The sequence below is a fragment of the Aythya fuligula genome, chromosome 7, assembly GCF_009819795.1.
Source record: "Aythya fuligula isolate bAytFul2 chromosome 7, bAytFul2.pri, whole genome shotgun sequence".
Classification (NCBI taxonomy): Eukaryota; Metazoa; Chordata; class Aves; order Anseriformes; family Anatidae; genus Aythya; species Aythya fuligula.
Window position 1 is genome coordinate 27,389,510 of NC_045565.1, and position 71,271 is coordinate 27,460,780.

Sequence of the window (71,271 nt, forward strand, 5' to 3'; positions counted from 1 at the left end):
CTACAATAAGAGTGGAGCAAATGCTGCTCAGAAGTGTATAAATATAATACCATATTACAGGACTTCATTGACTTGGGACAAGGCCTGAATCCACCACGGAATTTCAATGCTGCTTATACTGGAAGCAACAGAAGTGGTTATTTGAGTTATACCACTGACTTAAACCCATGATTAGCCCACTGAACATTAAAACACGTTTCATTGCCCTGGGAGAATTAGTGGGTAAGCAAATAACCACAGGGCCTTCTATTAAAGCGTATCACAGTTTATTTGGCAAGTTTTTAGCTCTGATCATGGTTGGTAGTGCTGCTTGGAAGATATTGGAATATCTTGTGAAGGGGGAGGGTTATAAAAATTCGGCAATGAAATCTTAAATATGTGAGTCTAATTGGGTTTTAATTTCAATTTTTGTGAAGGGGAATATATGTTCATAAGCTATTAAATATCAGATCACAATCAGCAAGGTTTCTCTTTACTTCAACTAAAGCAAGTTATGCTGGGCTGAGCAGGAGCCTTGGGCTGAAATTGTCCCAGTGGTATGGAGGAGTTTGAGCTTTTGGCAAGGACGTAGATGTGAAGCAGCGTGAAACCAGTGGGTTTGGCCCAGGGAATGAGAGGTGAAGAGTTTGCTATTGGTCAGCCAAACAGGTAAGGTGGAATTCAGACCTCCGAGACCTTTCACAGGTCCAACCTCGATGCTCTTGTTCAGCTTCTTGAAAACTTTAAAATCTTTGGCACACCCCCCCTTCTAAATAAGGACATAACTTGTAGGCTTCAAGCAAGCTCTTCTTCCTTGTGACAATGCTATGAGCATCTAAAGGAAGAGAAGAACATATAGGTTTCTAACAGGGTGGCAATGGGTGACTTCAGTCATAAATTGAGCAGGTGTAGACAGTGAAGGTGCAAATGCCCTGACCTTCAGAGAATATCACAGTTTTACAAAGTCTTGCCCCTCAAAATGGGTGAAGCTATTGTAGGTTACCAGTGCTATGTTGTCCACAACTACACCACATGTTCTACACATAAGCATCATTTTGAGAATACAGTCATCTTAATGTAGTTTGCACATGTGTCTCTTAATCTGCACGTTGTATCTGGTGGTTTATATTTAGGCACCTATGTAAATGTGTATATTTCATTGTGGGTGCTTTTTTTTTTTTTTTTTTTTTTTTTTTTTTTTTTGCCATTTCTGCTCTACCTCTGCAGCTTCGTAGAATACTTGTCCTAATTTCAGTTGCTCACTTTTGTGAAAAATAATAAGGAAAAGAAAATCTCTTAAAATAACAAGCAGTATTTAAAACTTTTATTCTCGGTAGAACATTTCACTTTATCAGTATGCATACTCTCGATATCAACTTTAAGTGGGCTCAGCTCTTTCATCACTCCAAAGATAGACTTCTTGTTATGGGACCTTCTGCAGTTGCCCTTGCTGACATCAGGTGGGTTGTCAAAATGTATGGCTTTTCTCTGTCTCTAATAATTCTTTCCTAACCTTTTTTTTTTTTTTTTTTTTTTTTTTTTATGGGTTCAAGCAAATCACGCCAGCTATTACACTGCATCCAGCCCATCTGCATGGCAGCTACCATTTTGCTGTTAAGAGATACCTTTTCCTTTCCCTTCTGTTTCTGCAGTTAATTGATGGTAGAAGTTCCTGTTGGGCCTTTTGAAAAGTAGAAAAGGTCAGATGTGTGTGCAGAATACTTCAAAATTTTAAGGAAAAACAACAACAACAACAAAAATGAGTCTATGACATTGTTCAGTTGAAGAGAAGATGTATTGTTCGTAAGCATTTCCCTCACCGCAGTGCAAGTCCCACGCATAACAGGGGGCACAAGGGCAGCACTGTTTGCTAGTCATGGCACAAATCACTGTCCTGAAACATTCAGCACCCTGGAGCAATGCAGAGGCAATTGCAGGATTGTAGGCAAATTGCTCCTTGCAAGCAATTCAACTGCTGCTCATGAGAAACAGAACTGCAGTAGCAGTTTGACTTTTATATAAATGAAGCATGGTCAGAAGACATTTCTGGTCAGGCTTTGAGTCCTGAAGATTTCACACTTCCACGCTGCACTGTGCGGATGCCAAAATACTGATCTTGAATGCTAGCATGAAATTCCCGGAGGGCTGGTGCTCAAGTGCTGGATGGAAGTTATGAGAGTTGTACAGATGGTCGCAAGGTGGTTTTTAAGTCGCTTTTTGGAGTGTGAGAGCTGGCAGCAAAATTATTTTGGAATGCTGTCTGGAAGAAAGATGTGATATAAAACAGATTTCTCTTTGCTGTTACAAGTTAGTACAATATTAATCTAATTTAATTAGTATTATATAAAAAGAGATTGTTTTGTGCTTCCTCATTTCTTTTTATGAGCCTCTGGAACACCACAAGGCATAACAGTGTGTTTAGAGATGAGCTTCATTCATACGCTTCATAGTGAAGAGAAGGCACTTACGGGACTGACTGCCTCGCTGCTGTGAACGGTACAATTTCACTGAAATTATGGCCACTTAAATGTTGTTAAATGTGATCAAAATGCTGGTCTGGCAAACCTTTGTTCACCTTGGGCCTGATCCAAACACCAGTCAGGGAACTGGAAACACTTCTTCCAGTCAGTGTTCTGGATCAAACCCTTTATGAAAATAGTTTTCTTATCTCAATTGTTATGGCTTCACGTGGCCTCTAAATGGCTGGGAGCTGATATCCATAGATGAAACATGATTTAGCAACGTACCCCACAAGAACTGGGATGTGGAACATTTTAAAGCTTTCTTAATGCTTAAATAATGATCATTTAAGAGCTCAAGTAAGTGAGATTCAGAGCTTTGCAAGGGAGCTCAGCAGCAGGAGGATGTTTTTCTGTGGAAGAAAATCTAAATCAAGATAAAATCCTCTGTCCCAAGGTGTTGTCCAAATCATGTGCTGTAGCTTGCTTCCCTTTCTGGTAATACTCTTTGACACACTGTCAGCAACACCAAGTACGTTTTTCCCTTCCTCACCCTCTATGTGTCAACACATTTACAGCTGTGATTAAGAATTCTCTGTTTTAAGTTTCATACATTTTTGGATTATATTACACTGAAATAAGCCAGTCTTCATCTGATAGTGCTAAGCTGCACGTACATCCCATTGCTTTTTCTTAATAAAAAAGCTTTGAGGATGAGCCATGTGTGAAATAATAATGCCATACGTGTGCATATACCTATGGAAAAGGTTGATGAGAAAGCTGAAGATGAGTGTAGCTGAGCTGAGTTTACTCCTAGAGCATGCTGGAGAATGCCATAAATGTGTTCACAAATTCTTCCAATTCTGGAGTGAAGCCGGAGGGTCTGTAACGGTGACAAGTGAAGATTTACTGCCATCTACTGTGCAGCTGGGCACTGGTTATGCATAACACATTGAAAAAAAAAAAAAGTATATGTTGTTTTGGAGCGGGGTACTGGTTAGGACTTAAGTTTTTATCCCAACTGCATGCAGGGTTTTCAAGTTCTGCTTCCGTGATGGACGGGTGATGGTGCAGGGCAGCAGTGCGTTAGACAGGGCAGTCTGCATCCTCCAGCACTGAGTTGGAGCTGCTGATGCTCTGGGTTTCCGTAAGGGTACGATCCTTCACGTGCTAGACGAACCTGCGGCTGTTGGTAATGGATCTGATTATTATTTTCTTCATAAGGTAGGTAACTATCTTAAAAAGCCTACTGCAGATGTTGCCTTTTACCAGATTTTTTTATAGCCCTTTTCTCAGAAGTAGGGATACCTTAAATTTTCTGTTTAAGATAAATGGTAAAACACAGTAGTGGAAAAATGAGGTGTTTCAATGCCATACTAGGGAGGTGAAGCCTTGAAAGTAGGTTCCTATCAGCTACTGCCCTCCTACGTGTAACTAGGAGCCTTTTGAACTTATCTCATGCACTTTTTGCCATGATATGTGACCTGTTACTGCAACACAAACCTCCACTTAGTACATAACTGACCAGGCTTCTGAGAACTTTTATCTCCAGCTGAGGCTGCAGGTTCTTTCACACGGGTCAGGAACCAGCCCTTCCAACTGCTGAATTCCTGCGCTACTCCCAAGTCAGCTGCCTTCCTCCTCACACCTTCCCCTTACACCTTCCCCTTATTCCTGCTTTACTCTGTGCTCAGCTTCCTGGCTTTTTCCTTCCTTTTGCCAGATGAGTCCCTGTAAAGCTGCGGTAAATTCTGATAGCAGTAACGCTGATTATAGCAGGAAGGAACACAAATACATCCCTTGTGTTAAAGAGGATTTCTTTTTCACTCTTCCAAGACATTGTTACAGAGAGGTGAAATCTGTGAAATCATTTTTTTCCCCCCCCCCCCCCCCCACAGAATTAAAAAAGGCATTTCTCTCCTCTTACCCCTTCAATCATCTTGTATAATCATGGATCTTGCAGTTCACTGTGGTTAGAGAACATTTCCACAGGGATAAAATGTCTGTGTCCTAGCTGAAGCTGTGCCCATCTTTCGTAGTGTTGTATGATGTGGTTGTGCTATTTGTAGTCTGGAGAAAAGCACTTTATAAAAGCATATATAAAGCATGTTAACGAAAATCCCACTACTTCTACAAAACAGATCCTGGGAGACTAATGAAGTATTCAGGTCGTGGTGAATGATGGTGTGTGAAAAGACGGATTTTCTGGCTCTGTGTTAGGAGTTCTGTTCAGCTTTATCATTGTTAAGGCTTTCAGCTGTGGCATTAGGGTTTAGGGGGAAACTATAGAGTAACTATTACATTATTAAAATATTTTGCACCTAGTCTGTCAAAAGAACAATTTGGGACACCAACAGTAAATAAGTTCTTAAGGTAATAGTGGGGCTCTTGTGCTTTCAGGTTATACATGAACAAGACGTACCAGAAATAGTTGTTCCAGGACATGGAATAATTTTTGCTGGACTACTCCTAGTGCTTCTCCAAAGTGATGGATACTTCTAATGGCATTTGGGTTTTCACATTCAAAAGAGTGGTGTGAAATGCAATCATTTGGGTGGGGGGTCTTACAGCACAAGAGCCTTTCTGCTCCTCTTGTCTCCCTTGCTGTGTGCCCTGCTGCCATCATACCTGTGAGTCCCCCGGGGCATATTGGGTGTCGTAGCATCCAGATGTACAAGTGGGACGAGGATTCTTCCCTCGGTGGAATTTGGCTTTTTGGCAGGCACTATAGGCAGACAGGTGTGGGCAACTTTGGAGCTGGCTTTAGGTCTGCTACTTGATAGGGCTGCTAATGAGCTGTTTTATGCTTCCTTGCTGTAGTGGATGATGTTGTAATTCCAAGGATGGGCTCGGGTTTCCTTTTGGGAGTATTGTCCGCAGCTCCTCAAGAGATGTCTGCGCAGGATCTTTCATGGAGCTGTAGTTAAAATCTTTTCTGATGCTCACATATAGTTATTCTTTTAATAAATTGGAGTGCCCACCCAGATGCTGGTATGCTTGAGCATAATGCGCTGAATTATTTTCTTCATGCCTGATGGGAAGGAATTCCACAGCATAATCGACTGCACAGGATGCCGGTGCAAATGGTGAAATGCCCTTTTAGAGTCAGAGACACAGCACAAGAGGGGCTGCAATGAGCCTGTCTGAGGTTTACCAGATCCTGCAGCTTGGGAGGTGTGGGAGCTCTTTGACTGCACACGGTACCTGTAGCTGAAAACAAGCAAGGGGAGCAAAGTAAGCACCCTCCTTGGGTCTTCAGCAGTCTATAGTGACTTTGTCCTGCAGTTTATTTTGAGCATATACTTGAGAAGTCAATTAAAATGAGGAAGTCTTTCTCTATGTACATATATTTTAAATGTATCTTAATCATAAATCAGAAGATACACCTGAATTAGTTCCATGTAATTCTCAAAGAATCATGACAGCTTTAGTTGGTTTTAGTCTATCACTGTGCACTCGTTCATGTGCAAATTTTGGACTAAATTTGGTACTGTAAATGCACTGAGCCTCCTGTGTGAGCATCGGTGGCCTCTCCTCAGATCTCAGATCTGTTACAGCAAATTCCCAGCAGAGGCTGAGCCTGTACTGCTGAGATCAATAAGTATTTCATCTTTGGCCAAGACAAGTGGTAGGGCAAGAATTCAGCCTGCGGGGCTTTCTGTATTTACTTTCATTTTCTAGTTGAAAGCCATGACGAAACATATTGGACATTAACTTTTAACTGAAATGCAGCTTTAGAAATAAATCCTAGATTTTGCACATTAGGCCTAGAGAAACCTTTATAACCTTTTTTTTTCTTACTTTTGTTAACCATTTTTTACTCTTATATTCATTGACATTTTAAAAGGTGTACTGCTGATTTCAAGGCAATAAAATGAGTTTTGTTTGCAACTCTTTACAGGGTTCCCCAGGTGTCTGCTGTGGATTTGTTCAAAACAGCTTTTTGTACACTTAAGAGCTTCCCATGTGCTCTTTTAAAGCAAGTAATCATGTTCAGATGGTATCATTCCTGCATGAGATTGTCTGCATTGCCTGGAATCTGTAATCAAATTCTCTTGCAGTTACAAGCTGAGGCCACCAGTATGTAAAGGTGAGCACACGGGAGGAGCTTGACTTCATGCGCATCCTTCTCTTGATATATGCTACAATTTTGAAATGATGTCTGAAATATCTTTGAGTATCTCGGAGTGGTTCCCCACAGCTCTACTTCTCCATTCATGATTACTTGGCCATTTGCTTTCTGACACTGGGGAGAAGGGAAATATTAGTTGAGGGGATTTGAGATGGAGGGAAAAGGGTCCTTGAATTTCAATGCACTCGTGAGGAGCGGGTGGAATCCAAAGCTGATAAAGTGAGAAAGAAAAGAGTGTTGTCAGTGCTGTGAAGGGTCTGAAGGTGAGGACTGAGATCATATCCTTCACGCCTTGAGAAATACTGAACTATTAGAAGAGGGGGGACATATGTGCTGCAACTCTGTTATGGGTTGAAGGGGTTGGGGCCAAAAAAGTGGTGTGAAGGGATGGGTGTCCCATTGATTAAGATAGGTGATGTGCATTAAGTTCTAGCTGATGCTTGAAAGGAAAAGGCTGTGGATAGAGAAGTAGCAAAATGTGACAGCCAGATGCTGGATGGGAAAGGAGAGGATGCGTAAGGATGGCAAGGTAGAGAAGAGGGCAGACAGATGGGAGGAAGACCAAAATCAAGGGAAGGCCCAAAAGATGCCTTGTCAGAGAAGGGAGATAGATGGTCAGAAGTATGAGAAACTGCCAGGAGGTCAGGGGAGATGCAGCAGCATTTTGTCTTCTCTGTATATTTATTGAAACTACTTTAATCTCAGTTTGGGAATACATACATTGACCTGATATCATTTTCTACCTGTTTTCATAGAATCATAGAATGCCTTGGGTTGGAAGGGACCTTAAAGATCAACGAGTTCCAACCCCCTGCTGTGGGCAGGGATGCCAACCACTGGATCAGGTTGCCTAGGGCCTCATGAGTCAATTCATCTGTCCTTACCTTGGCAGAGAGGAAGATGGAGAGAATGCAGGAATGGTTTTATTTTTTATTTTTTATTTTTATTTTTGTTTGGTTTTAATAGTTTGAGAAAGTTTTATTGCACAGGGTGACTATACGTCTCCTACTGGGTTTGTAATATTCTGAAGTTGGACATCCCCATCTAGTGGTTGTTCCATCCCCATTCACGTAGTAATTGTCTGCGGAGAAAGATGCCTTGCGTGCACAGCCAGCAGAAAACAGTCGTGGCTCTGTTGTCTTGGTGTTTTCTTTGTGGATGTCTTACACTGCTCTGAATACAGAACAAAATATTTACAAAACTTTTCTAAAAGGAAAATCAGCATTTTTTTAGCTGTATTTTTTTTGTAATTCCTATTACAGAAATTTGCAATTTTTTACTTTGTAATTTTGTATTACAAAAATTTGTAATTTTTTTACACTTTCTATGTGGAAAGTAAATTGCTGCTATATTGAAGGGACTTATTTTAACACTGCTCCTGACACATCAAATGCCCATGAAAATGCTTTTCATCATGACCTTTTCATCTGAGAAAGTAAAGCAGGATCTGTTTGTTTGTTAGCAACAAAGGGATAAAAAGAATAGGTTACCACACAGTACAGTGCTTTGTGAATTAAATTATTACATTAAAGTAAAAAATCAGCGGGGCCGTGTAGCATACGTAATAATGCAGCATCATATTTCTACCACCCTCTGTGACCTTTTGGAGAAAAACCGAATTTGTTGCTTTCCTTGCTGCAGTCCTGCTCCCTGCAGGTTTCAGCACAACTCTTGGGTTTTGGCCCACACTGCTGATGGAGCTGGCGTTTGGCTGGATCAGGAGCAGTTTAAGGCCAGTTTTGGGGGTTTGTCCTGGTGGGTGCAACCCTGGTGCCCTCCCCAGCTCCAGCAGAAATAGTGCCCATGCAATCAGGGCTGTCTTGACCAAAGGCAGGGAGATGTTTTTAGGGCTGCTTGGGACTGGAAAGGGAAATGAGAAGGGCAACACCCTTGTTACACAAACCGGTGAGCCTGTGCCAGGCTGGATGTGACAAACCCAGCTTCTTCCTTGCACTGTGCTTTGTCCACCACGGGTGTGTTACACGTGGTGTCCCCCGGGCACTGGGACATGGCTAAAGACGGCTCCAGCACGTGCTGGGAGGCTGGGTCCCGGCACGGAGCTGCTATGCTGGGAGGACACGGGGTGCCCTGGGCTCGGGGTCCCACCTCTGCAGGAAGCGCCTCCTTTTCCTTCCTCCTGCTGTTGTAAGCACTCCCGGTGGGAACTCTTGGCTTGGTGATAAAGTCCTTGGAAGCAGAGCTAGTGTTTTCAGCCTCTAAGTACTTAATTTACCTCTAACCAACTTGTGCAGAAAGGTAATTGCATCCATGTGACAGAGCTGCATCACAGGCACTAATCCTGGGCAGAGAAATCTCTCATGTGGATTTGAGTGCATAGATGGAGACAATTTTTTGTATTTCTTGGTCTTTGTCTTAACTCCTTTCCTTCTCTTCTTGAGGACCCTTTTGATTTCTCTACACAGATACATTTTCAGAGGCTGCAAGATAACCTGTTTGATCCCTCTCCCTCACTAATCCTCCTGAGGGCCAGCCAGCATTTTCTGTATACCAGGTAACGCTGAGCTGAGCCAGGCATACATCCTCCCGGCAGTTTTGGGGTGGCATTAGCCCCCCAGCTTCCCATATGCAGTACTGGGGCCTGTCACCACACCTGCAAATAAATGTGTTCCTGCTGGGCAAACTGAGTGCTTGGGTTCTCCATCTGAAAATCCTGGTTGGTTCTTGAATGTCAGGAAGAAAATTGCCTGTTGGCAGCTCTGCTTGCTGGTCAGCCCAGGGAGGAGGAGAAGGCTGCTGCTTGGCCCTGGACATCCCCAGCAGCACGTGGATGTGCCCAGCCTGCAGCAGCAAGCGGCTGCACCCAGCTGGTCTCTCGCCTGTATTTCTTGTTTGAGGTGCTGGAGCAAATATTCAGGTGGAATTCTGAGAACTTCCCACTTTTCCATCTTCCTCAAATGACTATTTTAATGTTTCATATATATTCATTTTTCATAAGGTCTTTTTTAGTGGAAGTGCCCTGCCCAGGCACTTTCTGTTCCCAAAGCAGAGGCAGAACTGGTTCCACAGTAATAACAAGCATCTGCTTTTTTTTTTTTTTTTTTTTTGGTTCCTTTTCTTTTCTTTTTTTTTTTTTTTTTTTTTTTTTTTTTTTTTTTTCTTCTTCTTCCAGCTGTTAGTAACCAAAAAGCCATTGGGTGGCAGTATCAGCCAATGAGCATCTCAATTAATTGCTGAGCTAAATGATAAGAAAGATTTGAAATGATAAGTTTAAGTGTCTTTATATGGAAAGATGAATCAGTTTGTATTTGAAGAGGCTTTCTTTAAGGCCAGACGTATGTTATATATATATATATATATATATATTTAGATAAAGACACCAGTAACAAAGCAATCAGCCTTTGGGAAGATAGTTATTACCACTGCAGTTAGTAATGAAACAACTGAGTTTTTTTGAAGGGCTTGTCAGTAAAGAGTCTGCTGGTGGCATTGCTTTGTTGTTAAATGAATTATTCTGATTCTCAGAGCTTAGACCCGACCTTCTGTTTTTAGGTGGTGACCTTTGGATAAATTTATTTAAAAGCAGAAGTCTTCATTTGTCATCTCAAGGGTTTCTTTTCTTTTCTTTTCAAAGCCCCTGTGAGTGGAGTACAAAACTAACTAAGGATAAGAGAAACTGCTGTGCAGGAGCTGTGTGCGTTGCACTGTGAGCCTTTAGCTTGTGCTCGCACAGGGGCTGCTTGAGCTCGCTGTTCCTGAGCTCTGCACGCACATCAGAGCCACAGCATCTGAGCTTCACATCACAACTTTGTATTCACTTTGCTTTTGTTCTTTTATTTAGCTAATATAGCGCTCATTTCTGTGTACAGCTTTATGACTGAAAATAGTACTTGTGATGACCAACAGTTTAATTCTCCATCCAGAGGCAGCAGACTTTAAGAATCACTATATTTGCAATGATGTAAAAGTTTCCAAATTGGCTAGGAGTGGCCCTTCCAGGCTCTATTTCTAGCTACGTTTGTATTTTCTGTAATGGTTATTTTTGTGGTGGTGTATCATGTCAGCTCAATTATAGACATTTTCATGGATCTGCTGTTCTCTACGTTCATGGTAACTCTCAGCACTCTCGTTCTATGTTCAGACTGGCAAGATCATGAAAACCACAGGCAAATTTTGACTTGTCCCTAATATCCTTTACTTCCCAAACCCCATCCAGACAGGAACATTTTGTGTGGTACCAAAAAAAGCTGCACGATCATGTTGTTCCTGTCTTGCTTTCAGGCGCACCAGATAATGCCACTTGTTTAAGCTTAGTCACGTCTGGGGGAATGTCAGAAGTCTGCATCACATGAGCTGCTGCTCAGATTTCCCAGCCTGTATCAGCATGTTTTCCTGGGCAGAAGCAGGGTAGGGATGTTATTAAAATGGCTCATCTTATGTGTTAGTATGGATATGTAAGCCTTAGCCTTATTCTTGTGATTTTCATGCAGCATTTTGCCTTTATATTCTGCCACTTTATGTGATTTTTTTTAAATTTTATTTTATTTTTTTCCTTAAGGTAGGCATTTCAGGAGGAAGAACACACATTCTAACCGGTCATCCTGCTTGCATTCTAGCTGGTGTTTTCACTTTCTGCTCAGCCTCAGACTTACCACCTCTGAGCAGCTTTGAGCCTGTCTTTGGCTTCATTTCCACGACCTCATTTCTCTCGCTGTGTGGTCTGTTTGTAGACCTGGTGCTCTTTGTCCTCTTCCCTCCTTGGATCAGGAGGGCTGTCAGCATGTCCTCGCTCATGCCCCAGGCCAGCAGCTTCCCCAGCAGGATGGTGCTGTTCCCAGGACAGGAGAAGCACCCGTTACAGTCTGGTTTTGTTCCCTACTGCCTCTGGGGTGCCTGTGATAAATGCACCACATACAGAACTCGAGATGCTCCAGGCTGGGCAGGTGTTTGAGCCTTTCCTTTCCAGCATTGCTTTCTGAAGTTCAAGAGCCACAGCATTCACCCCACCAGCTGTGCAAAGCCTGGAGAGAATGGGAAACGAGGAGCGACAAAGGCCAGCAGCACGCAGCGCTGGGCCTTCATTCACCTTGCTCGCAACAGGTTTTTATCCACGACTCTCACTGCGTCTGACTGCTCTGCCCCAGGGGAAGGTGCTGGCCCCGTTCCCAGATCCTGGTTCAAGTCAGAAGTTGGTTGGCATTGCCTCCTAAGACCCGAAGCGTGTGCTGTGCCCGTCCCGTGCCCCCAGTCCCCCCCCCCGGCTTCGGTGCATACGGAGCTGGCGGCCCTGCGCGTGCCCTTGTAGGGAAGGGTGACACTATCTTGTTGACATCAGCTAATCCAGCCAGGCATGTGGAGGGGCAGCAGAATGTGATGCTCACATGTAGGGTGGCAGATGGCACTCGGGACTGGCTGTCTCCATCGCACCCGCCGACACGGACGTACAAGACAGGAAAAGACCTTTTTAGCGTAGCTCTGCACGCCCTACAGAGCTACCGAAGGGCTGGGCTCTGGTAATCTCGTGTGCTGAGCCACGCTCATCCCTAGAGGATTGTTTCCCTGTGTGATAATGAACCATTGCACTCGCCATGGGCTGCAGTACAAAAAGCTGTAGGAATGAGAGAAAAGAAGGAAAAAGAACATGAAGGAAAAAGAGCATAAAAGCAGGTAACTATCTTCTGCCTGCACATGGGAGCAAGCCCTTAGAAGTGCAGGACGACGCAGATGTCTCATCCAATTACACTTAGGGGGTGCCTCAACCCTCACAAAACTGGATTTTACAGCTCTGAGGCCAGAGAGCAGTGGCTGACCCTGGCAGCAGCAACACGCTGCAGCCTGGGTAGTTTTTATCAGCAGTTATCTAATGTTGCCAGTCTCTGAAGCTTTCCTCTTTGCAGACATTCAAGCAACTAACTTAAAAATAAGTTTGCAATTCTGATACGGGCCTGTTTTACTATCTACCCAACAGCAGTCGCACCCATAAACATAGAAGACCATGACAAGGTTTGTTTGGTTTCTTGGTCATTTTGAAAAGTATTTCTGAATTTCGGGTGGCTTTGCTTGTGGTCCTTCAAAAATGTTGATGTCCAAGAACCCAAAAATTTTGGAGTTGCAGTACTTCTGTGGGGTATTTTCAGTCCTTAGTAGATAAGATGAGAAGACAGACCTTCAGTGTTTCTGTCTGTCTCAAGCTGTGCATGAAGCCTGTTTCCAGTCCTGATAAGGAAGCCGGTTTGCTGTCCTGAACAAATCGGGCTGTGATGCTGGCTGCAAAAAACGATCATAGCTGGGTTGGCTTTTTAATCACCTTTTTCAAATATTGCTATATGGAGAACAGTAGGAGCTTAGGAGGAGTGTAACTGGTAAAAACAAAAAAAATATATGTGAAATTTTCTGCATGAAATACGAAGACAGTTTCTTTGTCTTCTTCCTTGAGGGAAGAAAATACCGCTCCGTTAATATTTAATTTTAAAACTTGGGATGGATTTAACAAGGTCATTTAGAAGAACTTATTTGATTGTTAGAAATTCTTACAGGGGATCCAACCGCAGTTCTGTTTGCCAGCACCCCATTCCTTGGGCTGTGACAGAAAGCAGGGCTACAAAGCGCGATTGTGTGGAGTCCAGATAGAAGCTGCCTCCTACCCCACCTGGAGGTGGCAATTTATGCCAGGAGGTTTGCAGGCTCGTGCCCCATACAGGCTTCAGGATGGGTTGTTTGTTCAGTAATCTTCTCTGAGTGGGGATGCTCCCATATCTGGAGTTCTCTGTACAATATTTTTTTGAATTCTGCTGTTTAAATATTCAAATCGATCCGTCACAACCCTGCTTGGCTTGCATCAATGCATCTGACTTTTCAGAATGTTTTCCAAATGACGTACTGATGGGTTTCTGTAACGTTAATACTGCAATCCAGAAACTCCATAGACAAGGGCAGAATTTGATTCTTCCATGTGTGTGTGCTCAATTTAAAAAAAAAAAAAAGAGAGAGATTTTTAAATGCATTAAGATATCAGAGTCCAGAGATTATGCTAAGGAATTTATATGAAGAGGTTGACCTCTGAATTAGAAAGCTGCGCCAAAAACAACCCCTTAAGTAGGGTGTTAGAGAGCAAAATTTCCTGAAAAGCTGCACTGCAGTGCTCACAGCTCTCCATCAGATGTATTATTGCCTTTGACTTGATGGTTTCTCACTATGTGTGCCATCTGCTCAGCTAGAATTTGTTCTCAGCTGCATTACTTCATTCTTGCCTTTTTTTTTTTTTTCATGACACAAATGGTCTGAATGATTGTATTTATTTATTTTTCATACCTCCACCAATGTTCAAGGCAGTCAGTGAGCCTTTCTAAGTCTCCCCAGCACCTGGAAGGATGCTGTCACCTTACCAGAGGGTGTCAGGCAGGTGGGAGCCCGTGCGTGTGCCCACACTGCGGGCATCGAGGCCAGCACGTTGTTCTATCCGAGAACAATGGAGAGGCTCCCAGCTGAAACGTAACCAGCTGAGGGACTTCATAGTCTCACATTTCTCTCTCAATGGGATTTACTTCCACAAGTAACGTTTATTTTTGGTTGCTTTTAGTTAAGGTAGCAAAGGGACTGGAAGGGCGTGTTATAATGCATGTTGCCTAATTTATTCTGGTCTTTCTGTAGGGGAAAGACCAGAATAAATTTATAGGGTTTTTATTATTATTATTATTATTTTTTTTTTTTCTCCCAGCTCAGCAGATAGAGGGGGCAAGGGTACGCCACAGGAATGAGATTTGCCCGATTGCCTGGAACATTGTTGGTCTGGGGCAAGTTCTTTCCCTGGGTGTGAAGCGAAACACAAGTACCCGATGACAGACGAAAATGCAGGTTGGGGAGAACTAACAGAGAGGAGAGAGTGAATCTTCTCCCTCTCTGGAGAGATCAGAGAGCGTGCAGCCTGCATGCTAGGCAGCGTTTTCTGAAATCAAGTTGCCCACGTTACTCGCCTTGCTCCCCTTTGTTGTTCGCTGCCCTGGCTGGGTGGAAAACACGCAGGCCCTCCTGCTGACCCAGGCAGGGCCCGGTGCCGAGCCATATGCAGGCACTGCAAGGATTAGCTCCGCGCCCGGCCGGAAAGGTCTCGCCGCCGTTCCCAGGCTGAGTTTGCCATATGTGTTTCACGTGGCTGTCCTGCGGTTTGCGTGAAATGGAGAGTTCAGCTTCGAGTGCGAGTTGGTTTGTGTTTCCTCATTCTGTTTAATGTAACACAGATGCAGAGGACAGCGTGAGGGCGCCTGTTGCAGAGGGGAGATGCAGCAGGCTTTAGAAAAGCCCCACAGGTTTTGCTAATTCCTTCTCCTTCCCTCAAATTTTCCGCTGCTTCCTGATGGGAGTCGCATGTGGGAAGGAACACCCTTGGACCACCTGTTAAGTGCCTTCCCCCTTTCAGTCACAGGCTTTGCCATCTCTTAAAGACATGGCTTTTTCTTTTGGAGAAGGGCCAGAGACTTGTACAGCAGTTTTCTCCTTTGGAGAGGTGGGGAGAGCGCTCTGACGTGGCACCTGAAGGAGGAAGGAAGGACAGAAAGGAAATTAGAAAGCCTGGACGGAGACCCCTGAGGGCTCCCCTTTGTCCCCTCATGTGAAGTATTCAAAGTATATCCAAGTGTGAAGTACTGCAGTGGTTTCTTCTGTAGGACCGTGTCACGTACGCAAAGCCCCTGCTATTGTTAAATATTCCCAAGACTAATGCTATTAATTGCTCCAAGCCAGTTCAATAAGCTTTTGCCGTGTCCCAGGTTAGTTGAGTGGCCAGCTAAACAGCTGTAAAGAGGAGGCCTGACTGGCTACAGGGGTACGCACCTCTAGCTTCTTAATTAAGTGTGTGCTGTGGTGTGTTATAAGCAGAGGCAGAACAATAGCGCTTTTTGTACCCAAACTTTGCATTTTCTGTTAATCCTTGAATAACGTGAAATACGGGAAAGGTCAACAATTTTGGAAGTCAACTATGAAATATTTAGGTTTAGGAAGGTGCAAAACTCGTTCTTGAAAAGCTTTTGGTTTAACATGGCAGGGACGGCAGCGGGGAGGGACCGGCTGAGCCCAGCCCCGCAGGAAGGCTGTGAGGTCCGGCGCTGCCTCTCGCCCGGCTTTGATCGCAACGGAGCGTGTGGCACAGGTCAGCCTTCGTGTGTGCTGGGGGCAGCGGATTAGCACTCGGCCATGAATTTCCTTTACCGAGTTTCTGCTGGCTGTTTCCGAGAAGGCAGATAGCTGATTTTAGCAATAACATTATCCCAAAGACCAGCACTGCCTTTCCTCAAAGCCTCCGCTGCCCTTGGGAGGCAGCAAGTCTCCTCACAAATTGCTCAGGGGTTAAAACACAAAGTATTGAGTGTGCATTTTTAGAAATTGCAATTTCTTGTTAAAACTTTGTCTGGATAACGCTCATTGCTTTCCGGAGCAAGGGCTTGTGCTGTAGCAGCCAGTCCCTCTCACTGTTCATTAGCATAGCTCATTTTTTCCGCAGTTCGCCTAATTAGACTGTGACCCTCTCCCCAGTAGGATCCCATGGCTTTACACTGTGCTGAAGCAGGATTTTGGTGCTGAAATGTGGAGAGACCGAGACCATATGGCATAAACATCAACTGATATTGTTTGCCATCCACACTTGCTGCGTGTAATGCAACAAGAATGGTTCCCGGCAGCCACGTGACTGCCTTCCAGTCCTCCATTTGGGCTGGGTTGGCTTTCCCTTTTCCTTTTTTTTTTTTTTTTTTTCTTCATTCCTAAAGTTGTGACTTTCTGGAAGGAAGCTTGTAACTAGACGGCGCGCAGGGAGCAGGTAGAATGTCAATGGGATGTTATTGGGAGGCATGTGCGTAACGCGGACATCGGCTCCCGGCCCCGCTTCCTCCGCACCCGCGCGCTGCCGCCCGCAGCCTTACATGTCGCAGAAAGGTAAGATGTACGCTAATTTGCCAAGCCGAGCATGGGCTCGTGGTCACCTTTAAAACTCACTTTTAAAGCACGGCGCCTTCCGTAACAAAGCGAAACAGGCAGGCGTACGTAGCTCTGGCTGCGACGGCTAACTTTGATTTCAAATTAATGATTTGATCTGTTTCGTGCAGTAGCTCGTACTGCTTAGCTTTTCGTAACACGCTTTTATCCTTTAAAAGACATTCCATGCTGAATTGGATCCTATTGATTTTCCATGGTTAACCACCCTGTAATAAGCCTCAAAGTCACTGCGAGTAGACAAAAAGCAGAATTACGTTAATGTCATTTACAACCAGCGGGCAGAACTTATTTCCAAAAGCTAAAGGAAGTCAAAACACCAAAATATTCCAAAGATGGTTGAATTTGGGAATGTGTTCATTAGCTCGCGGACAGAGTTCCTTGGATTAGAAAGAAAAGAGAAAGAACCAGAGCTATATTGTTAATGGCGTTATTATTATTTTTTTAATTGCTACATCATACATCAAGACACCTTTTATTTTAAAAAATAAAAGCTTGGAGATGAATAAGATAATTTTAATGAAAAGCAGCACAATTATTTATTTATTTACTTATATATTTAGCGAGTAGCGATCGCAACTTTCTTGGGCATCTTTTCAGACTGGAAATAAAACTGAGTCCAAGCCCCTGAGTGTTATGAGATTAAAAGATACATCAGTAAGCATGAGGTGTAACACCTCATGTGCAGGCCAGCAGAATGAATTAAAACCTGTTTTACCTTAGTCATACAGGCTGATTAGTCACACAGACTGCAGCTACCGAGCAGAGCACATGCAGTAAAGTAAAAATAGACAAAACCAGCACGCAAGAACTAATGGGAATAATGCCCTGCTTAACCAAAGAGCAGAGGCTGTCCGTTTGTATTGACAGTTTTGTCAGCAGAGCTGGGCAAATGACCAGCTGAGGTTAGTGGACGGGTTAATATCTTCACACTTTTCCTTTCCTCACAACTGCCACGTGCGGTGCTCTGGAACCTGATATTTTTCATCAAAAACTGATTCCTATTTTCCATTCGAGTCTACTAATCAATTTTACCGTGCAGCGCTCGAAGCACTTTGACTGTCAGTTACTCCTAATTAATGCTGAAGGCAGACAAAAAGGGAGAATACAATAACTGACGTTATTTAATATAAGATGCCTACCCCAATTTTGTTTCCTTTGTGGAAAGCTCTTTTGGTCCTCGTTCAAGATTTAAGCACTGTTTTATGTTTTGTTTCAGAGGGTTGATTGAATGGCAGTTTATTATTCAAGACAACAAATTAAACTTCTCAAAGCCAGAGAGTTCCAGCACTTCTGGCACAGGCTGTTTTCTGCCAGAAGGAACACACTCAAGTCTGATTCATACCAACTGTTGCTTTTTAATGGAAGAAAAATAAATAAAGATTCACATTAAAAGATTCGCATTAAAATTTCTTTAGCACAGAAATTTGGACGCGTTAAAGAAAAGGCAAACAATGTTCAGTGCAAAACAGATAATGAGAGCTTCCAGGCCAAACTGTGCTGCGTGTTACTTGCATGTAACAGTACGAACATTAGGGCCTAGTATTGCAGTCTGATTTCAAAGAGCTCATGAAAAGAGGGCATTCTTTGATGTTTTGTTTAAATTGAATATAACCAAGAGGGGACACGGAAGCATTGCTCTGGCTGCACCGAAATCAGGAAGGGCTTTGCAGCTCGCTTCAGTAACAGCTGAGCTAGGTCTGTGTGTGTCAGTGTGTTTCCTAAGGTTGGTGTATATATGTACTCTGTATGTGTCAGTAATGAGTGCGGGTGTGTAAACAATAGGAATTTCTAACATACGTGTTTTAAAAACTGTAAACTGGGAAACTATAAAATAGGCCTGAGTTTATACCTGAGTGATATTTATTTTAGGAAACCCACAGAGGTTCTGCTTTTCTATTCAGAATTCTGAATAATAAATAACTGAGAACCCCTCTTATTCCTTTAGATTTCCTCCTTTAAGTAGGAAAGGAAATATCAGTGGTAAAGTAAATTATGTTGGCTGCTTCAGATGAGAGTTCTTGCAGCGTTCCTCCTTGGGCACCCTGGTGCTGCGGTGCTCAGTGCCACGCAGCATTCAGACAGCTTCTGGAGGAGGAGGTGACACTAGAATAATTACAAAGCGATTGCAGTGCTCTGGTGTGACTTTTAGTCGCAGGCTGTTGCTTTTCGGCTGGCCTAGGGTGCAATCAGGAGAGCTCAGATTTACATGTGATTTCTGTAGCCCGTACTGCTCTCATTAGGAGAGCTGACTGCAGCTCTAGAGACTTCATTAGGGACTTAAATTAGAGACTTAATTTACTAATAAATTTTTTCATTGAAATTTTAAAATATATCATTAGACTAATATATAATATATAACATAATATATAATAATATATAATAAATAAAAAGGTGAGTGGTAATATTTTTTCCCACAAATGACAATCCTTTCTCTGAGCACAAATGAAACTACTTTGAAGTAAAAATCCTTCTTAGTACTTTAGCATTTCTGCAGTTATATGTCATTTTCTTGTCTACAAACTGAAGACATAACTTCTGTAAAAGGGCTTTTATATTGTCTTATATTACTGTGAAATAGATACGGGTTATTCAAATGAGAAATTATCTGCCTACCACATTACGCTTCCTACTTTCTACATACAAATGAAAACTGCTTTGCCTCCAGGCAGTGTGAGATATTGATATGCTCAAACTTATTATTTTTGTAGTGGTTAACAATACCCCGTGGAAAACACATTAGCAGAAGGTATGGCGAGATATTACTGTAATATCTTTTCTAGTAAGTACTGTATGCCAAGGATTATTTTCCTGTTGGGCATTTGTCCTTTGTGCTTGTGTAAAAAGCCTTTGAAGGGTTTCTGACTTTTTTTTTTTTTTTTTTTTTTTTTTGAGGCTTATTTTTCATTTTTTCCCTTTAATTACAAGGAGCTTTCCAGATCATTTCTCCTGTAGGGGTGGCTCGGAGCGCCGCTGGGAGCCCTGAGCCGCGGCAGAGCAGCGGGTGCTGCTGCCCGTAGCTTGGGTGCTGCTGGAGCTGCTCACCCCGTTACCTGTTTCTGCCAACACTAACCCCTGTCCCAGCCCCTCTGCTAGCCCTGTGGGTCTGCATTATCATCTTTTATCCTGCTTTTCCACTCCCCAAAAGCTTCCCTGCCCCTCAGTTTCCAACAAGCCCTGGTCTCTGCACTTCTTGGGTGGGAGCCGCTGGTGATTTGGGCACGGCACAGGCACCTGCCCGCTGAAGATATGGGGGAACCCCAGTTCCTCTTCTTATGGGGGCACTGCTGTGAGCGTCCGGCCTGGGGACTTTGCACCGTAAGGGTGTTTGAAGCCTAGAAGATGAGGGTTGTTGCAGGAAAGGCGCTGGGGAGGCAGGCACGGGCAGCCTGCTGCTGCCAGTCCCATGCAGCTTGCCCACAAAGTTTATGAAGCTGTGAGACAACTTCTGTGCCAAGTCAGAGCTTTGCAGCATATTGCAGGGGGCACTGATCTGGTACGATAGCTATTTCTGACAAGTTTTAGCACATATTGAAAATGAAGTTTTTAAACAAATTTCCTTGAAGTTCAGTACATGAAGAATTACGTTTCCTTGGGAAGTGCTTGCAGTTAGATGGCTGCAGTGTGGCTTACCGGATTTCTATGGCCAGATACAGAAGTTTAAAATGTAAAGCAGTGTTCCTGCGCACACACTAATCCTCAGAGCCCTTGACATACCGTGGCGTGTCGTCAAACTGGACACCATTTAAATGTTCTGGAACAATAGCTTGCCCAACTTCTGAAAACCCTTCCCTGTAACCTTGGGTTTAGGTGGTCGATGTGCTAGTTCTGTATGTCCTTTATTTGAAAGTGGTTGAACTTTCCTCAGTTAAATATTTATGGAGACATGTGTTGCAGGAGAGAAAGCAGAAACATACCCAATATACAGTCTGGATTTCCACACAATATAGGACATGTTTTCAGGGTAAAATGTGTACTGAATAACAGTATACAACAAAGGAGAGAAGAAGCATGAAGGCCACTGCAAAATTCAAGAATACCTGGTTTTGTTCTCATGTTGCGACTGTGGGTTGTTGTCTATGGCATTGCCTTTGGCATTTGAAAGTGTCTAAATCCAACAGAAAAGAAACTAAAATGTATAGTTGATTTTAAGCAGTAATGCAAGACATCTCTCCCAGAACTATAAAGCAGCAGTTCTTAATAAGAATCACCAGAGTTCCAGCCTTTTTTTTCTTGAAACTGCAGATAGGGCAGTTGCTTTTTTTTTTTTTATTTTTTTTTATTTTTTTTTTTTTTATTATTTTGAGGGGGGGGCTTTTTTTTTTTCTTTTTTTTTTCCAAACCATGGAGGAAAGAATGTGGTATGTTCAGCACATAGAGCGAACCAGCCACGTGGAAGAGAGGTCCTTGCAATACTAGTGTTTGGAGAGAAGAAGGCAAAATGCATCATGGTTCCCTTCTTGGGAGTGGTCTTTAGTTGATCTGACACTTTCATTAATGACTTGGGTGAACAAAACACCCATTGTAATTATGCAGTTATTGCCAAGAGGAGAGGATTTACAAGTGTTCTGGAGGCAGCACAGGAATCCAGAGTAATCCCAACAAACCGGATCTGGCATAACCTGGATGCAGTATTGATGAGGGCGATGTGAAATGCTGATGTGAAAAATCCACTGGACGGTCAAAAGGAGAAAGGACTGAGCTGGCCATCCCCATGTGGAAAGTAAGACCAGCCAAGTTCCAGTGATCCCTCCAAACAACCATCTCTGGTTCCCACGTGGGCAACAGCTCTTCAGGAACAGGCTGTGCTGTGCTGTTAGGAGGAAAAGCAGTTGCACTGGGCATTACAAACAAATGCAGTACAGTAGATGTGCAGAGAAAGGAGCTGGGGTGGATCTAAGGAAGGCATGACTGTGGCTTCAGGAAGACAAGAGAAACCCTTCTTGGTGTGCGTTGGATGACTGAGCAGAGAGCTGCTGTAGATTTTAAGAGGGGCCTTCTAAGAGTAGGGGAGTCAGGCAATGAATTGTCCCTGGAGGTTGCGAGGTCTCTTCCAGGGAAGGTTCCCAAGAACGGATTAAATGAGTACATCAAGAGTTGTTGAATTCAGCCTGATGCCACCTCAGCAGTTAGTTTAAAAATCCTCATAAGATCTCATCCACGATCACAACCATTATTCAAGTTGTAGCTGCTGTGTTTGCCCCTGTATCCTCTACCGTCATCAGTGGAAAATGTCTGACTTCTCTGCATATGAAAAAATGTTGGGGACATTTTAGGTGAAAATTTCAAACGAGCCCAAAGGACTCTTGGTGGGAGTCAGGCACTTAACTCCCAGCTTTGTAAATCTCGACCTTAGCAGCTCTGTGGTAACATTTTACATTTCATCTTCCAGCTAACTGCTAGGTTGGATGCTTGTCCAGATAAAAGAGTTTACCGTTGCCAAACATATGCAAAACTCTCTTGGCACAGTGCATGTATACATTGGCCAGAGTTTTATTTTAGTCCCTCAGCAGTATAATGGAGGACTTTAAAAGTCATTATTTGGGATAAGAAGGGTTTTACTTGTAGCTTATAAACGTATTAAAGTAGCTTAGGGTTTTTAGTGCTCCCTATCATTAGCTGAACTTACTGGGAAACATGATATTTTTTTAATCAAGTATAACAGAAACTCAGCAAAAAAAATTCTGCAGCAGATGATTTCAGAACTTAAAGTCTAAAAGTGGAGGGTTTTTCTCCTTTCAGCAGATTTTCGAAGCTTTCATGACCAAGAAAATAATTTCACTAAAAAATAAAATAAAATACTTCTTATGGACACATGGAGAGAGAAATTTAGTATCAGCCAGATGCAATCTACGGTGTAGAAAAAAGTTCCCGTGTCCACCTTTTAACCAGTGTACCAGACTTTATTGACGTAAGTGTTGGTTTTATTCAACAAGAAAAAAAAATTAACTTAGGCCCTGTGTTCTTAGTGGGATCCACAAAACAACATAAAACATTGTTACAACAATTAGTTATTCTAATAATTAACATATGTTGTTGAGATTGCTGAATTTTGTGTTTACTTTTACTGGCATTTGAAATACTGCTTTGCAGTTCCATTGAATTCAAGGGGCTGAATTCTGTCCTCAGAAACAAGCAGATACTTTCACAGAAGTCAAATTGTACATTCTTTAATTGAAGGCTAGGTTTGCCCCTAATATTTTTCAGCTTCACCCATGTAGCAATTGGGTTTTAAGTTTTTCAATTTGCTCTTTTCATGCAGCAGCAGTTGTTCTGGATAAGTTTAAAGAAGGCAGCCCTGTGTGTTTTGAATAAATGATACGTTACAGGGAAGGGATGTTCACACAGAATATAATTGATTTTGTGCTTGGATAATTAGAAAATGGTGCTCTTTGATGTGTTCAGGAGTCCCAAATTAAAAATTCGGAGTTTTCTAACTGTTAGAAAAATTGATTCAGAAACAGTTTGAATGGATGAAAAACAGCATGTTGTTGCAAATGTGGTCTTAAATCTAATCCTAGGCTAACAAAGAGTAGTCATACATTTAGAATATTTAGATATCTTCAGATCCTGCTCCATTTTAATTCTGAAATCAACACAATAATAGAAAAATAAAATGTATGTTTCAAATTATTTCGCAGTGAAAAATATTAACAACTATATCTATCAAAGCTTTTGACAAGTAGATATAATTATGCATAAAGGCAAAAGTGTCATGGCAGAAGGGATACAAAATCTTAGAAGATGGGCAAGTTTCATGGCAAATGCAAGAAAAATATGCACAGCTCTGAATTAGTCATTTTTTGAAGAATTCAAATTAATTCCCTATGCAGCAGTTCAAATATTTCTAAATTTAAATACTTCCTAAATACACAGTTGTAGCTAATGTCATAACTTTATTAGTTTGTATTTTAAAAAATTATTCCTTTGTTTTGGAAGGTGCCAGGCAGCACTTTAACATCCTTAATTTTGTCATTTGAAAATCACCGAATTGTAGAAATCAAGCTGTGGGTTGTCAGTCTGTTCTAATAGATGTGTTTTGTGCTCGGCCTTTTCATCACTCTTGTAGCCAGGATTACTCAAATAATCCAGCAGTCTAGATACCTTACCTCCGACACTGTGTGTTGCTCAATGTTCTTGGATGCTAAAAACATAATAAGGATTACAGGGGCAGCAGATGGGCAGAATTTATTTATAGCAATGGGGTCTTGCCAACATTTGCAATTTCGTTATGAATACTGCAGTAGGTGAAGCACCTCTTCAACTCCTAGCTCCTAGAGCTGGGGGAAAACTTGCCTGGTTTGTGGCTTTCTTCATGGAAACTTTACAGCAGCGCTCCTGGCTGAGATATTTTAGAAAAGAAAGATCATCTCTGGTTTTTCTAGTTGTGCAGCAGAGGCACTTGTGTAGCCCAGCTGTGCGTTTAATGTTAAATAAATTAACAAAGAGAACAACTCCTGTTTACTTTTTACAGTATGACCTTACAATCAGGAATGTTTTGCAAGGGATCGAGCTAACTTTGGCTGATTCCCTGAGCACTCAATGGAGAGCGAGAGGTTATTCATTCAGCTGCTTTGAATCATCTTGCGGCAGGGACCCCCCACGAGCAGCCAGGGCTGCGTTTTGGTAACCTGAGGACAAGCTGGGGTGGGACATGTGTGTGTACGAGAGGTGAATGGCCCCACAAAATGCCGCAGCTGAGCCCCATCTTCACTTGATGCTTGCAGTTTCCAATGATTTAGTAAATCTGCAGCAGGTTTATTTGCAAAGCGATGTTATCAAGTATATAATATAATGATTGTAGAACAGAAAGGGAAAGATTTTAAAAGCTCTGCATGCTGCCCCTGCATATCTCTTACAGCCTGTATTTCATAACAGAACAGAAATATTTAAATGTGGATGCTATTCTAAGAGATGCTTTATACACAGCCCTCTTCCCAGCCTCCCATCTGCATATCTGTTTTTCCCACTGCCCCATGACCATTCCCTTCCTTCTTTAGCTTGATTAGATAAAATATTCAGTTTCTGCTGTGCGAGGATAAAGCGTGCAACCCGAAGCACCCTGAAATCTGGAAATGCAAACCAGACAGCTGAATTTTGAAGCTGTAGCCGTTCCCAAACCTACCAGTGCATGGGAATGACCCCCCTCGCTAATTCTGTCCCTCTGCAAGTGGCTCAGGGGCTGCAGCTTCTCCTTACAGCGTTTGCTTTTCTCCAGGTAAGGCAGCTCCTCGCAGTCCCCGGCTCCCCACCACCAGCCTGCGGCAAAGGGCTGAAGCCAGTGGGTTTTGGCAGTGCAGTGGGTGCTGTCCTGCTCCCCAGCCCTAAAGCTTTCAGCCCGAGCTGGCTGGAGGCTGTCCTGCTGTGCAGCTGTGCTGGGCACCCCCTGCTCTGCCTGCCCCCAGTGCAGAGCTCAGAAATTATTTCAGAGCTGGGGGGGCAGCAAACTGCTGGGCATTCCCAGCTGTGCTCTGACAGGGCACTGCTTATGTACTGGGGTGGGTTACAGGGACATACGAGTCAGGTAGATGCAGTCAGACAGAACACGAGGAGAGCAGCAAGTCTGAGGGAGTTTCAGAGCTTGCAGCAGCATTGTGAGAGTTGTGGTTCCCCTGGGAGGGACCCATGCCCACGTCCTGCAGGTAGCTGCGAGAGCTTGCAGGCAGCTGCAGCTGTTGGGATGTGCACACTGCTGCACGGGCTTGCAGCAAGGCACAATTAAGCTGCTGGGAACAGAAGTCGTCTGTGGCTCCTGAGCCTGCAAACGTTACATGCTGGCTCTTCTTTTTCTTTTAGGGCCACCAGGCAGTTCTTATTTGCATGCTCTATAAAACTTTTGAAAACATTTTACAGCTTGCTTAACGTACAAAAGGTACAAGCAGCTATAAAATGAAACAGTAGCTCTGACTGTGGTGAGTGCCGCGCAGCACATCGTAAACCAGGATGGTAAACCAGATGCTGGAGGCACAGAAAACACAGCCTGGGCACAGGGCTGTGCCGCGTTCCCCAGCAAGCATGCTGGTGTGGGATCTTCCACTTGCTGAAACCCTGTGGGGCTTCTCAGCAGCTTTTGTGGGTCCTCAGCTTGCAGGCTGGCAGTTCTGCGAGCCTCTGCGTTGTTTTGACTGGAGTTGCACACTGACTTTCATCCGTAATCAAATTTAGAGCAAACTGTATTATAAATGCAAGTCTGAGAGCGAGGGATGGAAACCGCGCAGGAAAACAAAAGGCACCTCAGCACTGAAGCGCGCTGGTGTCAGCTTGTGCTGGCAGGGAATCTCGTCATGACATAATGATGCACTTATCCAACGGCGTTTTGTATTTTTGGAGACAGATGTGCCGTGCAGTTGCTAGTGGAAGTTAAATGTTAAATATGAAACCCATTCATTTTCTCTTAGTCATACTTTGGATTTAAGCAGATGTTTTCCTAATTTGTGGTTTTCAAATGTAGCATGCTGACAAGACATTTATCATTAACTACAACTTCATCCATGCAGTTTAGCAAATTGGCCAATTATTAACAGTGAGTGTTGCATGGCGGTTGATGCGTAGCTCCTGCTGCTTTGAAAGGCCTAAATTGAAACTCAATACATTTTTACAATATAAATTAATTGAGCTTTGGACCACATCCCTGTTGTTGGAGTGCTCTCCGCTCTCATTTTCAGAATGAGCAGCCATTTGTAATGTGTCGAGTAGCTGCGCCATCTGTGAGCAGGGCTCCTGCTGGTGTAAGAAGTGAAGGGTCACATTTTTTTCTGGTACGGGTGTGAAAATGGCTGCTGGTATCCAAGTGCAGGCAGCATGGCTTACAGGGGAGCGTAGCCACAGGACAGTTTATGTACACACACACTGGGCTGGCTCTGCCACGGATGCTGCTGGAAGTATACCAGAAGGATGCACGGGGACAGCGAAAGCAGTGTGGGTACAGCTGCCTGGAAGCTAGCATTGCCTAATATTTTCCATTATAACATTTTACTTGTTTATGAATTTACCCATTTAGGATGATTTTTTCTCCTGTTTTCTGTTGACAGGGTTTCATGTGGTAGGGAGAGGGTTGCTGTTGGTGGTGTGAGCTGGGGAGATCTCCCAAAGGTGCTTTCCAACACCAGGAACCAACGTATGGCTGAAAAAAGTATCATCTCCTATTTTCTTAGTTCTGGAATTCAAGTGGAAAATTTAGTTATCATTTTATTTATCCTATGTACAAGGCTTAAAGGACAACACTCAATGCACCTGTAATTTCTAGGCAGTACAAAGACCTTGATTTTCACCAGCTGACACTGCAGAAATTTTGCCTTACTTTCCAGTTGAACTATGAAAACTCTTTAGGATGGTTTGTTCATAGTCCTTCTTGCTGCCATTTCTCTTTCTACGGCTTTTGAAGTAGCTGCGCAACCTCTGATGCATTTTTCTTCACATTCCCAGCATTTGTTTTTGCTCTGGCTTTCCAGCAAATCATATGCTTTTTTTCCTCCTCTACATTCCCATCTGCCCAGCAGGGAAGCTATGTATTTTGTTACAGAACAGGCTGCCATACAATTAAAGGAGAATTGTAAATAGTTTAAAAAAAATGTGTTATGTATTGCATCTTCCTTGATGCCACCAGCTATGCTAGTTGTGTAGTACTTACTGGGTTGCTTTATGCAACCATCTGATGTCCTTTCCTTCACTTCCCCCTGCTCTGTGGGAAAAGGTGGTGCTGGGTCCTACTGAGCATAAAACACCATAAAAATCCACAAAGGCTACTGGGAGGTTGAAAACTGTATAAAAAGGGCAGGGGGGTGGGAGGAGACAGAGTTTCGGGGATGGTCTGGGGTAGCTTATGTTGCCTCTGCTCCTGGTTTGCATTACGGGTGTGAATCCCATGGGTATTTAAAGTGAGCTGAAGGTCTGAGCCAGAGGGTCAATGAAGGATGAAACGGGGGTTTGCAAGAGAGATCCGTGATATACTTGTCTCCCTCATAACTTTTTGATTGAAACGGACATGCAGCAGAGGTTTAAGTAAAGGCGGGTTATAGCTGCATTGCCAGCCACCACCTTGCTCTCCTGGGTTTAGATGAGTAAATCTCTCGAAGTGGCTGCTTGCCTCATGGCAGGCTGTAGCAGGAGGCAAGACCAGTTTGATTTCGGGTGAATTTGGCTAACCCACGTCCTGACCCCTTGCAGCGCTGCCAAGCTCCTGGAGAAGAGCCCGTTCTCCGTCGGCACCCCGAACCCCCTGCTCCCCTCGCCGGCCAGCCTGCAGCTGGCCCAGCTCCAGGCGCAGCTCACGCTGCAGCGGCTGAAGTTGGCTCAGAGCGCCGTCACCAACAACCCGGCCGCTGCCACCGTCCTCAACCAGGTGCTCTCCAAAGTGGCCATGTCCCAGCCGCTCTTCAACCAGCTGAGGCACCCCTCCGTGATGAACGCCCCACCGGGACACACGGCCGGGGGCCCTCCGCCAGGGCCCGGCATCGCTAGCGCGAGGTTCCCCTCCGGTGGCATCGCCTTCCCCGCACAGACCCCGGCCTTGGCCACGCCGGGGGGTGGCCTGGGGCCCGTGCAGGCTCAGGCCCCCAACACCATTGTCATGAATCCCTTTGGAGGCGTTATGGCTCCCACCTCCGGCCAGCAGCCCGTGGTCGTGGGTCTCAACAAGGCAGGACCCTCTGCTGCCGCTGCTGCAGCAGCAGGGGGGTTTTACGAGTACAACAAGCAAAATGTCACCGCCCCACAAGCCTACACCTCGGAGGGGGATCCTCCTGGCCAGCATGGCTTCCCCTCGGCAGCAGGGGCTCGCTACGAGGCGCCCTTCAGCACTGCTGGGCCACTGAAGCACGATGCGCCTGCGGGGTTCCAGAAGGAGGCCTTTGGGGCGACGCCGTCCTTCCCCAGCGACCCGCACACCAGTGCTCATCCAAAGGGAGATCCCGGCCCCATCTTGCATGGCACTGGTACAAGCAACCAGTGGGAAAATATCCCTAATTTCTCTGGCCAAAACAAGCCTGACCTCCTGCCCAGCGACAGCATGTGGCCATCAGCAAGCCAGCAGCCGTATGAAATAAGAAACGAGCTGTACAACCCCGAAGAACCGACACCTGACACAAAGTTTAGCGCGGCCGCGGCCCCGGCGTTCGGCAGGCTCAACAATAGCAAGCAGAGCTTCGGCAGCCCCCGGGTGAGGCAGAATGAGGAGCTGAGCGCCGGCACAACCGAGCTGCCCATGCGGCCGCTGCAGCCCCACGAGCTGAATGACTTTCACGGCGCGGCCCCCCTCCACTTCCCCCATGTCTGCGCCCTCTGTGACAAGAAGATCTTTGATCTGAAGGTGAGTGGTTTTAATTGCATGCAGGGGCATGGCTCGGACACAAGGCGTTTGAAGGGGTGCCCTGTCTGTCTGTGTGTCTGTCTGGTGATTTATCTGGCTGCCTGTCCAGCTCCAGGTGTAGCTGTGTCCGTCAGCCAAGTCAGCCTCGCTCGCTGTGGAGGTATCCAGAGAGAAATACAGACAGAGTTTCATAGGCCTGGGACTTGGAGCATTGTAAATCTGTTTTGTGAAAATTACTGGGGTTTCAGGGTCTGTTTTTGTTCCGCATTTCACTGTGAAAATGTGAGGGCGGGCACATGTGCGTGCGCAGCACTCTGTCACTGGGAGATTATAGTCCCGGCGTGAGAAATGCCAGATCCAGGCTCAAGTTGTTGCTCATCTCTGATGGATGCAGTTCAAGGGGAGGAGGAGCTTGAACCTGATTTCCCCCCTTCACCCTCCTCTTCTCCTCCCAGTACTGTAATTGCACATCTGCAGTTTCTTCTGGCTCTCGCTTTGTTTCTGATCCCAAAGCCTTCCCAATAAAACCTGTGTGGAAACTTGATTAAATAGCACTTTTTCATAAAATGAGTTTGCTAATTTCTCTTTTGGGATGTCCTACACCCCTTAGTAGCTCTAAGGAAAATTTAGATCCCATTGTCCCAGTGGCTTTGGCCTGGAAGCAAGACGCTACCCAGCATATCGGGTACAGACCATGCTCCCTGTTCTTATGTCATGGGCCCAGCCAGCTTTTCTTGGCCATGTTTATACTGTCAGAGGAGCCTCCAACTCAAACTGACCCTTGAGCAGAGACTTCCTGGTTGTCCAGTGAGCCTGTGTGCTAGATCACGTTATAGGTCAGCTCTGGAGACAGTTATGTACGTAGCCCACCGCTGCCCATGGGCTCTGCCTGGGGCTGTTTTTGCCTGGTGAGCCCAGCCCCACAAGTCCTTGTGGCCTTTTCCATCACATCGCAGGACCAGCACCTAATGGCAAAGGCATGTGTTCTCATGCTGATGGTGGCCTGACAAAAATATTACAACAGGAACAGTGGCCAGCAAATGAAATAGTAGCTGATATGTACATGCCCTGTGGCTTTGGGATATTTGAATGCATTTGCTCTTTCATGTTTCTCTTTTAGTCTTTGAGCAGCTGTTCGCAAGAGGGTTTGCTATGGCTACTGCAGCTACAGGAGTGGTGTGAACTATCCCCCATCTAGGGCATGCTGGTCATTTCTTTTTTTCTTTAACATTTAAAAAGTGTGGGTAGATGTCATTACAATGAGTTTTAGTTGATCTGTTCATTGGTGAACTGCCTCATTTCATTCATAAAAGTGTAAATAACTAAATGCACTTCTCTTACAAGTATTGGTCATCTAGTGAAATGAATAATCACCCTCTTCATGGACATTGCAGAAGTTGAGAATGCTCAGAGCCTTTTCAGATATAATAAGTTGACTGATTTAATAGAAATAAACATTCTAGATTTAAAAATGAATACAGAGAAGCTGTCCATGTGTAAAGTAACTGGTAGGTAATTTAGCCTACAAATAACAAATCGGTAAATGTATTAGATAGAAGTGCACTTGGATCCAGTATCATACACTTTGATCTTCAGCGTTTCAGCACTGATTTTAGAATAAGGCAATTGGAATGGAGAAGCAATTTCTTGTATATTTGTTTCAGGATTTTTCCTATGCTCATCATCTCTTTGTTTCAACATAGGACTGGGATCAGCACATTAAGGGAAGTCTTCACATCCAAAAATGTATGGCTTTTTCAGATAAGTAAGTATTATTTCACAGACAGTCTTCCAACTCAATTCCTAATAGAGCATCCCTTACTTCAGTGGCTTTACACCAGGAATTTACTGTCTAATAATAATGCTTTAATATTTATGGCACATTATGCATGCTCCTAAAGTTGTTTTTTTCTTTTCCAGCACTGGTATCCGGTGTGTGTTAAGTTCAGCAGATGGAACATTGCATTTATCACCAAATAATGCAGCAGTTTTCAATCCATCTAGTATTGAAGGTGAATGGTTGCATGTGCAATAATTATGTATATATATTTTAATGAAAAGGGAAGTCAGTCTTTGGGGAAAAATGGACATTTCAAATGACATATGATACAAGTTTCCAAGGAAAATAGTTTTTAGATGTTGTATACAGAGAGACTTAAAAGGCAAGATTGTCTTTCAAAATGTCAATTTATTTTTCGTTCAATTAGTTGTTTTCACAGTACAATGTGAAGCAGTGTATAATTTGGTGTAGAAACTATGAAATGAATTGTTATGTAAATGGGGCATTTCTTACTGAGTCAAGATGATAATATGAGTCAAGATTTTCATGAAATGTGTGTAATCCATTATTTAGATTATCCTCCAAATGTCGGCTCATCTTTTATCACAACGTCAGCAAGATCCTTTGGCCAGCCAGGTCCTACATTTTCTTCTCTTCCATCAGGGGTAAGAGTGAGTATCTAAGCAAACTGATCTCCTTGCTGAGATTCTTGTAGAAGCCACTTCTACTTGCTGGAATTTTAAATGTGTCAGTTTAGGCAATTATGTGAACATTGAGTTTAACTTACGTTTAAATTTACCAGCAGCTCTTTTATGCCTTTGATTTTGATCAAATCAGAACTCAGCTGTAGATTTTCTTTTCAGAGTGCTAGAAGTTGTTTGCATGTTAGACAGATTTGGGGAGGGCACTGGACTGTTCTGTGTGTATCCCATAGTTTTTTCACCTGTATTCTGAACCTTTTTGACACAGGAAAATCATCTTCAGCTAGGAATGAAGAATAGGATTATTTTTTACTTACTGTATGCATCAATTGCAGTGAGAAACCTCTCCAGATATTTATCTGTAGCAATCACTCTGCCTCTCCCATGCTGGGGTCCTTCTCCCCAGTAGCAGTGGTGGCAAAGACAGTGGCTGCAGCTTCGCTAACACTTACCCATCTAGGGATCCCAATTCAATTCATTGTACTGGGCTAGCTTTTTCTCAGTTTATTTTAGTGTACTATTTATATCTGCTGCCACTGGTAACATTTCAGTCAGTTTGCTTCAGTGTGCAACCTTCTGTGGTTTCTGTTTATTAGTTACCCCAGCACTCATCACAGGTTCCCAGTTGTATTCTTCTAGTGTGCAACTGAATTACCATCCCAATAAGCAAAAAGTGCCAGAAAGAAAAACAAACAAACAAAAAACTAACATTAGAAGTAGTTCTTAAAATGGATAATAAAAAAAAAAAAAAAAAAAAAAAAAAAGAAGAAAAAAGGTTTTAAAAGAAGTCAAGAAAAGCAAATCATATGCATTATGGAAATCCAAAGTTGTTAGGGATAAAATGAAGCACAAAATATATAGGAAAGCTATGATTAGAGTTGGAAACATCAAAGACTAATGTTAGGTCATTCATCGAATAGCAGCAATAATCCAGGGGTTCAAATTTTCACCTTGTTAGCTTTTGTGTTTATATCCTGATGTGGTCTCAGACTCTCCAGAAAGCCAGGCTGAATTGTGTTCCTGTGCCGCTCCAGCTCACATCAGGCATTGCTTACAAAAACATCACCCAGATTTGTTTAATCCAATCAATTTTCTGCTGTGGGGTTTTGCTGTGACAGGAGTTATTGGAAGAGATTTTAGCTGCTGCCCATCGCAGACACCATGTGTGCAAGGCAGCAAAGAGTGGAGCTGCTTGTGATGCCTGCCTCCAAGGTCAGAGGTGGAGTAGCAGCGGCTGTGCAGGAATGTTCCTTTTCATCATGTCTGTCAACCTCGCAACAAATGAAATTGCTGCTAATACCAGTATCGTTTCTCCTCAGAATCTGTCACTATTTGTCATCTAAGCTGCCTGCAGAAGTCCTTCTTCTGAATGACCTGCAGTACTAGGAGAGATGAAAGAACCAATAACTTCACTGTTCTTGGGCACCATAAATCCCCTTTTTCTTCAAAAGCTCCTAAGGTAGACAGGGAGCTATATTAGAGGTGTTAAGTTTGAGTTTACCAGCTGTCATTCACCCCACAACTCCGGTGATTTATAATTTACTACACCTTTGCACAGCAGTATTCATTTTCAGCTAAGCTGCTGCCATTTAACTGAGCAGTTGGAGATTATACGTGACCCTGCATGTAATCATAAACAAAGTGTTCAGATTTCTGGAAGAGCTGGATACATGCTGTCTGTCTGTAAATAACTCTATCCCTCTTCAAAAGGCAAATACAGTGCTACAAGTCTTCCCTCAGCCATGCAGAGCCATTAGCAGTGGAGGGACAGGACTGCCAGTTTCTTATTATCTTTAGAAAAGATTCATGAAAAGCTCAAGTAAGGGATAAAGAATTTGAAAAGTAAGAAACCCCAAAATCAGGGGAAAAAAATAATGTAATAAAAATAACTAAATTAGATTGGAGAAATAATATGGCAAACTGAGGTGCTTTTCAGTGTTACACATCAAATAATTTATTCAACCAGTTATATGTTGAGCAATTTGTTTTTTTAGTAGTTGTCCAACTGCATTAGTAATCCTCTGTAGACATCAGCTGCAAAGAAAGTTAACTTAAAGTCTTACACTCCATGCTTGATGCACAACAGCTACTTTAACTTCCTGAGTGTGGATATAGCAGGTGTGTATTCCTTTTCAGGCTGTGTTTTACAGCTCACTTAATGAATGGATCCCATTTAACTTCAATCAGCTGTCAAGGTTATTGCCCGGTACAGCCCATCCACTCCTGGTATGAGTGTCTGACCACTTCTTAATCATGAATTGTAGCAGATTTATGATGTAGCATTTCAATTCAAGCCAATTTGGGGGAGGTGGTAACATCTCACAGTCATCTGATTTAATGTACTGCTGAGTGCGTGTCTGAACCTGGGCCCTGGCACGTAGGTAGGGAACAGCTAAATCTTTCAAGACCTATATATGCTTAACAGACAATCTCTCAACAGATCTGACAAAACAAACAGGAGGTGCCAGGTGACTTGAGGTGTTCCTTTGCTGTCAGGAAGGTTTTGTTTTTGTTTTTTTTTTTTTTCCCCTGTTAGGTGCAGGTTGTATTCTCCTGTTGTATGTTGTATGCTGCCTTGCCAGATGCACTCAGCCATCACTCCTTTTTTATTCAGGTGGAATTGAGTTGCTCCATCTTTATCAGGGTCAGGTCTGTGTTCCTTTTCTGCCAGAGAAAATACCTTTCAGCTGGACTGTGGCACTTTTCTGATTTACCTTATGCACCTGGGCAGTCTCTGTGAGATACCAGCTAAACAGCAGACCACTGCATGATATAGGGTCTTACTGCAGCAAAAATACACAAACGGTTAAGTGGTAGAGCCTGGAGGGAAAGTAATGGGATGAAGGTGTAAATAAGATAACATTAGCTCTGTGACTTGTGAAGTTGCTGACAAGCCAAACATTTGTGATGGCTCTGGTGAACTTGATCCCACAAGATTACGTGATTTGCATCTTTCCTTGAATGGCACAATTTTAACTGAAGGTAGAGTTACTTCTTCAATAAAACCCTAACAGCAGAAGTTATAAACAGGGAAGTAGTCTGGGAGGATGTAATCCTGTGTGAGCAATGTTTGCATATCATTAACTGGGGTAAATTATGTTTCTCTCTCAGTATACACTGATGTCTGCTTGCACACGGAGCATAGACCCTGCTTTCCATGTCCGGGAGATGGGCAGCTCTTTGGGAACTGCCCCAGCACTCCAAAATAGACTTCCACCCTTGGGAAGTGACACTGCACCAGTAGCGTGTGCCTGTGCCAGCCAATTTGGGACCTCTGCCTCTCTGCATGTCCAGTGGTCAGCACGCCCCCAAGAGAAATGTCCCTCCTACTGGGTGGTATTGTAATGGGAAGGGAAAGCAGTAGGTTTTCCAGCCTGAGATACAGCTGTTTTGTCCTCTAGCAAATTGAACGGGGTTGGTTTTATCCCCAATTCAATCTGTTCCACAAGGGCAGAAGAAGGGTTTGAATTCAGCCCGTGCTATCCTGAACTCCTCTGCAGTCACCTAAACTGATTTCTAATATCTGTCAATCCAGCAGGGACTGCAGTGAGCATCTGTTTTAATCTGTAGGCACCACAGACAACAGGTGTTCACTGAGTCATTGAAAATATTATTTATTTGTGCATTGCTGGCAAATTATTTGTTAAGGGCCTTTTACTCAGCAACAATGTATTTGTGTGGGGAAGGCACTGAGCCATCAGTGGCACAGAAAGCTGCAGGACAAAGGAAGGCTACGTGACTTGGCAGAAGAGCCATGAGGGTTGTGGTGGTGAACCAGACAGGTATCAGGCTCTCAGGGAGCTTTTTGGAGGGTCTGAGACCTCCATGTGGCAGACAACCGCCTCTATCTCTATCTTTGGAGGGGGCTCCAGACTCTCACTGGTGCTGGGTAAAGTCCAGGGTCCTGTGCGTGTAGCCTGGCTCTCTGCTGTGACGTTCCAGGGACATAAAGTCGCTGGCTCTGTGAGGTTTGAGGTGGTAACTTACCTTCTGCAGCAATAGCACTAATTCTTGTTTGAACTCTCTCTAGAGGAGAGTTCTTTCTACTGGAAGAGCATCTCTTCTAGTAATCTTCTGTGGACTTTGTCATATCCAGAGATGGGGACTCCATTGCAAGTCACGCTTCAGTTAAAAATATGAATGGGAAGGGAATGTCTTTAACGTCTTTAAATAAGAATATTTGTCTTTTATAACAGCTACACAGAACAGAACATTTTGGTTTTTTGCAGAAATGTAAGGTCTTATCTAGTAGCTGGCATATCTAAGATAAAAACATGGTTTTGAGTTGGGTTTTTTTCCAGTTTCCCCAGAGAAAATCTCCATTGGGTCGAGTTGTTCACATCTGCAACCTCCCCGAGGGAAGCTGCACAGAGAATGATGTCATTAACCTGGGCCTTCCATTTGGGAAGGTCACCAACTATATCCTCATGAAATCCACTAATCAGGTACTGTGCATGTGGAGTCACCAGCAGTGATGTAAATGGACACAAAAATGTACTGACATGCTAAGGGGAGGCTGTTCCCTTACTGGGCACCAACACCTCTCTCCCTTTTAATCTGCTCTGTATTGCAGTAGAGCTCTGTTTTTGAGGTGTTTTTAGACTCCAGTGGTAGACTTGGAAGATTGAGACGTATTCTCTCACATAACTATAGCAGACAGTGCAGATGGACGTGGAAACCACACCAGTGAGCAGTGTGTGGGATGGTAACATTTCAAAATGCGGTCAGTGCACAGCTGGGAGTATCCTTGGCCAGTTAGATCAAAGTCACATCAACTGCAATTTTCATGCAAGTAGAAGTGCTAGATAACGTTGCCCTTCTTTCCTAAACAATAAATATATTTTTTGACTTTGTTTTGTCTGGTCATGCTGTGATGTTCTGCTCTTGCCTAGCTCCCTTGCACTTTGCAAGGCAGAGCTGGCAGTCTCAGGAGCGGTGCCTGCTGCAGCATTGCAGTCCTGCATCCTGTCAGCAGCTGAAGAAGCACCAGTGAGAAAGTGGGGAAAAGATGTTGGATTTTTTTTTTCACATATCAAGAAAGATTGGGTTCAAGTCACTTGTTCTTTTAAGTGGCTTTTAAAGTTGCCTATCCGCTTTCATAGCTGTGTTGAAGCTGTCATTTTTAGTTAAAAGAGGCTGAACAACGAATGGCCTGAGTATTGCTATTTCAGCTGCAGGGCTGGAGAGCTATCCACTTCTGTACTATCAGGATATTTTGCATGAAAAGAATCCAAATGAAAATGATTGTGCTGCCTTTTCTGTCTTATACTTTGTTTTTTTAATTCTGTAGTAGATTTTAAAGCTCTCCCCGTTTGTGCTAGGCCTTTCTGGAAATGGCTTACAGTGAAGCAGCACAAGCCATGGTGCAGTACTACAAAGAAAAACCTGCTATGATAAATGATGACAAGTTACTTATTAGGATGTCTAAAAGATACAAGGAATTGCAGCTGAAGGTAAGATCAGATTCCCAATCAGATTTCCCGAGTTTCCATAGCATGTTCATGAGAATACATCAAAAAACCTTTGCTGATTGCTGATTTTAGTTAACATTTTAATATTATGGAAAACAAAATAAAGAAAGATAAATTAATGAATGTATGTTAAAGATTGTTTATACTTAGCTGTTTGCTGTTGTTCTAAATTGTAATTCCTTGGAAAGATCCAATTTTCTATTGTTTTATCATACCATTATTTCAAAAATCCCTTCCAAGCTTCCTTCTGAGCAGGCTTCCCTACAGTGCTTGAATTAACAAAGGTCTAAAGCACAGCCCTGTGTAAGATACCACATCTCAGCAAAAATAAGGGGTGCCATCCTTTTACACAGGCATTAAGCCTGAGGCAGTGCTTTTCCCTGGTTGCCTGCTTGAGCCGTAATGCAGTCTCTATTCTGAGCCACAATGGCAGGGATAAACATCACGCTGATTAGTTTTTCTTTCTTTCTTGAGAAAGACCTCACTTAGAAATATGATCTATTGTCACTTATGTTGCTATTATTATTATTTACATAGAGCAGAGCAGTATTTGGTCCTTGTACTTTTTGCAGAGTGTGATGCTTTTGATGTGGACACCTGAGGGATCTCCAAAAATCTGTACTCTTGAGAGCGTAGTGGCAGGAACTTATGTTCTGCTGTAATGTTAAGGGAAAAAAAAATAAATCGTGAAGACTTGGACTGGAACCAATGGTGCAAAGCTGAAAAGCTTTATATTATATTATCCAACACAGCACTAAGTTATTTTATAAAATAAGTGCAGTGTTCCAAGTTGAGGCCTTCTATGAGCATTAAGGGAAAAGGAGTAACTCAGATGATCTGGTTTGACCTTTGGAAAAGTTTCTATCCTGCATGTGTTTAATAGATAAAGGAGGCTTGAACGAGTTGTCAGAAGCCCGTAAATCAGGGTGCTCTTTCTTGCTGTGGTATTGTGAGGCATCAAGAAGTGAGGTGGTGGGGGCTGCACAGCTACACATAGAGGCTGAACTGGGCTTACCCACAAAGGTGTAGGACTTTGCCTAGACTTCAGGAAGATTTTCATCAGTTCCAGTGGCAATTTCTCAGGTTATGGAATTATTTTTCCCTGCATGAACAAATGCCCTTTCTCTTTGTTAAAAACAAAGAGACGAACAAAAGTACAGCATCAGGAAAGGGGGAATATGCATGAGCTGTTTGCCACTACGAACTGCTCTGAGTTCCTGCATGATTATGGTGCTCAGCTGTGCATGCTCCAAGTGTTTGATGAATTGCACGCACTCCAGCCTGGAGTAGTGCACCTTTTGTAGAAGATTACTTGAACCTCAAGTAATCAGCACTTCCTGCACACATTTTTCTTGCACTTAGCTTTTCTGAAGCTCTTGCATCTAAACCTCGTCTTTCAGAGCCATCCTCCAGAATGGCAGGTCATTCCTAGGAGGGCAGGGACAGGCTGATGCATCTATTTAGTTCAGCTGTTAGAAAAGCTGCCTGGTTTGTTTCATCTTACATCCACTTCTAGAAAATACTCCACAGCAAATGTGTACCAGGGAAGTACAAGGTAGTTTTCAAAGCCGACTTTGCAGAAGCCAAGTATGAGGAGACAGCGCTACAACATAATGGAGCAAATTTTCCATTTGTATCATTTGCCTGCTTTGATCATGCTGTTGAGATACCAGTTGCAGAAAAGACTGTAACCAGACCACTGAACAAGTATTTCTCATTAGTGGTAAAATGGAATGATGCATGGGTGCCGTTTCTGAAAGGACAAATCGCGTATAATAGCTTGGAGAGCAGTGCAGCGTGCTAAACAGTGTCTTTGTCTTACTTAGAAACCAGGGAAGAACGTGGCTGCTATCATCCAGGACATCCACTCACAGAGGGAAAGAGACCTGCTGCGTGAGGCAGACAGGTAAAGTTTCTGTAGAGTTTGGAACTGGGACCTGGATAAGTCTGAAAACCAACAGGTAGAATAAGCATAGTGTGTGTGCTTGCCCCTCTTCTCTCATTTGCTTTCCTATTTCAGGTGTCATTTCAAATCACTGTGAAAAGAGAAGTGGGTACTATAGTAGGTGCAGAACCTATGTAATGAGATCAGATTGAAACAGACTGTTAGGAAAATAAATTAACTCATTACTACTGATGATAATGACTCAGAAAATAGGCTTGGCATGCAAAGAACATACAAATGAAGCCATTCCCCTCTCCTCACCCTTGAGTGAAAAGCATAAAGGCTGGGGTTGCTGTGAGACCTGGAGAGAGAAGGAAGTTTATTTTGGTATATTCCTGATCTGACTGGCTTCATTAGTACTTTTCTTGACCTTCCAGAGGAGGGAGGGAGGGCGGGGGGGGGGGAAGAGGGAAAAATGGAAAGGACTCACAGTCTTAAAACACCTATTTTAAACAGGTGATCATTTTCATTTTTGTCTCAGAGATGCCCAAAAGGAGTGAATACTAGGGATGCTAACACTAGGGTCATTGTAAGGGTGTTAACTTATTATAGGCTTTTAGCATAAAAACCCCTATGAGACATTTTAAAGAATGAATGAACGTATTTTTGGCAGATCTGTGGGGACTTGTTTCAACTCTGTGGATATGGCACTGCCTTTTCTCCTGTTTGCTGTGTCTGCAGCTGTGCAGGGCATGTCTGCGACAGACCTGAGGTCTCAGGCACACAGGCACCGGGGTAGTCCCCGTGTGTTTGCAGTGGGCCACGGTGGGCCAGCCAGTTACAGCTGCCTTTTCCTTCTGCAGCAGGTATGGCACGGAGAGGCCCCGCTCTCGCAGCCCCATAAGCCGTTCCTTGTCACCCCGATCCCACACTCCCAGCTTTACTTCCTGCAGTTCACCCCACAGCCCGATGGGGACCAGCAGGACCGACTGGGGAAATGGAAGAGAGTCGTGGGATCAGTCCCCGTATTCCCGACGGGACGAGGAAAGAGACAGCAGAGAATGGCGAGAGAATGGGGATGAGAAGAGGGATAGGACTGACACGTGGGTACACGAGAGGAAACATTATTCCCGACAGCTGGACAAGTTTGATTTGGATGAACGGATTGAAGGAGGCAGAGGGCACAGAGAAAAATATTTAAGGAGTGGTTCTCCTGGCTCCCTTCACCTTATATCTGGCTACAAGAGTAGGGAAGATGACTATTACCGAAAAGCCTCTAAGTCAAAATCTGACAAGTTTCAGAGGCAGCTGCAGGAGCTGCCTGGCAGATCCAAGAGAAAGGAAGAGGCAAAGCTAAGGGAACGGAGGCATTCTTACAGTGAGGACGCTACTAGGGAGGAGATGGCCGAACAGAAGCACAGCAAAGCCTCTGAGGGCTCCAGGCAGAAACAAAGTGAGAAGAATAAAGTGAAGAAAGCAGAAAAAGACCAAGAAGAAGATGCTGCTGCTGAAGGCAGCGACTTGAAGGAAACCAAACCTGTGGAGAATAAGGTAAATAGAATCCCAAACTGATGTAAGAAGAAGGTAAATGATGAGGTGATGTATTTTCTGTAGTATTTTAGGTCATTTGTTTTGGGTGTGGTGCTGGTGATATGAAGTGTTTTGCCATGATACGATTAGGGAATATAGCTCTAGAAGAGATCTTGAGAGGTCACCTCATCCATGTTTTTGGCCAGATTTGTGCAAATCTATTATGCCATTTCAGTGTTAAACACCTGGACGTCATCTTTCGCTGTCACACCCAGAACCTCTGGGTAACTAGTTGGGGGAAGAGTCAAAGGCAACTAAAACTAAACCAAAGGAATATCTGCTGTTTGCATGCAGGTTGCATATGCAGGGGCCATTGGCCTACTGTTCTCTTTTCCAAACCTCTGACTTGCCCTCTCTGCCCTACCCCAGCTGCTCTTTCAGCATCATTACCTCCTTCCTGCTGTGTGTGATGTGGATCAAGTTATCTGGGAATTAAGTAGTATGTTACAGGGATGCACAATATATGTTGCTATGCTGCCATAGCTGTAAGTTACTATACTGCAAAAACAGGGAATGAACTTTTTATGAGGAGCATTTATTTTCCTTTGGTCAGCTCAGTAAAACAATTGGTGTCTGTTAAACCTGCACTCCTGCCCTCAGCTGTGGCAGGGATAATTCACACCGCTCCCTTTAATGTGCTGGCAGGAATCTCTTCCCGTGGCAGAACCACTGGACCAGCTCACCTGTAAGGCTATGGGATTGCTGGAGAAATGCTGCTGGTCGGTGAAAGTGGCAGTGTTTGTGGGTTTGATTCTCAACTGGAAAAGGATAGAGAGGGAACAGATTGGGATGCCTCGCTCATCTCAGAACAACCCATGCTCGTATCCCCTCCCTGCAGGGATCTTATTTCTGGCTCTCGGCCACCCTGCCTCCCCCAGCCCCCTGGTGATACCCGGCCTCCATCCGCCCACGGGGATGCTGGCACAGGAGGTTGCGGAGCTGCTTTGCTGACCAGGGGTCCATCTCTGGCTAGTGACTGCGCTGCCAGGGCTGTCCCTGGCTGTTTTTAGTTGACCTTGCATTTGTTCTTCTTGTGTGGGGGCAAGGTTGGTGGAGATGCCTAGATCTTGTAACTCAGCGAGTCTCTGTGAGAGTCAGCAGCGCTAGCTCATGCCATAGATATGTGCCTCTGTAACCACCTTTTGTCATCTTTCTCCTGGGGCCGACATTTCGCTGTGATGGATGGTTCCTTGCGAGACTTCTTTCACTTACGGAAATGTCAGGCAGCTTCCTGAATCATCAGTGCTGCACACCCCTCTGCATATTTTTCTGTTCATTTTTAAACTGGCTTTGTAAAAGGCACATTTCTCCGGGGACTGCTGCTAATAATGTGTTTTAAAAGGAAGAAATAGGTTTGAATGCTCTTGAGCTCATACTTTTTCTCCACCCCTCTTTGACTAATTGCCAGGTAACACTGTGGTTTTGTTCTTCCAAAGCGTGAACAGTGCAAACAGTCACACTCTTGACTGATCCTGCATCAATAAACAAAACAGTTGAGGTCTTTTGCAGGGTTTTAACACTGCTGCTCTCCTTACCATGTCTGACTCAACATAACAGATGTGAGTAGAGAACGGGGGAGAGACTGGAAATTTTAATGAATTCACATTCTCCCCAACCTGTCTTCTTGCTAACTCTATGATATAAATTACATATCTCTAATTTTGTTTCAATTTCTTTTTTCATAATTCTTATTTGTGCAGCTTTGCAAATGGAATCAAATTCTTGGGTCTTTTCCCACAGTCCAGTTGACTTGCATTAACTTTAGAAATAAAGAATGTGACCTTGTGGGTGACTTTGCTTCCCCAAAGCCAAAATAGAAACATAATAGAGCACCACTGTGTATTGCTTTATGTGTATATGTTGTATTTATTTTAGCTTGGAAAAGAGGAGCAAAATGCAGAGAAGAGCTCACCTTCAGCTAATAAACAAAGAAGAGAATCTGGAGAGATTCTGGAAAACGCAAGAAAAGAGAAGGTTGGTGACGTGTTGGTGACAGCTTCCATGATAAAATAAGTGAAAATCCAGGTGTGGTAGCATGTTCAACTGAAATATTAAAAGTCCCATGGAAGGGCGTGTAGAGGGGCTGTAGAATGGGTGTCTAAATTACTTTGCCTTATCTTGACCTTTTCCTGAAGTCTCCAGAACTCTTTTTTTAGTTGCTCTTTGCCCATGTACATTGCTTCACATGCATAGCCCTTGGCACTGACAGCTGTAATGTATGCCCAAGTGAACCATGTAACTTTGTGAACTGTGCCCAAAAATAGGAGATGCAGTCAGTCAGTGGAGAAGGAGGGAACTAATGATGAAAACTTTTCAGAGCATTGGCCTTAGATGGATTAGGGATAGTAGCCTCTTTGATTATTTCTGTTTTTTAATTAAATAGTGTCTTAACAGCACCCCTACTGCAGCATCGCAGTCGGAGACAGCAATGTCCTTGGAATTCCTCCAGCGTCATATCTGTAGGGTCATGGGTTGATGGTCAGATATGGAAGCTATTGATATCTGTTGCTGCAGAAAACTGATCTCCTGGCAAGAACAGTGTCAACTCCCAGAGTTTTCTTGCTGTTTTAGGATTCTAGGAGGGGAAGTGTGGGAATGACCAAACAGGAGGAGAATACAGATTATTAATAGATTATGTGCTCACGATGATTCTGAGAGCTGAAATCTAAACCACACCAAGTATGTGTTGAAAAGAACAAAAACGTTATAATTCTGAACATCCTAAATGTCTATAACTGCATATATGAGGTACTTCAAATTATAAACATTGGAATATAACAGTAAAACTGATTTTTCTCAAAGTCGAAGCCAACCTCTGTCAACACAGTCCCTGGCAGAGGCTCTTGCTGGTGGAAGGAAATGACTACAAAACATAGACATGTTTTCTCAGTCACTGTAGGAATTTTAAAGGACCTAATCTAGCAAAGTCAAAGCCACAGTGGCTAGAGTAGGGTTCAGTATATTCTCACTGCAGTGCTTATTTCTGGCTGCCCTGGGACAGAGGTAGAGAAAGGGCGAGGTTAGTTTCCTTGGGGATCCCACAGCAGTCAGTCACATAATAAAGTATGACATGTTGTGCCTTGTCCTGCTGCTTACAGAACAGCAAGGAGTGGAGACTTCAATGCCGAAGGCAGTTACAGGATCTTCCAAAAATGAAGTTTATATGATTATTATAAAAATATTACTTGCTTTTGTGCATAACGTTTAAAATCATAGCATCAAGGCATGCCATTCATTGAAACTAAAACTCAAAATGGGCTAGACATGGTCAGAGCAAAGCTTTTCCTTGTTACTGAAGTTCAAAGCCCAGAGTTTATCAGTGTTGATTTGTAATCACTGATCTCTCAAATTTTTTACATCTTTATGATAGGACCAAGACTGGGAGAGTGGAAGTGAGATAGAAGGCGAGACCTGGTATCCTGCTAACATGGAGGAATTAGTGACAGTAGATGAAGTGGGAGAAGATGATTTAATTATGGAGCCTGATATAACTGAGCTTGAAGAAATCGTACCAGTTGATCAAAAAAGTAAAGCTGCTTCAGAAATGTGTCCCTGTATGACAACCATGTTAGAACTGAAAAATGATCATGGCCACGTAACCAGGAGTGAAGACAAATTTGCCCATAAAGCTTTAGAAACAAACTTCAGATCAGCAAAGGGTAGTGTAGCTTCTAGCGTCTGTCAGGATGAAGAGGAGGAGGATGACAATGATGATGCTGTAACTGAAGCATCAAGCCTAAATCTAGACCCTGAGCAGAAGCCAGAGGAGTCACAAGAAGACCAACCTGCTAAGGATCAGCAGCAGAAGGAAGAAAAAAATGATAAAACCTCTGACACTCACTTAGAGCCTGAAGATCACCATATACCTTCTGTTCAGCTGAAAGAAGAGGGTCTCCATGTCCCGGATACATTTATAGATGATTACAAACAGATGGAATCACAAGGAGCTGAGAGCAGAGAAGTTATGGAAATGCTTGTTAAAAATGCTAGTGAAGAAACAAGACATGGAAGCCAAGAGTGTCCAGAGGGTAACTACCGTTTCTTTACTGTTTCTTTTTTCTTTTTTTTTTTTTTTTTTTTCCCTTTTCAGCCTGCAGAGAGCTTTGCATGTTTTCTCTGACAGTAGACTGAAATTTATTGCTAACAAGAGTAAATGTTGCTAATAGCATCAAGACTTGTCCTTGGAGCAGCTCAGTAAAAGAACTCCAGTGCCTTTCGCCAAGCTAAACCATTAGAGGCTCTTAGCTGAATAGTGTAAAGGAAATATGATAAGCAGCTTGCAAGCTTTCTGAAAGGCATAAGCTGCTATAATTGTCATGTCAAGGTTCACATGAGTTTAGCTGAACCCTTTCAGTGCCCTGCTAAATTTATTTTGAATTGTCAATGAAATGAGTGACAGTCTCTGAAGGTCAACAGAAAAGTATCTGTAGTGTCTAGCTGGCTGCTGGACAAGGTGGGTATTCTTACACACTGTACGGTGGCATTAGTAACATGGAAATTATCCGTAAATTGTTACTTCTCAGTCCCTGCATGCCTTTTGTCAGGACTTGCCTTATCATCTCCTGTTATCTAATGCATGCTGCCTTTAATATATCTGAGAGGACTGCTGTGAGATAGAGCCAATAAATGTAATCGTAGCTGTCCATTAATATTTTACTGTCAGGGAAAAAAGAGATCCCGAGTGTCTGAAATTGAGTTCAGTTCCTTGTCACACTTTCAAATGAAACTTGAGCGGTTGGGTTGTGCATAATGAGTGGAAGTGGAAAGCAGAGACCGTGCAGGCCAGGAATGCTCTTTTTTGGTTGCTGCTGGAGCTCATGTGGTGGAGAAGGGCAGGTGAACAGAAGTTGCAGGAAGCTTTGTGAGTGTCATTTTCTAGCAGAAAATGCTGGAACCTTTAATGTGAATGTCTGATCTTGAACTAACTTCTTCCTCCAGGACAGATCTGAAACTTGCTCAGTTTTCAATACTTACCTGTCTGTCCCAAAGACAGCTTTCCAGGCTGTGTGTATTCAGAGATAATGCTGCCACATGAACTCCCTGCGACTGGGGTTTGTGAGGTTGGCTCCCCTGCCTGCCCACTTCACAGCAGTCCAGGTCCAGTAGCACAGTTGTTTTGGTGTTTTCAGTATCTCAGCTTCCAACTTGCCCACAGTGAGCCTGGAAGCTCCAGGGGAACTTGTGTGCCTTATGGTTCTGCCAAGGACTTGGTATCTGGGATCTGCAGTGCAAGGCTCTAGGCTCTCTGCAAATGTAGCTGCCAGCTCACAGGGCCAGAAATCAACTCCAGTGGGACTTCGGTTGCCACAAAGGCCCTGGGATGGTCTTAAAGGTAACCTGAAAATCAACCAGCCAGGATTTCATATTATTTTCTTTTAAACCATGTATTAGATGTCTTTAAAACAATGAAGAAAATATCATTTTCATAGCCAGATATTGCAGATCTCTGAACTACAGACTTGAAAGGCAGGAAGGGTTTGGTTTGCGCAAAAATCTCTTTGTTTTATGAGAAAATATATCCCTTATCTAGGCAAAATTTGCAATGCAGTGGAAATGTCAGGGTAAGGGAACCAGTTCTTCGATGTTAGAACTGAAGAATAGGAACCAAACCAGTGTTCTGATGCTCTATGGAAAAAAAAAAATAAAAAAAATCAACCCACTGTTTTCCATGCTTTCATCTCCTGCCTGTGTCCATTTAGGCTGATCAGCAGGGACCAATCATCCCCTCCCTGGCCAGAAACTGAAATCTTCAAATGGCCCAAAGCCATAAAGCAGAAACCATCCCTTGGGGAGCTGAGGATGGGAGAAGAGTGGCTCCAGGAAGAGCTGCTCTCGGCAGGTCCTGCAGCTCCATCACTGGCCGTGCAATTCCATAGGTGGTTACGGAGCTGCAGTCTGGCCATCCTTGTGCTTATTGCTTGTGTAATATTACAGATCTATTTAGAGATTAAAATATGAAAAGAAAAACAATAACAAGCATGAAGTTAGAAATAGAAAAATGGCCTACTGAGAGAAATAGGAGTGATTGTGTCAGCTGTTGGGATGCACCGAGTAGGCTCCTATTTCAGTCGAAAAGCATTTTATCCATTTTGCTTCATTCATAGCTCCATCCAGAAAGTGTTCCCAAGAAGTCACCAAGTGTCTTTTCATACTAATAAAGTGTTTTCATTCAATACATTTATTCATTCGTTAAGCAAATTCTAGGTACCTGGAAATGAGATCTCTCGAGTACCCCGAAGTAGAGCCTAGAAGAAGGCACTCTCCGCCAGGCTGGGAACAGGAGGACGTCTTCACCGAACTCAGCATTCCCCTGGGTACGTTTGGACGCCCAGGCCGAGGCTGGCCTGAGATGCCACCCACTGCAATTCCTAGAGCTTACAACAAGATGTCACTTTAAGGCTACTTGCTATATTTATTTCTCAGAACAGATGTGAGGAGAGTGAAGGAACAGGGCATACAACAGAGAGGTAACTGTTGAAAGAAACAGACTTCATTACAGACCATTGCTAATTTCTTTCCACATGAATGGCTAAAAAAATAGCTGCTAATGCTGTCACTGATGAAATAAGTTCCTGTGGACTTCTTTGTCTCAAACCTGAGCCTGACTGATGCAGGGAATCTCTGCAGTAACCAAGAATAAGCATAAATTAGCCTGTTTAGCCTCATAAGGAAGCTGGTGAGGCTTTGGTAGAACCTCTTGAGGGTAGAAGGATCATCCAGGGAATTCTCCAGGAATTGGACAGTTTAACTCTTAAGACATATGGTATGAAAAATACTTAGCAATTTATAAGTATTTGTTGTAAAAGTGTTTTTTATACTTTAAACAAAAACATTGGCTTTACTGTGTACACACTGATCATGAGTAAAACACCTGGGAGAGGTACATCTTTAAGTAATTTGCATAATGCAATTCTGAATGTTGCTGCTAATAATTACTATGGCTATTCCAGCCCTTGAGGTTACACAGTGAAGTTTCCAGTCAACATTATGTGAGAGAAGGTACATTTTTACATATGTATAATATTTCTGAAAGAAGAAGTGCAAAGTGCATTTGCAATGCACAAGATTTTAGACTGCAGCTCAGTATTGCAAAACTAGGTAAATCAGAGAAGTGAATCCAGGATCAGTCTTCATATCTATGTTACTTAACGAAGCAGCACCTTTTTTTTTTTTAATTTTTTTTCTTTGAAAGCAAGTTTATGCTGGAAGGGAAGGGTTTCAACTGACATTTTAATGTAAATCAGAATCTCTCAATAGGTGTGGAATTCGTGGTGCCTAGGACCGGCTTTTACTGCAAGCTCTGTGGACTCTTCTACACAAATGAAGAGACGGCAAAGACAAATCACTGCAGAAGTACCGTTCACTACAAAAATCTTCAGGTAAAAACACACTTGAAACTAGCTAATAACTAGCTCATGGGGTGGACTGTGTATAAGATAATTATGCTACCAAAAATTTGATTTTGTGCTGTAGTTAGAATTCAGACAAATTGAAGTTCAGATAAACAAAACTTTTCAGTGGTTCCAAATGTTAGCACACTAATTTCTCATTGCCAAATCCCCACAATCTACCTCTGGATCATAAATAAAATGGGGCCAGGTGACAATTTTATCTTCTTATCCATATTTGGTCCTTGTCACCAGCACAGGAAAGAACTCGGACCTTTAGCTGTCTGGTCTTGAAGGTCCCAGACATTTGCATCACTGGGAGCAACAATCTTTATTATTTCTTAGTTCAAGGAGCACTAAATATGCCACTTGTTTAATAAAGTTGCCATTCCTACTTTGCATGAGCATATATTTCTGCAGCATGTTTCAGCAAGCAGTACTCTGTGACGCACAGGCTCTGCGAGGCATTTCCTGTGACCTGCTGAAATCACCTTGCTACGCTGCAGAGCAGCACAGGGGCTCAGCCACGCAGAACACCACTGCTGAATAATTTCTCTAAGGATCTGCAGAAGCATGTAATCACCTGTGTGGTTTCAGCACTTGATAATAGCACAAAGAGACTGTGGGTGCTTGCCATTAAATCAAAAGCCCCCCACCTTTATCACTTCTCAGATGCACGGCTGATAATATCAGTCATAACAGCATGAGCATCAACTGCCCAGGGCTGAGGACTCCTTAGAGGAGGTGACCTTATTACACATCCCCTTGAGTCCATGCCTTTGTGTAGGGTACATGTACTGCAGGAGATGCTTTTATCAGAATGCTGTTGGCATTCTCACACTCCCAGCAAAAGACATGAAAGAACAAGACTGCTTCTTCTTTTTCTATTCCTTCTGTCTTACTTCCTGGAGCCCTGCTTCTCTTCAGGTAATACCCATCTCTCCCTAACTGGCTAATGTTAGCTCTCCCTAACATTAGCTTTTCTGAGAATAGTTTTTTTGTAAGTCACGCTCAAAGTCAAATCATTTCTCTGGGAGAATTTTCTTCTTGACTTGCCTGAAGTCACTCAGCTGTCATCCTACGAAGGCCTCTGGCTTTCAAAGACTGTGCCTGCAGAGCTGCTATGCTTGCTTATGTTGGATCCTCCAAGTGTAAGCCTGAAGAACAGGTGCCCAGTTTGCATGTCCTTTTTTGCTTATTACAAGAAAATCCGGAGGGATTCACCAAAGGTAGCACCACCCAGTGCAGGCCATGTGTCCCATGCAAGTCTGTCCCAAAGAAACTCATGCTTCAACAAAGATTGCAACTTCAGCACTTGGTAACTACCCTCATGGGAAGGAGAGGCGTTTTTTTCATTTTCAGTTATTTTGTCAAAGTCATAGAGAAAATATGTCCATTAAAACTGAATCAACATGAAAAAACAAACAAACACACCACACGTTTTCTCTCCTGTAAGACATTTCCCATGAGCACTGTGGTCGATATCTAATACTGACTTGAGATAAAGCACAGAGACCGCAAAAGCTGTTAAAATTAAATCTGTCAAACATGGTAATGAAAACATATTGTTCTCTAGAGCTGTACCTCTTATCTTATTAAATGAAGGAAGTAAGTGTCTGATAAATACCCATCCAACTTTTGCCCTCTCAAGTGGAAACTCAGCAAATTTTAAATAATTGCTCTGTATTTCTAGAACTGTTCTAATTGCAGTACTGCTAATTTATGCACCCTACAAGAAATATCAGTCTTCTAGGATGATGCAATTTAATGAGTGTATCCACCAACATAAGAGCTATGGACAGTGACTGTATCTGAAGCTGTGGCACTGCAGCTGCCCCCTGTCTTTCTGTTGTCTTGCCTACCTGAGGAATAACATCGTCCAATGCCAGCAACGTTGTCCCAAATTCTTTCATGACTATGAGTCTTTTGTAGTTATTTGCTACATGTCATCTTTCACACGATCTATTTGGAGACACATCCAGAATGTATCCTCAGTGTTTGGATTTGAACACCAAGCTGAACAGTTTGTCTAACAGTTTTCTTCAAAAGCCTCGCTTAGGTGATGAGTAAAATAGTCACCTTCACCTCAGTGTGTTGTCCCTTGAAGAACACCAATCACTGAAAAACTTCCAACTGTTTCTTCATCAGCCTTGCAGACTTTTTGTAATTTTCCATTCTCTTCAGCTTAATAAATAATTTCCCAGGTGGTATTTATATTTACAGATCCACCACAGTTTCCATGTCCAAAAGATCCACCATTTGTCCTTCCCTCCCACAACTACCACACAAAGCTGTCAGATTCATCTGGTGTAAGCTACCTTTGGCAACTCGGTGCAGCATTTTATCCTGTTTTCCACAGGCTTTCTGCGATATTCATCAAAACTTGTATTTAGAAGAAAAAATATTTTTTGTTGACTCTCATTTTCCTATAAATGAATTTGAATGTCTGGTTTGTGAGCTTCAAAACTGGTGTTCATGTTAGTCATGATAGCTGACATTAGCATCAACTAAAGGTGGTGGATAAATCTGTCTTATTTTGGTGGGTAATCATTAAAAAACAAAAGTGTGTGCCTTATCTGATCCAATGACAAGCGTTAGTGATTTATTACAGCTCATGATGAACGGATCACTTCTCCCCATCTTTATGGATCCTATATCTCTGTATACTCCCGTAACGTTTACTCTGGCCTTCTGCCACATGGAATTTTGTACCCAGGGACCACAGTTAAGAGTTGTAAAATTTCCACTGCCAAATCTCTCTATTCAGGTTGACAGGGGTGCAGTCATCATTTTGTCACAGGTATGTCTGCTCTTTGCCTTTACTGATCCCCTTTCAGATGTGTTTTTTAAATCCAAATCTTGTGTTTATGTGAGACAGCCTGGCAGTCTTAACACAGCCCCTAGTTTCTTTATACCCATTTCCCATTCCACCTCTTCCCCATGGGTAACCAAGTGTTAACTTTACTCTGGAGGAATCTTGCAACTAGATAAGGTTTTGCAGTGACATGACATCATCTTTTTGAGACAAATCCAAAGGAATAATAAGCTAGAAAAGAGAGCTTTATGTTCATAAAAATGTACAGGGCAGATATTCTTGCATGTGCTAGCTGTAATAAGACCATCTGTACATTATTATGCAGGTGTCTGTCTAAACTAGTTGCTAATGAAGAAGCTTCTTTCCATCTATTTCTAGGTCTGTTGAGTACCATTTTCATTCCTACATCAGGTCATTTTCCATTTTGTGTGCACCTCCACTAAGAGCACTTCCCGAAGGTTGGAGGCCTCACTGGCCTTGTCTTTATTTAATAGTGAAATGCTTTGTCTTAGAGCAATACAATAAATGTAAATATTCTAGCCAGACTGCTAAATTTTGTTAATTGTTATTGATTTGATTCATCCCTTAATATAAATGTTCTTGTGTATGAGGTTTATGTCTGAACTGGATGTGCTAAAAATGTAATATATATGCTTTTACTTATGACTCAGAAACCACATCTACTTTCTGACACAACAGCCTTACACCAGAATACTTTTGTCGACTCAGTGAAATTAGTTCCTGCACTATAGCATACAGGAGCAGCAAGTTTGCTTGTAAGGAGAAAATGTGAGGTTTCACTTGTGATGGGAAACTGGGGTCCTCCTGGCTCTTTCACCAATTCCCCTTGTGGCACAAGGTAAATCACACAACTTTTGAGGCTCTCCGTGCAGTACAGTATCTCTCATTAAGGTAGTTTGCCTGGCACAGCTATTTTTCCTGGCTTGAATTTTCACCAAAAAGGGGCTTCCATGTGTTTTCTTTCTTTGTGAGATGCCAGGAGAGTGTAGGAGCTATGAAAAGGAGTAAAGCATCCTGTGTTGGATATTTTCAGTTTTGGTAAAGATGCTTTGTTTCTGATCTGATTGCAGAAATATCTATCACAGCTTGCAGAAGAGAGCCTGAAAATGAAGGAAGAAGGCAGCCATCTGCTTCAGGATGACACTGGAATTGTTCCTCACTTTGCAAAGAAAAAGTTATGATGTGGATGAACTGGAAGAGCTATAATGAGTGAATGCTGATACTTTTTTTTTTTTTTTTTTTAATTTCTCTGATATAATTGTCAATTTGCACTGTACAGAGGAGGGGAAATAAAGAGCATGTTCCATGCATCTATGCCCAGAGTGCCATTAAAAACCAAAATGCCTGAAACTGTTTCCCACGGTGAAGCAAAACTGGCATATCTGTAAGAAGTGGAGCAATTCTTTCTCACACTCTGCATGCTGGGAGTGGTTTCCTAGATTAAATCAGAATTCTCAGGGATTCTTCAAGTTTTAATTCTGATGTGACACATCAGGTCAGGCACAGTATTTAGAAGCACTCAGCATCCTCCAGTGGACGCTGGAAGGAAAGGAGATGTGACTATAAATAGGCTTTAATGTTGCTTAAAATATCTTCAGCCATTTTACTCATTAACCCAGTGAGCAGGATTTGCATAGGACATCTAAAGCCATTGTGCTAAAACTAATCTGTAGATGGCAGAATGTAAACCCCATCGGCATCCATCTCCGTGTGTCTTAGAGCTTGCTGAAATTATAGATATTTGTGTTGTTAAGCACTGACTGTGTTGTACGAATGCAGAGGGAGCCACAGTCTCTGCCCAGGGACCTTAGAGCCTGAACCCAGCACAGCGAGAGCAGTTCAGATGTGTGTGCTGACAGCTAACCTGCTCTGGTTTTCAGCATTTTCCATGGTGTGATCAGGATGTTCTCCAGGTACTGTTGTGTTTGAGACTCTTCTTTTTGATAATTCTAAAGGGTGCCAACTTCCAGTCTTACAGACTTGAAGCTCTCACGAAAGGATTTTTGAAGTGCCGTGTGTTTGGACCATGTCACTTTTAGACATTTTACTCAATGACTTTTAGAGTCTTTCTGTTTTCTTTCAAACCTGCTTTTCCTCGGCTTGGCAATGTTGAATTTTCCTGGTTTTCATGGAAAGATGCCAGACTTTAAATACTGTTTTTGTATTTTATTTCCCTGAATTTTTAAGGTGAACACAACAACTGGTGGCTCACAGTGCTGTGCTGAGAACACAGGATGCACCAGCAGCTCTGACATTATTATGAGCTATTGTTTCTGCACAGTTGTTGCTTAGTATTTTGCAAAGTCCCTTTGAAATGCACTGTACGAGTTTCTGGTTCATTTCAATGGGGCTTTGTGTTGTAAAGTGAATACGTATGCAAACCATTGCCAGAATTGATCCCAGAGTTATGCTTTTATAAAATGCACCACGCAATTTAGACAGATGGGGATTTGCAGACGTGTTTCCGTTCTTTGCCTTACTCTAATATTCATCACGGTACGTTCTGTAACAGTTGCTGGTGCTAGATACCCTGTTGAGATGTTGCTCAGAGGAAACAGCTTCCCAGAAGGTTCCTACCATCCCTAAGAATGTTGCAAAATACTGCAGAGTGGCCAAATGGCCAAAACTGCTTCCACCAAAGTATTTGTTCCATTATTTCTTGTGCCAGCAGTCATGTTCACTTCCTGAAGTGCCCTGTGGCCAGGCAAGGTGTCTCAGAGGTGCCTGTCATTATTGCCTGAAGCCCTCTTCCAGTTCATGGCCTGTGCTTTCTGCTTGTTTTTTACCAGAGGTGGATTCAGATATCATATTTGGGATTCCTGTTTCTTACAAGTTGAGGGATTCTTTGCATCCCACATTCAGATGTGGCCTATCCGAAAGAAGAGGGGAAATGAAAAGCATTGCAGCATAAATCCTCCTTTGTCCATACTTGAAGTATTTTAAGATTTGGGTCCATCTGTCATTTAAAACAGATTTTTTTTTTTTGTTTTCCCCTATGTTAAAAAATAAATAAAATTGCAAACAAGGTATTTTTCCTTCAAGGGCTGGGCTTTCCTTTGACTGTTTGTTTTTCACATTGCAGTGAAATTTGAGCACAGGGCTGTTAGGGCAAGAGCTTATATAGCAAGCTATAAGATTACGAAAAGGGCAGTAAAGATTGTGCAACCGTCTTCTAAAGCACAGCTCCCAAGCTGGTCATGTATCATCTGAATATGAAGTTCCCTTCATGCCCTTCAGCACAATCTGAGCACAAGGGAAGGAAATCACTCCAAATGCAAGCATCAAATCTTTGAAGCTAACCCTGCTATCAAACCGGGGCTCTCACCGGCCTAATGGGAGCTCATTAGCCTGTGTGGTTAAGCTTAATTGGATGCGAGACGTAGCTGACTCTATATCAAAGCCATGTGCCTCCAGCAACTTTATCCCCAGGTAACCTCAAATGAGAAAAGTATCACTGTTATTATTCTTTGTTTGTATTGCAGTAGAAGCTACAGGTCCACGGCCTTTATTATGGGCACAACACAAATCCACAACAAAGACTTTCCCAGGCCAGAAAGCTTTAAATCAGACCTTCAGAAAACAGACGACAGGTGGATACAGGCAGACAGGGAAAGCAATAGGCAGCGATGAGCTTTTTGACTGGCAGCAGCAGAATTATTAAAATGAGTGTTTGCCCAGGGGTTATCTTGGGATTTACAGGAGGTAGCTCAAACTACTTCCCCCCTCCTCTGATTCTGAATCAGGCTCACTCCCTTTATTCATAGCTTGCATGTTTAACCTCCTCCTTTCTCCTAGCCAGCTGCACTAGGCACGCAGGATTCCTTCCTGAGAGAGTGGCCCTCAGCATCCTTCAGTCCCTGACTGAGATGTTTCAGTCCCTCTTTAGGGCTTCAGAAGCTGGAATCCTGACCAAGGCTCACCAGGGCCTGTCCTGGCTCCAGATACCTGGTTTGGGTCGAGGTCCAGGCCCTTGTTTGCAGCTGTGGAAGGAGGAGGCTCTGGAGGCAAGATGGGATCCCTGTCCTGTGTAGTTCCCTCTTCTGGAGGGAGATGACAAGAGGGTGATGCAGGTGCAGGGCCCAGCCCCACAGATGTGACCGAACCCAGGCGTTAGTAGGGGTGGTTTGGCTGCCCCGTTCCTCGGGGCTCTGTCCTGACACAGCAGCAGTCTGCAAAACCCAGGGTACAGCCAAATGTTTCTCTTCTCAGTTTCCCTTCTGAGAAAATCCTTTCTCTCCCTAGAACCTAATGCTTTAGAGCAGTTAAAAGCAACCCCAAATCTCAACCAATTCCTAGTGATCCCAATGATCCATTTTCAGCCTGATTCACTTTGGGATCTCAGAGATAATCTCCTTCCCTCTCCAAGAGGCCATCACGCAATGCTGGCAGGCACTCAGCTCCTCAACTTCTCTCTACTACCTATTCTGCTGAGGAAGAAGGACACTGTAGGCAGACGCTTTCCTTTCCCAGCATGTGTAAAAATGTGTTTCTTTTGGTTTCTTATATTTAAAATCTTTACTTTTTTTTTAGTTGGCATAATTCATCATCACTATAATCCACGCTGTTTATTAATACATATATATACATATATATATATATATATATAGCACAAAGCAGGCTCAGGTCTAGCCAAAAAAACATAATATTTAAAAAAAAAAAAGAGCTTCCTTAATATATACAAACCATTTCAACACATCTCAACCAAAGATTGCACTTTTTGAATAGGGACTATGCTTTTCACCTTTGTGAAATCTGTATTGATCTCAAATAGTCTTTAATATCAATCTGCAATTTACTCTTTTGAAGTAAAACGTAAAATAAATAAACATTTGCCCCATAAGATTAGACAGTTTCATATTGGCTTTAACACTAAATTAGTGTTAAGCTGGTTATATTCAGGGTTTTTCTATTCTCTAAGGATTAAGGCTGTGATTTATTGAATTATACTTGAACTGGACCAGATGTATTATTTATTGAGCTTATATAATCTTGTTAATTTAAGTTTTGGCTTGTAAACAGTTGGAATTTGTTAGTACTTGTTTAATTATGTAGGAACTGTCACCAATATTAAATGATCTGTGTAACTGATTGCAAAGTGTTTCAATTTGTGTTTCTTAAAAGGAAATATTTTAATAAAGAGAATTAAAAGCATAAGCAGTGGTGGGCAAATGTCCCAGCAATGACATGCTTCTAGCTTCCCAGGGGATCTGTTAAGAACCAAAATGAACAAAAGATAGTTTGGGGGGTAAGATAAAAGCGGGAGGCCAAAATGTTTGCTTTCCAATATAATTACTAGAAGTTGTGATTCTTACCAGGTAGTTCCTGCCACACAGATCGCGGGTGACCACAGTCATCTGGTGCTGAAGTGAACACATCTCGGCCTTTCACTCTGTAACTATTATTAATTGTTACTACTGCTTCTGCCTCTCTAGATACGTCTTCACTTCCCTTTTTATTTCCAAATGAACTAGGCAAGCTGGCTGTCCCCACTGGCTTTTCTGTCTCTATCCAGATTGCCTTCTTGTCCTTCTGAGAGCACCGTACAGAATTATTGTCCCCAGCAAAGCTAAGGACACCTCCACATCTTGTCTCCACCTCAAGTCCCCTGTTTGTCTGTTTCCCTTCTCTCCCTTGCTCTCCCTTTGCTGATTTTTCCTCTTTTCATCACGCTGCCACGGAACAGCTGGGGAAATGGGCCATGGGCAAAAAGACTGGCACACGGGTTTTCTGACTCTCCAGTTCGTTAAGTCAGCACTTCAGTCTCTTTGAAGTAAGTGTTTTGCAGCTGAGGCACACGTGCAATGTATTTTAAGCACAAATGGTTTCAGTTCTTCTGCCCCGGATGTACTGAAGCTTTCAAACTCGTGATTTCAATACCATCTCATGACAGCTACAACTCTATCTTGCTCTAAAAGTCAGGAAAGTCAATGTCATGTGTTATTTTGGCATCGTATATCCCTAACAAGAAAACAATCCAGATTGTGCAGTTCAAAATGTAATGAGTTTCCTGTCCAGATTTTGTCATGTGCACTTTTCTTGGCGGAAAGGGGAATGCAGGTGTGAAAGACAACAAAAGATGAACACCAGCCCACACCCAAATACCAGCTCTGCCTTTTGACACAAGGCTGTGACGGGTCTCCCTTTGATATCTGGCCCGTAACCTGGCTGTCCTCCTTGATTAGCAGAGCTGAGGAGGTCAGGGCCATCCGAACACGGGCACCCTCCCAGAAGAAGGGAGCTGGGGCCATGCTGCTCACACAGACGTGTGGCTAGGCTTGTAGCAGGCTCACTGCTGCTCTCACCATGTGGAGGTGGTCTTGGAGAGCAGGAACCACCTCGCTGTGAGTAGCCACAGGGCTGGGATGCTGCCAGGGGCACAGCCTCCCTTCCCCTGCCTTCCATGCCAGCGCAGCCTGGGACTCCGCCGTGTTTGTGCAGGTGGCAGCGAGGGCAGCCCGAAGGAACAGGTTTGCCTTTGCTTGCTTTGACTCCGCCAGCCCTCGCTTATCTCTGTCAATACAAGGAGCACTCCCCATCTGTTCGGCGTGTCTGATGCAATGCTGCACTGTGAGGCCACAGGAGCATGGGTATGTATTCCTGGGGGAAAAGTGCCCCCACTATGGAGAAGGTGGGGACTTTATGCATCTCGCCCTGACCTAATGAACTCCCAGCCCCATGGAAACACGGCTCCCCAGAGGCTGCACTGAAACCAGCATTGTCCAGCTCTTCCTACCTGTCCCCTCTTATTGATAACAGATGCTCCAGAGGGCCCTGCCCGGGGTCTGGAAGCAGGCAGGGGAGCTGCAGGGCCAGCAGGACCCACCTGGCATGCTGCGGTTGCTCTTGGGGTTTATCTGCACACAATTGCATCCGCCTACTGCAGGGGGAGATTTCTAACCAGATACCCGTGGTGATTAAAGCCGGGGAGCTCTCACATCAGGCTTACACTGGTTGAGCAGCCGTCTGCTAGGAGCAGCATTTAACTACCTGAAGTAAGCTTCTTTTAAACCGAAATTGGAGCGTACATCAATTTTTAATTAACTGGGTCAAATCTAAATGAGTGGGCATGTCCAAAAGCTTTTTGTGAACTAGAAAGCTCCATAGGGCAGGCTGAATCCAGCCTGCTAGATGTTTAAATAATTGCCAGGCAGGGCCCTGGCCAATGTTCCTTCAGGTGAGACAGTGAGCACCAGCAGCGCAGCCCCGGCGGGAGGCAGCTTTTCCAGCCTGGTTTCTTCCCAGTGCCTTGGAAATGAGGGATCCTGTTTATAAGCTGTCCTCCCCTTATTTCTGAGCCTTGTTTGAGAACATGCTTATTAGTTCCACCTTCCTCAAACACAGCCTTTGTGTCTTTAAGAGGACACAGGAAGCCTGTTTTGTTTGTGGGTTTCTTCTCTGGCTGGGCTGTTTGCATTGCAGCTGGGTTATCTTTGGCAGATAGCGACGTGTTCTTGGCAGCAAACTTTCACCTTGAGCTCAGGGGGCGTAGCCAGGCAATGTTTTGCACACCTGTGGTGGGAAATTAGGAGAAATTTGCCTGTTTGCATCACTGCTGCGATGCTCAAACCAGTTCCACAGCAGTGCTATTACTGCATGCTTGGTGGAGCGCCTGGCCCCAAGAGGTGGGCACTTTATGGGGCACAGGGTGCACGCACGTGTGTATGTGTGTGTGGGTGCAAGAGCAAGGCTTGTGCTGCCTCGCCTGGACTTTAGCATTAAGCAGTTGGCAATCAGATGTACTTTGCTAATGTTACAATAACAAGTCATAACTTTTTGGTGTGCGCCCAAGCTGTTTCTAACCTCCTTATCTGCCCTGTTTGCTGTTACCTGCCCTAACACAGGGACTTGCTGTGCTGGAGAGGGGGCTGGTTTCTGTGCTACCTGGGGTGCCCCAGCCAAAAAGTGCAGGGAAACAAGGCAGACCTTACACAGGCATGCCCACCGCAGGTCTGGCTGAGTGGAAATGCACTGAGACCACCAGGAAGAGCAGCCCAGGTCTGTCCTGGTGCTAATGGGGATCGGCACTGCTCCAGGGCCTATTTCCATCTGAATGAAAGTGGGAAAGATTAACACAGTTAGGCACAATATGCTAGATATTAGACTGCCAACAGGCCAACAAGGCAGCCAGGATGCTGTAAGTGATCCCAGAAGCCTTCTCTTTCCTTTTCTCTCACAGATCATGCTGGGTGGGAGGGTGAGGGGAGCTGTAGTGTGGCAAAATAGGAAAGAGCCTTCAGCCGTTCCCTCCTGTGCCAGGCACTGTTGGTGCAGGAGTGGACAGAAACCTGGCAGTGCCTTGTGTGGCTAACACCAAGCTGAGCATGAAATGGAGCCAGGAGGTCTGACAGAAGTTGGTAGGCCCAATGTTTGTGGGTACTTTCCACCAGCAGGCCAATGTCTCTGTGGCTGCTCATTCACAGGCTGTGTGTTACCTGCTGCTTTTGTCCTCCTGCAAAGGCAGATGCTGCCTCTCATTCACAAGCTGCCACTGTTTAGCCATCAGCACGTCTTTACCCAAACCTCCTCTGCAGACTCTGATCCCAGAAGTAGCAGTGAGAGCCTGGTTGAATCGCTACCTGGAACTTAAGGTTAAGTAAGTACCCGTTTACACTGGGCTCAAGCAACCCAGTAAAATGAGAAGAAAACAAAACAAAACAAAATCCACAAAACAAGAAGTGAAAGAAACCCATCAGAAATGCCATTCAGTCATATTCTTCCTCAGAGCTGCTCCATCTCTTTGCACTCTGGGCATGTTCACGCCGTGGCAAGGAATGACATGAACTCACTTTCATGAGTTACTCCTTGCCAGCCAAGCAAAGTGGGACGTGAATTATGCTTGCTTAAACCACTGTGCAGGTGGTCTGAGAAAGTGGATGTTACCTCAGAAGGAGCAGGCAAGGTGTGCGTGCACCAGGAGCTGGTATGGGTCAGCTGGTACAGACTAACTAGCTCTGCTGTGGTATCTTGATTGCTGGTGATTGTGTGAACATGCCTGAGGATGCAGGCAGTACAAAGCAGAGCAGTGCTTATGAGGTTTTTGAAACTCACATCTGCTGTTATTTGGTCCTGGAGGCTTTCAGCAAAGACCACCCACTGAAACAAGAATCATTTTCCTGAAATGCAAGGGACCAAGACGTATTCAGTCTCATTCAATGCCCTTCTATGATCTCGTGGAGCCTTTGAATTCCTCTTTACCTACAAGAGATTTACTGTGGTGCAAAATGAGTTCCTGGAGCAAAAAGACTCCTTTCTAAGGGGATCTGTGCTCTTAGGGCTCCAGGTCTTTGGTCTTTAAAGATTAATGCTCCAATGTGCATTATCATAGGTTGCTAAAATATTCTTTTTCCCACCAGTTTCCTCATGTCAGCATTTCTGGAACTCCAGAACATTGCGGCTGCTGTTATGTAAGGATTTATGAATGGCCACAAAGTTCAAAGGCATATTGGCAACCCCAAGTCCTGAAAAGCCAGCACTCAGCCCAAGCCTTGCCCCATTTCCCAAGAAGAAATTATTTGCCAACTAGTTCTTTTCCCAACTTTTTTTTTTTTTAAATTATTATTAGCTAGTGAACTTTAGGATCTCTTTATTCACTTCCTTATTTTGGAGCATTTAAGTCGCACTGGTTTCATATTTTCAAATCTTTCATCCACAACTTTGAGCACATGCTTTGTTTATAAATGGGAGCTGCAGTTCCCTTGTTTCAAGGAGCTGTGATTTTACAATACAGTCCCCAAAGGTTAAAAATTAGGATAAAATCACAGGAGTTGCCAGCAGCACACAGAGTCTCCTCTGTTGGGGAGAGGAGGTGTTGGACTGCAGCGAGTTGCAGGCATCAGCTCCAGCTCCTGTTGTGTTAGTGAGTCAAATAAAAATAACCTCATGGTTACATGCAAGCTCTGCAGGCCCAGCTGAGAAGACAACCTCATCTCTTTTTATCTGCAGTGCGTCACCAAAGAGCTCCCTTTGTAAACCTATGGGTTGATTTCCCTGCTCCAGATCTCTCCCCAGAAGGCCCTGGCAGCCCTGGCAGGGTGCCCTCAGAGTACAACAAGCCCTCCCCAGGATGCAGGGCAGGACGTGCTGGCCAGGCACTTTTGGGACACGTGGCTGTGGCTGCTCCCAAGCCGGGCACATTTCGGCCTGAGCGATCTTCCTTTCTCCCCTCTCCTTCCTCTTCACTGCTGTTTTAATTGCAGCTTCGTGCCTCCTTCTACGTAGCCCCCCTCAGCTTGAATCAGATCCCTATTGTCTGTGTTGTCAACACAGCTGTTTAAATCCCTGCCCCCAGACACTCCTGCCTTCCAGAGAGCTGTCTGTGAGCAGCAGGCACCGCTCTGAGCTGGGGGCTTTTTGTCAGGTCCCGGGCTCAGGGCAGATATCCATTTGGCCCAGCGTGAGGGCAGAATGGAGCTGAGCTCAGGGAAATAAATCCTCTGCTCCAGCCAAGCCTGATGCTCGCCGCCTGCACGCTGGTGACTTCTGCAGTGCTCCAGCCCGAGACTGACGGGCAAAGCAGAGCGAAGCGAATGATTAGCATTATTAAAAACGCTTTGCAATTATGCAGCGTCTTTTCATCTGAAGATTTCAAAGCTTCGCAGCACTCACAAAGTTACTTATTATCCCTGGCATTCAGCAGAGTCAGGAAATGAAGGAAAGCAGCTAAGTGACTCGCCTTAGGTCATGCAGTAAGTCGGCGTCAGAGGTGGGAACTGGGTCCCGAACTGCTGACTCCACTGCTGCTCATGCCCCAGCACGAGGCCACACCTCTGCCTCGCTGTGCCGGGCCTTCTCCTGGGGGTGCAGAGCTGGGGGAGCCCCCTGAGGGTCAGCACAGCTCAGTCAGGGGGTGCCTGGCTGGGAACAGCACTGCCATGCTCCCCATGAAGGACCCTCACGCCGAGGGTCTGTTGTGGGGTCTGTCATGCTTGGGGCTGCCATCCAGCTTGTTGTGCACCCACAGCCCTTAGTGCAGGCCCTGCAGGGCGAGATGTGGTGTGGTGAACGCCGCCACCGCAGCCCCTGTCACCAGGATGTTCCCCGGCCAGCCTGCTGGCCATAAAAAGGACCTTTCTTTATGGCTGTCTTCTCCACAGCCACTTCAGGCTGGATGGCCCAGAATGAGCTCTGTAAGAACTGGAGGCGACCAGAAGCGGTTCTGCTTGTATCAGCACTGCGCTCACTGCAGCAAAGGTGCGGCAGCACGGGCTGCCTCCTGACTGGGTGCTCCAAGCCTGCTGAGCAGCCAGGATATACGTTCATACACCCGCCAGGAGATCAGAAATTTATTTCCAAAGTGTTCCTCTCCGTGGCTGGCCGAGCTGGCTGTGCTGAGAGGGACGCACCGGGTGCCAAACCCACGTGCCTTGCAGCAACTGAGCCGAAAAAGCCAAGCCCTTGTAGGCTGCCCCTTTTCTAACTTTCCATTCAGTGTCGGGACTTCAGGGTAGCATGTCAGCATGGGGGGAACAAGGAGGGATTGAAGGGGTAGAGAGAGGAAAGGTGGTGAGAGACAGGTTGGCCTCAGCTGCCAAGAGAAGGGCTTGGCTGAGTCTCCTGGCCCTGCTGAGGTAAAATACCTCTTGGGTGAACCACCACGAAGCTCACCTGCACACTTATATTTTTAAGGTTAAAATTTATCTCTAAAAAGGGCAACAAATCTACTTCTGCTCTTCCGTTCTGGTTTGCTGATATTTACCCTGGAAATAATAGAAAAAAATCCACTTTTGTCAATTTATTTTTTTTTCCCCTGAAAGACTTCAGATGCTTCAGGCTTTTTACTGACAAACAACATCCTGCTTAAAGTATTACATCCTGCAATCAAGGCAAGCTTGACAGATTTCTAAGGTGTATTTAAACAAATAGCAGTAACTAATCAATATTATCAGCTTTTCTTAGGAGCCTGGGGATTTACATGTCTCAGTGTTACTGGGATGAGACTCCAGGACTGGGAATAAAACTCCAGTTAATTAAGCATAACTTCACTGGGGATAAAACCCAGGCAAGGGGGAAAACATGAAAGCAGATGCTGCAGTTAAATGAATTTCAACCTCAGAAATAATATTGAGAATAAGCAGTCATTACAAGGAATCATTTTGAAATGGTAAAAAAAAATGATTGGTTATAAAAGCTGTGTCTCATAAGTCAGGCAGAGTTTGGTCTTCTAAAGGATATTAATAAAGCATTTTTCCTGGTTTCACATGGTTGAAGAAAACAGGGAAGGAGGAAAAAGAGCAGTTATTCTGCAGTGAGAATGGGATAGAGTTTAATTTATGTTAGGTGTGTGCAAAACCTGAGTTCATATGAACTCTCACTGAAGTTAAGGATGTTAACCACGTGGCAGCAGCTGAGAAGGAGAATGGGATGGGGCCGTGGAAATGTTCACAGCCAGCATAGAAACAAATCTCCGGGCTCCCTCCTGCACTGAAGGCAGAGGAACGGGCTCATCCACATGCCAGAGCTCCTGAAGAACTGGCCCCAGCGTCTTCAGCAGATTCCTCCAGTTAGGGACCAGAGCAGAGTGAGCACACAGCCTGTGTGTATGAAGTGAACCGATCTGGACAAGAACAGGCACGAACGTTTCAGCTTAATGGTATATGAAAAGCTTCAGAGCAAACTGTGAAGGAAAGGATAGGTAAAGAGAGGGAGGTAAATGCCGTGAGATTAATTGGGTTTATCAAACCCATTTATCTTTCTTGGGTAAGGTAAGGCATTTACTTGGTGAGAGAACTGGGGTGGATCTCATCCATCTGGGCTTAAATTGCACAGTGCTTATGGTGCAATGTGGAAAGTCCTGAAAAAGGGGAGAAGAGATTTAGCACAAGGTGTAAATTCAGTAAAGACCTGCCATGAGAAGAGTGCAAGACTGCCAGGCTAGAGGGAAGTTACCGGGGGGTGTTAAACGTCATTCCTGGAGATCTGGCAAAGTGCTCTTGTAAATGAGCTTGGCACAAACGTTGGTGGAGAACTAGTGAAATTGCTGATGACAGAAAATACCAAGCAACCTCAGGACAAAAGAGGCCTGAGGTATTATACAGAAAAAAGGTAGTCAGCTACAAGGAGAGAAATCAGCAGAAAGGGAAGGTTGTAGGCACAGATGACCAAACCCTTTCCTACACGCAAACTGGCAGCTCACACTTTGATCACAGAATAACTCAGTTGCCAGAGTGGTGGAATCATGAAGAAAGTGCGATCCTAGAATACAATGGGAAAGGCACAGCCCAGGCTGCAGTGAAAGCACAGTTGTACTCAATGAGAGGCTACTTTTCTTGATTTTACAATGCAGGAGGATTTCTCTCTGTCAATACATCATGGAAGTATCTCCCAGGAAGGGAATGGGAAGACGTAGTGGTACTAAAGGCCAGTGCTGGTAGATAATAAATGAGCAAAAGGAGGCATCAGACATTTTTAACAGATGATTGTTACTAACCATTCGACAATCTGGGAGGAACAGCCTGCCAGTTGCAGTCGTGCATGCAAAATATTAAATTGTTCTGAAGACGGAACTTGATAAGTTTGTGAGAAGGATTATATCACATGGTGCCTGTGATATGGGACGTGGTAGCCCAGAAGTTCCTGCCAGTCCTATGCACATAGGTAAATATTTTGTAACCCTCTGACAATATAAATATGGAGCATGTGATTATACACACACAGAAAGCGGGCACGTGATTTATTAATCACAAGACCTCAGCTTGTCAAATAATAATTACAAGACAATAACACACCTTGTTGTAATAAGTGGCTCCCTAAGATTTTCTCCCACAGTAAACCAGTAAAAAAAGGACAATTATGCTGAGGTAAGGACAATATTACATGTTTCTGGTCGTTAGCTTTTAAATGAACTCACTGTCTGGAAGTCTTTACAGGCAAATCAAGGGCTCCCTTTTTCTGCACATTTCACAAGTTCAGCCCTTTCCTGTAAAGTGTCTTTTCAGAGGCATGATTGTCTTTGTTAAGGCAAGAATGAACAGATGACAACTGTAACACAGAGGAGACATGCCTGAAACAGTTTTACAATGCAAACCCAAACCTGGGGTGTCTGCCAGGAGGGTGCACTGAGAAGCACGAACAGGGATGGGTTTTGTGCACTGTCAGGGTGCACAAGTCACGATACAGACAGGCAAGCTATGATTTGGGAAAGCACTTGTCCAAAGACATCTCAGCAAGTGACTCTTGAGTTTCCTCAGACAAATGTGAGACTATTCCTCTGCACCTCCCAGAGGTGCCCGTCCCCAGCAGGTGCTGCAGATGCAGGGCAGCCTGGCCACAGCTCACATACAGGGCTGCAGGAGGATGTTCAAAAGCAAATCTAATTACTGAGCATTAAATAAGTGAAGGCGTGCTTTAGCATCCTTTCAACCCGGAGCTGACACTGACTGGTAAGGAATGGGATTGCTGTGCTTGCAGTTCATTTTATGAAGGCACCTTGAAGCCCATGCAGAAGACACAAAATAAAAGTGCATTGAAGGCAAAGAACCCAGAAGGCCAAGAGACAGGGAACTGAGCAGAGCAGATTGATTTAGCAGATACATTTTTGCTGTCTGTGTTATGGATAGAAATCTATATTTTAAGTGACACTGCGACAGACTAGATTGTGATCAAACAGAACCGCTGAGGTTTCAAGATCGCAGACACTGCCTTTTGAAAACACTTAAGAACAGAAAGTAAAACTCTGAGAAATCCGCAGTGGGGAGTGCAAAGAAAATGCCCTGCGATGTGTTTAACCAGAGGCAACCTCTCCGCTTTCTGCTGCTCTCTGCGGTGCGGGAGGGCCGATGGCCAACGCGAGCCACAGTGGGATGAAAAGCAAAGGCCAGCAGCACGCCCACGAGGGTGCGTGTGCTCTGGACCCAGGCTGGGGAAGGGCTGCTCCACGCGTTTTGGGGAACTCCAGCCAATGGTTTCCTCCCCTGGGTGTCATGGGAGGGCTTGGCCAGCGAGCGAGAAAGGGAGGGGAGAGTTTGAAAACAACCCAGCAGGCGCTAAGGGAGGAAGAGAGCTGGGAAGTGACCCGCTCGCCTCTCTTGCAGCACTCTGCTCCAGGTGGAGGGCAGCAGGGGCTCCCAGCGGCTCCCCACGCGGCGTGGCGTGGCACGGTGTGACACGGTGTGACACGGTGTGACACGGTGTGGCACAGCGTGGCAGAGCTCCTGGCACAGGTAACCTCGCGTGGCAGCTGCGGGTTGCCCACAGATGCTCAGAAGGGCTTTTTTCTTCTGTTTTCTTTTTTTTTTTTCCTAAGAAAACCTGGGTTTGGTCTGAGTGATGCATGGTTTTTTGCCCTCTTGTTTCGAGGGGGATTTGGGAGGTATGTTGGCTATTAATACAGCTGGGGGATGGAGGCAGGGAGGGAGCAAGCAGCCCTCTGCAGCTCAGAGATTTGTGTGTGATTGGCTCTGTCTGTTCAATATTAAGGTTTTGAGGCTGGGAAGGCAAAATGGTGATATCTTTTAGTAGGCTGGTAGATAACAGTGGGAAAATACAAATAATCTTGCATGCACATCAGTCCTTTTTCATGTCACAGTGTCTTAGAAATCTGAAAGTATGGACAGTCAAACATAGATGAGATTTTCAGTGTTTGATAACCGGGGTGCTAATAGAGACGTGCAGCAGAAGAAAGGAAACCTACTCTGTTTTCTTGTCTGGCAGTGTGCTGGTTAGTTCAGGAGCGTTCATCTTCTCTTGATTTAATCACCCTGCTTTTGGGCCTCGTGGAAGTGACCCAGTCCAAAATTTAACCAGAAAAATCCTCCCCCAAATTTTCTGCGGTGCTTTACACCAGGTAGTAGCAATTGCCATGTGTTTTGTGGCATCTTCTCTTGTCACTATTTCAAAATGCTTTTTCTGCCACCTCCTTTCTCCTCTTCCAAGCTCCTCTCCTGTCTTGCTGCAGGGAAAGCCGAATTCCCTGATCTTTGCTAGTGGATAGAAATTATTTTCCAGATTTCTGAGCTGTAGTGGTATGTACTACTCGGTTAGGGTGAAAGAGCAAACTAGAAATTATTTTTTGATTGATGGGGGGAACAACATAGTTTGAGGTTGCTTCTGGGTTGCTTATGAAAAAAGCCTTGTGTGAGCATGTGAAACTGTCCCGACTTGAAAATGCCTGGAAAAAAAATGCCTGGAACCTGGAGTCTTCAGGAACAAGAAAGATTTTCTTCCTGTCATTTGCCCGACGGGAGCAGCATTTATCATTTATCACTAGAAACACGGCAATCACGCCGCACGCTCGTTTCCCAGATCACTGTTGTTTTGATTCTTAACCCTACTTTTGATGATTCATGTGGAGCCGGGCCAGCAAATGCACTCGGAGCCTCTTACACAAGGGAAGCCTGCCTTTTAACTCCCTCAAAACCACGCCAATTTGGAGCAAAAATCCACTGGAATAATACCTAACAGCCCCATAAAACTCAGCTCATGGGGCATTTATGTAAAAAACAGCGTGAAACCCAGCTGGTAAGGGACGAACTGAGGGGGATTCTCTGTGGGGAGTGAAAAACCTACAGGGCACAAACCCCTCAGCGGGGCGGTGTGGGGGCATGGGGAGACGGGCTGTGAGGCTGCCTCCATGTAAAACCTGCACATAAGGCAGGAAGGTGGAGGTTTGGGGCTGGGTGAGGGTGTAGGACTGTAGGTGTGCAGGGTGTAGGACTGTAGGGTGTAGTGGTGTAGGACTGTAGGGGTGCAGGTACAGGCCACACAGCCCAGCAGCGGCCCCCTCCCCACCCGAATGGTTCCGTCCCGCTCCCCCCGCCCCTCATGGTCTCGCCCCCCTCCTCTCCCTTCTCTGCCCAGCGGGCCGAGCCCCCCCCCCCACCTCCCCACCCCAGTCCGCTGATTGGCCGAGGCGGCGGGCGGGAGCCAGCCAATCAGCGGCGCCGCTCGCAGCCGTGTCGCTGGGGGGAAGAAAACCCAAACAAGCGGGGCCGGGGGGCGGGGCTCGGCCGAGCGGGGCCGAGCGGAGCCGAACGGAGCCGAACCGAGCCGAGCCCGGCCCCGCCCCGCTCCTAACGGTCCCGCTCCCGGCTGAGGGCTGAGGGGAGGTGCCCGGCCCGGCGGGCCCTGAGGGGCTCCCGTGAGGTGCGGGGCAGCCCTGCTGTGGGGAGCTGCAGCCAGGGCTCTGATTGACGTCTATTATCCTACCCGAAACCTAAAGTTCTGTTATAAACTACGTTTTTCTCTTAATTGGTGCTGAATTTGGGGGTTTTGTCTGCTTTTTCAAAGAGGTGCAGCGGCTGATGGGACGTCCCGCTGGGAGGGGTGCAACGCTGCTGGCATAGACCCACCGCACGGCCAGCCCTGAGGAGGAGCTGCTGGATGACTGTGTGAGGTAAACGCCAAGCAAACGTGTCTGAATTGAGCAAATGTGAAGCAAAATTCCCTGCTCTGAAGCTGTGGGTAGATCCGTGTGGTGCCAGGGGGTTGGGCTCGACGTGTCCCTTCCAACGCTGGGTATTTGGGATGTTCAGGGGTTAAAAATGGTGTGGGGATGAGGAGGATCGTGTATTGCATTAAATTAACTGTTGGGATGGGTGTTAGGAAATGACAAGGTGGTGGCAGTTTGGTACCGTGCCCTAACCCTTCAGTTCCTTTCCTGTCAGTGCGCTGCGATGAATCGTGTGCAGTTGGTAGGTCTGTGGCCGGAAAGTGGGCATAAAAGGGGAAAACCAGGAAAGGAGAAAAGCGGAAGGGAGCGATGCCGTTTGGTGTCACAATCTTGCCACTCAACGGTAAGCTGCTTTCAGGGCAGAAATGGATGAGAAAGAAGAGCCACGGTATTCTGATGGGACAGGCACGTACTGGTAATAGTCACAGTGCTACAAAGTGATCTGTGAGGATCTCGCAGGTAAAAAAAAAAAAAAAAAAAGTGCACGGGGAGTTGTGAGGCTGCTTTAATTTTGTGTACATTAAAGGGAAGATGGATGAGCTCGGGAGGGATGAGCTCTTTCACAGTGACCTGTGGTGGTTTGTGGAATAGCAGCTGCTAGGAAAAGAGAGCAACAAAAAAAAGTGAAATGTTCAAACTTACCCCGTGCTGATTGGCACAGAGACGTGAAAGTTTGACAGTTGTACATAAACACATACGTTAAAATATAACCGCTGTGTCCTTGAGGGGAGGAACAAAAATACCTTGTTTTTTAAGGATTTGTCTGAACTTGATAAACAAGTACCATTTTATCAGTATAGTTCAACCTGAAGAACATTTCTCTTGTGGATGCAATTATTACGTTGATATCGCATGCTTTTGTAGATAACTGCTCTGCAGAGGTGGACGGTCCTAGGTTGATAGAGGTGACTTATCAACTTAAAAAAGCTGCATACAGGGGGCTTGTACCCTTAACATAACGGTTTTTATCCTGGTTCCTCCTATATAAGCAGCAGAACTAACAACTGCTGAGACATAAAGGCTTTGATAGATGTGTTTAAGGGTGGTGCTGTCTCATGTTACATCTTCTACCTTCTCAGGAGTTTTTCAGTGGCTACTGGTAGTTAAGTATAACTTAAACATATTTTGTGAGTGAAGCCTTCATAGCTCTGTACTCCTTTCGGACTTAGTCTAGTGCTTTTCTTCACCTGGGCTTCTCCTTTTCCGTTTAGGCCCTGAAGGGAAAGCATTGAGACTTTACATTTCACAGTCAGTTCTGTTAAGCAACTATGGAAATAGAAAAGGAGCACGTTTATGTTAACACAACAGGTAAGTAATAGATTCAGTACCTTTTACTTATATTTGCTTAGCTGACCTCAAGTGTTCTCTGTTGTAAATCGTACTGCCTGTTAATTTTTAACACTGCTGCTTTAAGAAAAAAACTTCACATATTTAGAGAATATGTGTTGAAGTTTGTTTTTTTTTTTTTAAAGGTTATTTCTTTCAAGTATATATTACAATATCCTGCTTGATGTTTATTTTGAAGCTGCTCTGAAAATAATAATGAATATAACATTTCTCCCATAAGTTAGTAAATAGTGACTTTCGACTCTGTCATCTGATTTTTCAGTAGTGCAGGTGTAAAGGCAGGTGTGAAACTGCCTTGAAATTGACAGCTTGGTCCATATCACAAGCACATTTTATCATGCTTGGTCAAATTAATGTAATTTCATGTTGTTTTTATGTGCCTTTCAGAGATTGTGATGATCTGCACCAACCTTCTTATGTCAATTAGTTTCTGTAGGTTTTGTAATTCTTTTTTCTAAAAAAAAAAAACAAAAAAAAAAACAAACAACTACATATGGATGGTATGCGATGCAGTTGAAGTGGCAGCATTCTCCATATGAACTCTTACTTTAAGCTTGAAGTAGTTTGCTGCAGAAGATGCATTGCTTCTCAGCATTTTAGAATGACGTTTGGATAATGGATGGGAGGCTGTGAGATATCTAAATTGATCTAATTTGGTCAAATGAAACTTGTAGGTAGGTAAGTATTTGCTGAACGTTCTTTTTGTCTAATAGTAGTGCCCATAAAAGCACAGCTTTCAACTATGCCTGCTAGGCTTAATAGCAGGTTAATTAGATCAATTTGGATAACTTTTTAATATGTGTAAGCAAAGCCTTAAAGTGTATAGGATGCTGTTCCTGCTTGTATATGTGATGTAGATCTTTCCAATGTCTCATTTTAACGTCATTTTTTGTGTACTTCTAATGAAAGAGATTTATAAAATTATTCAAAGCTAGTTTAATCTATTTTTATTTTTTTTTTCAACCTAATTAGGTGACTAACAGTGGAGGGCCAGTAGGTCACGGTATTGTGGAGTAAGAGGCTACAGGTGGAACTTACATGGTGTTACATAAAAATAAAAAAAATGTAGTAAGAAATCAGTAATGCAGTATGAAATCCTGAGTCTGGACGACGGGTTGGACGTTTCCTGTGGATGATTAAATTTAGATTTGAACCTGAGATTGGGACTGTGTAGAGGCTACACTGTTGTCTTCCCCTTTTTTCTTAGTAGTCAAAGTCATGATTGACTCGTGTTAATTAAATGTTGACCATTTTCTTTGAAAATGGAGAGAAGTAAGTGGTCGTCGAAGAGTGTAGATCCTGTGTAGCCTGGTTGCAGGTCTGAACTGGAGAAATTCATGGGAGACTGGGCATGGTGCAGAATCTTAATTCAGTTATCTGAGATGAGCTGGTTCTGCTGGCGAGGGCTCCCTGGGGAAGAGAAGGAAGGAAACCTGTTCAGTTTTGCTTTTTTGCCCTCTGCTAGCTTTATGCAAATCTTTCATTGTGGTATTAAAATATTATAAAGCTGAGAGTGCTTGTTGTGGGAATTCTTTTCTGTACGTAATGGATGCTTTTCTTTTTTTAGCTTGCTGCAAGCATAAAGGGAATGCTTTTGTGGGAGTAATGAGTGGAAAGATGAAGCTTATATGGGAATGACTGCATTATTGTTCAGCTATAGCATTCACATCTGTGAGCACTAATATCTAAATGTTGCTTCTTTGATCATGAAGGAGGCAGTTGCATCAGGATTTCTTCATTTTACAGTGCAGTGTCCTCTTTGATATGAGTAAATACTATGAGGTTGGAAATATTTTATTAGTGCACTTTGCTTTCAAAACATTTTCATGAGCTTGTTTTGAATTGAAAAAAAATCCTGTTCTGAGAACAGTTGCCAAATGAATGCTTTTAATTAGAATGTATTGGAATGGTAAAGTAATATATTTGTCTACGTTCAAATAGAAGTTTAAAATACTCTTCATGTTCTGGATTTAGGGCTTCAAACTTTTCTGTAAAGCAGGTTTGGCACAGCTGGAAAAGCAGCTTCTTCTGTGCACCTCATCAGTGTACATCCTGGGGTTGGGGCCAT

The 71,271-nt window shown here is 44.0% G+C and overlaps 2 protein-coding genes across 3 annotated transcripts in view; both read left to right on the top strand.

The window, feature by feature from the left end:
• Positions 1-27,496: 27,496 nt before the first annotated feature.
• RBM20 (RNA binding motif protein 20) lies at positions 27,497-51,685 on the top strand. Its single transcript, XM_032191227.1, has 14 exons — positions 27,497-27,513; positions 27,679-28,819; positions 30,523-30,584; positions 30,740-30,831; positions 31,173-31,270; positions 35,602-35,745; positions 36,622-36,753; positions 38,598-38,677; positions 39,523-40,207; positions 42,122-42,220; positions 43,617-44,274; positions 46,441-46,560; positions 47,504-47,625; positions 51,541-51,685. Exons 1-14 carry the CDS (start codon positions 27,497-27,499, stop codon positions 51,649-51,651), a joined length of 3,561 nt encoding a protein of 1,186 aa, XP_032047118.1. The 3' UTR covers positions 51,652-51,685.
• A 13,790-nt stretch (positions 51,686-65,475) lies between these two features.
• Positions 65,476-71,271, top strand: part of PDCD4 (programmed cell death 4) — a 16,056-nt gene continuing 10,260 nt past the window's right edge. The window contains exons 1-3 of one of the 2 annotated variants that reach the window (XM_032191266.1): positions 65,476-65,628; positions 67,694-67,799; positions 69,068-69,164. In XM_032191266.1, coding sequence (XP_032047157.1) covers positions 69,125-69,164 — 40 coding nt within the window. In that variant the 5' untranslated portion in view covers positions 65,476-65,628; positions 67,694-67,799; positions 69,068-69,124. Of the gene's footprint in view, positions 65,629-67,489; positions 67,550-67,693; positions 67,800-69,067; positions 69,165-71,271 lie in introns of those variants that run through there. The other variant, XM_032191267.1, reaches the window with a different exon arrangement.

Coding starts and splice junctions, on each gene's coding strand:
- RBM20 (XM_032191227.1), top strand. Junction 42,221..43,616: donor AAAACGCAAGAAAAGAGAAG/GTTGGTGACGTG, acceptor TCTTTATGATAG/GACCAAGACTGGGAGAGTGG. Junction 44,275..46,440: donor AAGCCAAGAGTGTCCAGAGG/GTAACTACCGTT, acceptor TCATTCGTTAAG/CAAATTCTAGGTACCTGGAA.